At 40.3% G+C, this 72,089-nt stretch overlaps 1 protein-coding gene across 1 annotated transcript; it reads right to left on the bottom strand.

Moving 5' to 3' along the window:
* Positions 1–14,953: 14,953 nt before the first annotated feature.
* LOC140732294 (uncharacterized) lies at positions 14,954–48,838 on the bottom strand. The gene is made up of 11 exons (XM_073054713.1): positions 48,738–48,838; positions 40,202–40,420; positions 36,794–36,868; positions 35,747–35,801; positions 34,636–34,742; positions 34,371–34,444; positions 25,522–25,675; positions 24,741–24,901; positions 22,630–22,833; positions 21,184–21,365; positions 14,954–21,073 (listed from the first exon to the last, which is right to left on the bottom strand). The coding sequence occupies exons 6-11, from the start codon at positions 34,426–34,428 to the stop codon at positions 16,511–16,513; spliced, it is 5,322 nt and encodes a 1,773-aa protein (XP_072910814.1). The 5' UTR covers positions 34,429–34,444; positions 34,636–34,742; positions 35,747–35,801; positions 36,794–36,868; positions 40,202–40,420; positions 48,738–48,838; the 3' UTR covers positions 14,954–16,510.
* Positions 48,839–72,089: the final 23,251 nt, after the last annotated feature.

Here is a 72,089-nt window from a genome sequence, read left to right as displayed (position 1 = left end):
GAATAACTGCAGTTTAAGATATCACAGGTATCAGTTAAGATAAGAGGATTAATTGCAATATATTGGCATTTGCTGATCCTGCAGAATAAGTGCTAGTGTGGACTGTGCAAAGGATGCTGGGAAGTTTCAGAAGAATATACTCAGGTTCAGTCAATGACCAAGGACATGTAAGGTTTGAATATAATGCAAAAAAATGGGAAGTTATCCATATTGGCAGATAAATTTTTAAAAGATGGGAGATTGAAAGATCTCATGGAGAGGGATGGGATCCGTCAGGTCTCAGATGCCTAACATATGATGAGCAATCACCAAAAAGATTGGTGCAAAAAGCTTGTCATGATGGTGCCCCAATGTCTCCACCAGGAGTTAAGGGGGTACACATACACGTTGACTAAAAGATATTGGTACTCAGTGAAAACTGGATGCCTTTCTGCTCAAATCACTAATTGTGAAACTGTAGGCAAAGCAGGTGATTAACAATGCAAACCAGTATGGTGGCCTTTCACCCACAAAACATGAACACTTCATATCCCAATGTAACTTGTTACAACTACTCTTCCACTTTATTTGCCCACAGTTTTTCTTTTCTTTTTCAATATTTTTATTAATTTCTACGTAGAAGAATACAGAGTACAAGAAGATATATATTATGTCAAAAAAGATAAAATAGTATCAAATACATTATATATAATCACACTTGCGATCTCATTACCCTATATTCAAGTAAATTAAATTAAATAGTAATGTTGAAATATGATAGTTTATTATTATACAAAAAAAAGAATCTAAGCCCACTACCAAGATCGAAGCTGTTTGGTAAAGAAAGAAAAAAGGGGAAAAAAAACCTTGTCATACAGTGAAATATGTTATTAGCCAACATCTGTACTTTAAGAGCAAATCAAAGGTTTTGAAAATAGTTCAAAAATGGTCCCCACAATGTTTGAAAGTCTTGGCAAGATTCAGAAATTGAACAACGAATCTTCTCTAAATTTAAGCATGACATGACATCAAGAAACCATTGAACATAAGTAAGCAGAACAACATCCTTCCACTTAAGCAAGAGCAGCCTCCTAGCTATAAGAGAAATAAAAGCCAAAATGTCTCCAAAACAATACCATTTCCTCCAACAATACTGAATAAGGCAGGCAAAGGGTTAGGCTTAAAGTTTACTTCAAAAAGTACAGAGAAAGTTTGGAATAGTTCTTTCCAGCAAATTTCAAGACTCGGATATGTCTAAAATATATGAATTAGTGAAGCTTCTCCATTGTTACATCTATCACAATTTTGGAGATACATTCGAATAAAAACAAGATAGCTTATCCTTAGTCATGTGGGCCCTATGGACCACTTAAATTGTAGGAGACAGTGGTGGGCACTTAACGATGAAGTGTTAACCAATGTAAAAATTTCATTCCAAGTTTCCTCAGAAATTGATGTCTGTAAATCTTGTTCCCAGAAATTCTTAATTTTGTCTATAAACCACATAACCATATAACAACTACAGCATGGAAACAGGCCATCTTGGCCCTTCTAGTCCGTGCCAAATGCTTATTCTCAACTAGTCACACTAATCTGCACTCAGCCCATATCCCTCCATTCCTTTCCTGTCCATATACCTAACCATTTTTTTTTTAAATGACTATATTGAACCTGCCTCTACCACTTCTACTGGAAGCTCATTCCACACAGCTACCACTCTCTGAGTAAAGAAGTTCCCCCTCGTGTTACCCCTAAACTTTTGCCCTTTAACTCATAAATCATGTACTCTTGTTTGAATCTCCCTTACTCTCAGTGGAAAAAGCCTATCCATGTCAACTCTATCTATCGCCCTCATAATTTTAAGTACCTCTATCAAGTCCCCTCTCAACCTTCTATGCTCCAAAGAATAAAGACCCAACTTGTTCAACTTTTCTTTGTAATTTAGGTGATGAAACCTAGGTAACATTCTCGTAAATCTCCTCTGTACTCTTTCTATTTTGTTGACATCTTTCCTATAATTCGGTGACCAGAACTGATCACAATACTCCGAATTTGGCCTCACCATGCCTTGTACAATTTTCACATTACATCCCAACTCCTATACTCAATGCTCTGATTTATAAAGGCCAGCATACCAAAAGCTTTCTTCATCACCCTATCCACATGAGATTCCACCTTCAAGGAACTATGCACAATTATTCCTAGATCACTCTGTTCTACTGCATTCTTCAATGCCCTACCATTTACCATGCATGTCCTATTTTGATTAATCCTACCAAAATGTAGCTCCTCACACTTATCAGCATTAAACTCCATCTGCCATCTTTCAGCCCACTCTTCTAAATGGCCTATATCTCTCTGCAAGCTTTGAAAACCTACTTCATTATCCATAACGCCACCTATCTTAGTATCATCTGCATACTTACTAAACCAATTTACCACCCCATCATCCAGATCATTAATGTATATGACAAATAACATTGGACCCAGTACAGATCCCTGAGGCACACCACTGGTCACCAGCCTCCAACCTGACAAACTGTTATCCACCACTACTCTCTGGCATCTCCCATCCAGCCGCTGATGAATCCATTTTACTACTTCAATATTAATACCTAAAAATTGAACCTTCTTAACTAACCTTCCATGTGGAACCTTGTCAAAGGCTTTACGGAAGTCCATATAAACAACATCCACTGCTTTACCCTTGTTAACTTTCCTAGTAACCTCTTCAAAAAATTCAACGAGATTTGTCAAACATGACCTTCCATGCACAAATCCATGTTGACTGTTCCCAATCAGACCCTGTCTATCCAGATAATTATATATACCATCTCTAAGAATACTTTCCATTAATTTATCCACCACTGACATCAAACTTACAGGCCAATAATTGCTAGGATTACTCTTATAACCCTTTTTAAACAATGGAACCACACGAGCAATACATCAATCCTACAGCACCATCCATGTTTCTAATGTCATTTGAAATATTTCTGTCAGAGCCCCTGCTAGTTCTACACTAACTTCCCTCAAGGTCCTAGGGAATATCCTGTAAGTATCTGGAGACTCATCCACTTTTATATTCTTTAAAAGCACCAGTACTTCCTCTTCTTTAATCATCATAGTTTCCATAACTACTCTACCTGTTTCCCTTACCTTAAACAATTCAATATCCTACTTAGTGAATGCCGAAGAAAAGAAATTATTCAAAATCTCCCCCATCTCTTTTGGCTCCACACATAGCTGTCCACTCTGATTCTCTAAGGGACCAATTTTATCCCTCACTATCCTTTTGCTATTAATATAACTGTAGAAACCCTTTGGATTTATTTTCACCTTACTTGCCAAAACAACCTCATATCTTCTTTTAGCTTTTCTAATTTCTTTATTAAGATTCTTCTAACATTCTTTATATTCCTTTAGCACCTCATTTACTCCATGCTGCCTATATTTATTGTAGATCTCTCTCTTTTTCCGAACCAAGTTTCCATTATCCCTTGAAAACCATGGCTCTCTCAAACTTTTAACGTTTCCTTTCAACCTAACAGGAACATAAAGATTCTGTACCTTCAAAATTTCACCTTTAAATGGCCTCCATCTCTGTATTACATCCCTCCCATAAAACAAATTGTGCCAATCCACTCCTTCTAAGTCCTTTAGCATCTCCTCAAAGTTAGCCTTTCTCCAATCAAAAATCTCAACCCTGGGTCCAGACATATCCTTTTCCATAATTTTATTGAAACTAATGGCATTGTGATCACTGGATCCAAAGTGCTCCCCAACACATACTTCCATCACCTGACCTATCTAATTCCCTAATAGGAGATCCAACACTACCCCTTCTCTAGTTGGCACCTCTATGTATTGCTGCAAAAAACTATCCTGCACACATTTTACAAACTCCAAACCATCCAGCCCTTTTACAGTATGGGCTTTCCAGTCTATGTGTGGAAAATTAAAATCTCCCACAATCACAACCTTGTGCTTACTACAAATATCTGCTATCTCCTCACAAATTTGCTCCTCCAATTCTTGCTCCCCATTAGGTGGTCTATAATACACTGCTATAAGAGTTACTACACCTTTCCCATTCCTCAATTCCACCCAAATAGTGTCCCTAGATGAGCCCTCTAATCTATCCTGCCAGAGCACCACTGTAATATTTTCTCTGACAAGCAATGCAACACCCCTGCCTTTTCCCCACAACCTTTAACAAACTTACTAATCAAGAACCTATCGACCTCCACTTTAAATATACCCAATAATTGTGGCAATGAATTCCACAGATTCACTCTATTCTGAGGCTGTGCCCTCTGGTCCAAGGCTCATCCATCATAGAAAACATCCACTCTATCACTATTCCATGTGTTCGATGAGATCTGCCTTCATTCTTCTAAACTCCAGTGAGTCATACGTTAACCTTTTCATTCCTGGAATCAATAAGGGACCCAAAACTGCTCACAATACTCCGAGTGCAGTTGGACCAATAGCTTATTAAGCCTCAGCATTGCATCCTTATTTTTATATTCCAGTCCTCTTGAAATGAATGATAACCTCGCATTTGGCTTCCTTACCACTGACTCAACCAGCAAGTTGACATTTAGAGAATCCTGCACAATAACTCCCAAGTCCCTTTGCACCTCTGATTTCTGAATTTTCTCCCCATTTAAAAGAAGTCTACGACTTTATTCTTTCTATTATAGTGCATGACCATACACTGTATTCCATCTGCCACTTCCTTGCCTAATTTTCTCCTAATCTGTCTAATTCCTCCCTGCTTCCTCAACACTACCTGCCCCTCCACCTACCTTTGTATTGTCTGCAAACACGACCACAAATCCATCAATTCTGTCATTGACGTATAATATGAAAAGAAGTAGTCCCAGCACTGACCCCTGCAGAATGCCTCTAGTCATCAGCAATGAACCAGAAAAGTCTCTCTTTATTTCCATTTGCCTCCTGCCAGTCAGCTAGTCTTCTGTCTCTGTTAGTACCTTTTCTGTAGCACCATGGGCTCTTATCTTGTTTAAGAGCTTCATGTGTAGCATCTTTTCAAAGGCCCAAATCAAAATAAACAACTTCCACTTATTCACCTTTGTCTATGCTGCCTGTTATTTCCTCAAAGAATTATAACAGATTTATCAGGAAAGGTCCTGCATTGGAGTTTAGTCAAGACAGTCCAGTCACTCGGCATTCAAGATGAGGCAGTGAAATGTATGAGATATTGGCTTTGTTGGAGAAGCCACAGAGTGGTAATAGATGATTGCCTCTCTGACTGGATGCCTGTGAATAGTAGAGAGTCACAGGGATCGGTGCTGGGTCCATTGTTGTTTGTCATCTATATCAACAATATGGATGATGATGATGTTAAATGGATCAGCAAGTTTGCAATGGCACAAAAGATTAGGGATGTAGTGGACTGCAAGTAAGACTATCAGAGCTTGCAGCGGTATCTGGACCAGCTGGAAAATGGGATGAGAAATGGCAGATAGAACTTAATACAAACAAGTGTGAGGTGTTGCACTTTGGTAGGACCAACCAAGGTAGGTCTTACATGGCGAACGGTAGGGCACTGAGAAGTGCGATTGAACAAATGGATCTCAGAATATCAGTCCATAATTCATTAAAAGTGATGTCACAGGTGGAAAGGGTGGTAAGGAAAGCTTTTGGCGCATTGGCCTTCATAAATCAATACCATATCTCCTTACAAATTTGCTCCTCCAATTCTCGCTCCCCATTAGGTGGTCTATAATACACCCCTATAAGTGTTACTACACCTTTCCCATTCCTCAATTCCACCCAATAGTCTCCCTAGCTGAGCCCTCTAATCTGTCCTGCCAAAGCACCACTGTAATATTTTCTCTGACAAGCAATGCAACACCTCCCCCTCTTGCCCCTCCGATTCTGTAACACCTGAAGCAACATCTAAAGGAGCATTTCTCATTCCCAGCAACATGCCATAAATATTGGGTATAAAACCATTATGAAAAGGTTGCAAATTAGAAATTACATCTAATAAGTTCTTATTGGGACTTTTAGGAAATATATACAATTGAGATCGAAGAAAGTCTCTAATTTGTAGTTATCGAAAAAAGTGGGTTTTTGGTAAGCTATATTTAGCTGACAATTGCTCAAACGAAATCAGACTTCCTCCAACAAACAGATCCTGGAAGCATTTAATACCCAATCTATCCCATTATTTAAATACTGGATCAGTCATAGAAGGTTCAAAAAAATAATTAGTAAAAATGGGACTTGAAAGAGAAAATCTCAATTAACTAAAGTATTTTCTAAATTGTACCCAGATCCTCAGAGTGTGCCTTACTACCAAATTGTCAGTTAGTTTACTTAAAGATAAAGGAAGTGAGGATCCAAGAAGAGAAATGATAGAAAATTTATTAACAGAGTTAGCTTCTAAAGAAACCCATTCCGGACAGTTCTCACGATTAATATAGTATGACCTAAACGTAAGATTTTGTATATTGATTGCCCAGTAATAAGGCCTAAAATTTGGTAAAGCAAAACCTCCATTCTTTTTAGCTTTTTGAAGGTGAATATTATTTAGTCGAGAATGTTTGTTTTTCCATATATAAGAAGATAGAATAGAATCGAGAATCAAAAAAAGATTTAGGAATAAATACAGGCAAGGCCTTAAAAAAGGTATATAAATTTAGGTAAGATATTCATTTTAATAGAATTAACTTGCCAATCAATAATAATGAGAGGGGCAACCAGTTTAATAGTGCCCTTTTTACATAATTTAATAGGATAAGAAAATTTTCTTTAAGTAGGTGTTAATAACTCTTAGTAATTATTACACCCAAATAGGTAAATTGACTTCTTACATTTTTAAAAAAAGGTTAGTATTAATTGATACAAAATTATTCAAAGGAAAAAGTTCACTCTTATGCAAATTCAGTTTATATCCTGAAAACTGGCTGAAATAGGAGAGTAAAGAAAGCACAGGAGGTAATGAAGTCTCCACATAAGAAATGAAAAGCAATGGGTCATCAGCATAGAGCGAAACTTTGCGGGTAATGCCTCTCCTTAAAATACCGGTGATATCATTAGATTCTCGAAAAGCAGTGGCAAAGGGTTCTAAGGCCAGATCAAAGAACAAAGGGCTCAAAGGACAGCCTTGTCTGGTTCCACGCTGATGTTTAAATGGCTTGGAATTCTGAAAATTAGTAAGAACCCAAAAAGAGGGAGATAAATAAAGTAATTTAATCTATTCAATAAAATCGGGCCCAAAATTAAATTTTTTCTAAGGTTTTAGATAAATAATTCCATTCACCCCAATCGCAAGCCTTCTCAGCATCTAAGGATATCACACATTCCAATATCTCCTTAGAAGCTGAATAGATAACTTTTAATAAATGATTAATATTAAAGTGGGTATATCAATTTTTAATAAATCCAGTCTGATCATCAGAAATGATAGATGGTAAAATATTTTCAATCCTATAAGCCAGAACTTCAGTTAGGATTTTAGTATCAACATTAAGTAAGGAAATTGGTCTATATGAAGAGAATTCAGTTGGGTTCTTATTCTTTATAAGGATAAGTGAAATAGAAGTTTCATAAAAGGATTGTGGCAACCTGCCCAACTTAAAGGAATCCAAAAAGACTGAACATAAATGAGGTAGAAGTAGTGAGGAAAAAGCCTTATAAAATTCTGCAGAAAATCCATCAGGACCCGGAGCCTTCCCCGAGTGCAATGAATGTACAGCCTCAGCAATTTCCTCATAAGAAATAGGCTAATCCAACTGCTTTTATTTATCAACAGAAAGTGTAAGAATGTTTAATTGATCTAAAAAAATTATTTATTACAGTATTATCTTTAAGAGGGTCAGAACTATTAAGTTCAGAATAAAATTCTCTAAAGGTATCATTTATTTCTAAATAGTCAGTTGTCCAATCACCATGAGCTTTACAAATTTCTTTAATTTTCCATTTAGCTATATATTTTTTTAATTAGTTAGCCAATAGTTTACCTGTTTTGTCTCCATGAATAAGAAATTGATTTTTATCTTTTAGGAGAAGAGTTTCAATTGGATATGTTGAAAAAAGATTGTATTTAGTTTTAATTTCAACACACCTTTTATATAAAGCAGGATCTGGAGCAAAGGCATATTTTTAGTCTAATTGTTTCAACTGATTAAGTAACTCAATTCTTTCTTTATTAGCTTTTTTCTTAACACTTGCAGTATAAAAAATAATTTGTCCTCTAAAATAGGCCTTGAAGGCATCCCATATAAGAAGACTAGAAGCATCTTCCAGCGTATTCTCTTCAAAAAAAAAAGAATAATCTGTCTCTCCAGAAACTTTAAAAAATCCTTATCAGATAGCAAAGTTAGATTACAATGCCAAAATCTGTTTATTCGAGGGAGACCAGGGAGATTTAAAGATTGAAATACAGGAGCATGATCTGAGACAGCAATCTCTTTATATTCACAGGATTGAACTTATGGAATCATTTGGCTACCAATAAAAAAAATCAATCCTGGAACATGTATGATGGACATGAGAAAAAAACAAATACTCCCTGTCTACTGGATGTAAGAGATGCCAGACATCAACAATACCACATTTCATTAGAAAAGATTGAATAAACAAAACTGATTTATTGAGTGTCGCTGGTTTAAGAGATGTCTGGTCTAAAACTGGATCTAATCAGCAATTAAAGTCTCCTTCCATCACCAATGAGTAAAGACTCAAATCTGGCAAAAAGGAAACAAAACGCTCAAAGAATCCTGGGTCACCTATATTTGGGGCATACAGATTAGCAAATACCATTAATTTATTATCTAATTTTCCTGTGTTACGAACCCTGTAACTGGGTCACTTACCAGCAAAGGTAGAGAGGTCCGTTGAAGTCTGATGATATGATTTTTAACAGTATTTATTAGTAAAAATACACAAAAATAATATCAATGCAAACATACAGATAATATACGTTGTCAATACTAAATCTAAAAGTGCGGGTATAATAATAATCAATAAGAAATATGCTCTATCGTTGTCTAGGGGATAATGTATTGTCCGATGGAAATATAAAAGTCACTCAGTTCATGCAGGCTGCAGCCTTTGGGGACCGCTGGGTTGCAATGGTTGGAGAGAGAGAGAGTTTGGGGAGAAAAACTTGCCAGCTTTCCTTTTATGATTTCGATCCGTCGGGAGTCTCGTTGGTGTGGCCGTTCACTTGTGGCCTCTCCTTTAGCTAAACCATTCTTCCGTGGCGAGCCCACCAATCCCAGGCAAGGGAAGGACGCACACGAGCCCCCCACCGGCTGTCACTATTAAACGCTGTCATGGGATTTCTAGTGTTTCTCCTGGTGCATCTAAAGGGGTTGTTCCCCAGACCCTCTTTTATCCTTACTCACGGGGTCTCAGATGTCAATCAGGTTGGGATGATGCAATCCCTCAACCAGCCCACTCTGGTCGTCCCCTGAGGGGCTTCAATGAATAGTACAGTACTCAATACACAATTCCGTCTCCAAGAGACAATGGCCATTATCAGTGGCTTTGTTTAGCTGAGCCAGGACACATTCCAAACCTTGTGGATTCTTCTCATTTCCTGGGTCCTAGACCCGAATTAATAGCGATCTTGCGATTCTCAATAAGGAGGGGGCGACTTTGTACCCTTCGGCCCCTCAGAGTTGTGGCACATTCGTAACACCTGACACTATAACAAAATGCCCATTAGTATGAGACACTGCTTTATGTTGGACAAAGGGAAGTGTGTTATGTATAAAGATCGAAACTCCCCTAGATTAAGTCTGAAAAGAGGAATGATAATGTAGCTCTCTCCTTCGGTTAAAAAGGCAGAATTTGTCACATTTATTTACGTGAGTTTCTTGTAAAAAAAAAATTGGGACCTTAAGTTTTTTAATATAGGCAAAAATCTTATTCCGTTTCATAGGGTGATTTAACCCTTTCATGTTAAGACTAAGTAAATTAATAATTTCATCCATTTTAATACTATTTAAAAGAAAGGCTAAAGTAATAACCACTAGAATGTATATTAAAACCAAACAATAAACCCTGAGATGGGGTAGCCAAGCAACAGATTTGGCTCAGAGTCCAAAACAGCTTCCAGAAAAAAGCTCATCTAGTCCATGTCAAACTGTTATTCTGTTTAGTCCCATCAACCCTGGACCATTACCCTCCATACATTTCCCATCCATGTGCTTATCTAAATTTCTCTTAAAATTTGAAATTAAACCTGAATCCACCATTTCTGCCAGCAGCTCATTCCTCACTACCCTCTGAGAGAAGAAGTTCCTCCTAAAGTTCCCCTTAAATATTTCACCTTTCACCCTTAACCTATGATCTCCCATTCTAATTTCACGCAACCTAAGTGGAAAAAGCCTGCTTGCATTTAATTTATCTATACCCATTATAATTTTGCACATCTCTATCAAATGTCCTCTTATTCTCCTAGAATCCAACAAATAAACATAACCTATTCAACTTTTCTCGATAACTCAGTTCTTCAAGTCCTGGAAACATCCTCATAAATTTTCTCTCCACTCTTTCAATCTTATCAATATCTTTCTTGCAGACAGGTAAACAGAACTTCATGCAATACTCTAAGTTCAGCCTCACATAAGTCTTACACAACTTAACCACAACATTCCAACTCTTACACTCAGTACTTTAACTTATGTAAACCTATGTGCCAAAAGTTCTCTTTATGACCCTATCGACATGTGACACGACTTTCAAGGAATTATGGATTTGTATTCCCAGATCCCTCTTTCTCCCACACTCCTCAGTGTCCTACAATTCACTGTGTAAGTAGTACCCCGGTTTGTTTTCCCAAAGTGCAACACCTCCCAATTGGTTGCATTAAATTCCATCTGCCATTTTTCGGTCCATCTTTCAAACTGGTCCAGATCCCACTGCAAGCTGTGATAACCCTCCTGACTGTCCATTGTGCCCCTAGGTTTGGTATTATCCAAAAAGCTTCTGATCCAGTTTACCTCATTACCATCCAGATCATAATTATACATAGATAATAAACCACAACACACCCAGCACCAATTCACTGTGGCACACCACTAGTCACTGGCCTCCAGTCAGGGGGGAAAACATCTACTACCACTCTTTGGCTTCTCTTCCAAATCACATCCAAGATGAGAAACAAAAGTAAAAGACATAAAAGGAGTGAAAAAGGTGGTTTCATGATCTATCCAGAAGATGTTGAACAGGGGCGTGTTTGCACACAAGTGTCATCTTTACCTTATTAAAAAATTTTAGTTGCTTTCTGTTGGTATTTGAATGCTTCCCAATCTAACTTCCCACTCATTTTTGCTCTATTTTATGCCCTCTCTTTAGCTTTCATGTTGGCTTTGAATTCTCTTGTTAGCCACATCGTGTCATCCTGCCTTTAGAATACCTTTTTACTCTTTGTGATGTATATATACTGTGCCTTCCGAATTGCTTCCAGAAAGTTCAGCCATTACTGCTCTGCTGTCCAGTGCTCTTTTCCAGTCAATTCTGGCCAACTCTGCCCTCATACCTCTATAATTCCCTTTACTCTACTGAAATACTGACACATCTGACTTTAGCTTCCCCTTCTCAAAATTCAGGGTGAATTCAATCAAATTATGATCACTTGCCCCCCCCCCCCACTTACCAAACACCTCTTTGCTAGAAAACAACCTACCCCACTACACATCTGCCAATCATTTCTCATGCCATCAAAACGACCCTTTCTTCAATTTAGAACTTGAATTGGAGGACCAGTCCTATCTTTCTCCATGATTAACTTGAAACTAACAGAATTTTGATCACTAGATCCAAAGTGTTCCCCTACACATACTTCTGTCACCTGCACTGTCTCATTCCAGAATGGGAGTCTCAGACAATATGTTGAAAGTTAAAAACAGAACCTCATGTTCAAATGCTATTGCTTAGTCACAAATCAGAATCAGAATTGGAATCAGGTTTATTATCACTCGCATGTGACATGTAATTTGTTAACTTAGCAGCAGCAGTTCAATGCAATACCTAATATAGAAGAAAAAATAATAATAAATTAATAAGTAAATCTTATTCAGTATACTTTATACAGTATACATATATTGAATATATTAAAAATCATGCAAAAACAGAAATACTATATATTTTAAAAAGTGAGTTAGTGTCCAAGGATTCAATGTCCATTTAGGAATCGGATGGCAGAGGAGAAGAAGTTGTTCCTGAATCACTGAGTGTGTGCCTTCAGGCTTCTGTACCTCCTACCTGATGGTAGCAGTGAGAAAAGGGCATGCCATGCCCCGGGTCCTGGAGGTCCTTAATAATGGACGCTGCCTTTCTGAGACACTGCTCCTTGAAAATGTCCTGGGCACTTTGTAGGCTAGTACCAATATGGAGCTGACTAAATTTATAACCCTTTGCAGCTTCTTTTGGTCCTGTGCAAAAAATCAATATTCTTCTCACTTTTATTTGTTTACCCTATTTAGCATAAGCTCAGTCACTTGATGGCTCATTTCAGAGGTAAGCAAAAGGCAATGACATTTCAGTGGAGTAGAATCATGAATAAACCAGAAAGGGTAACAATGATAAATATTTAGCTATTTATGACAACCAATGGGTTTATGGTCAATTTGCTCCTAAAAAGATTTTATAAATTCAGAAATAGAAGTATGTTATTCAGCTAACTCTGCCATACAATACAATTAGCTCTACTTTCCTGCCCATTTCTAAAATCCCTTGAACTAAAATCCATCTATCTTAGTCTTGCTAATATACATAGTAGCCACCAATTAGGTTCACCTGCTCATTAATGCTGATATCTAATCAGTCAATCATGTGGCAGCAACTCAAGGCATAAAAGCATGCAGACATAGTCAAGAGGTTCTGTTGTTTTTCAGACCCATCATTCAATTGGGGAAGAAATGTGATCTAACTGACTTTAACTGTGAAATGATTGGCTGGTGCCTGATGAGATGGTTTAAGTATCTGGTGAGGTGGTAGAGGAGAGTACAGAGATAGTGTGCAAGGTCTTATAGGGAGATGGTGATTGAGAGTATCCAGAATGAAATACAAATAATGCAGGAGCCACTCAATATATCAGATAGCATCTGTAGAAAGAGAACCAACATTGACTTAATAGGTCTGAGAACACTTATCAGAACTCTGACAAAGCCTTCATAATATTGATGAAGAGTTTTGGAACTCAGGCCACACTTCAGTCATGTTCAGTTTTGGTCACCCTGCTAATGCAAATATGCTATTAAGCTGGAAAAAGTACAAAAGCTATTTCACCCGGAGTATGGTCCATATTTGGGATGATCCGCCAGAGAAGTTTGCTGAAACAGGTATGTTAACAACATTTAAAAAGTGCTTGGGCAGGTACATTGATAGGAAATGTTTAGTGGGAACCGCCCAAGTGCAGGCAAATCGGAGTAGTTTAAATGAGAACTTTGGTTGCCATGGACCAGCTTGACTGAAAGACCTATTTCCATAGTAAATGAAGATGGCACTCTGTGGCTTAAAACCAAATGGGTCAAATATTGTGATTTAGAACAGTTTTAATTACCATACAGCAATCAATAAGATAAATAGGTATATTACATTGTAATATGGAAGTGAAATCTTACATGAACTGTATAGATCCAGCTGCAATTAAGAGTAGGGAATATAATGCTAGGTTGGTATAGAACTTTTTACAAACAATTTCTGCTTCTTGTATTCGGGTGCCTGGTGTCATTCTGTCCATCCCCCTCTTGGTACCTTGTATCATGCTGCCATTCCTGTGCTCATATTATGTCACGTCAAATACAGCATGCAATAATTTGGGAGCTTCTCTATTTTTTTTAATTTATGGACATGGAATTTGGATATCCAATTATTCTGGTCTTGTTAATGCTGTTTTTTAAGTAACAAATGTTGGAGGTTAGAACTGCAGTCCAACTTTATTGACATCTGCCTTCATTTTTGAGTGAGTCCATACTTTAGATGCTGAACTGCAATTAAACTGCTTTATTATTACAATTATCTATCCCCACCATGTTGTCTCCCTTGGTGCCAGAGGTGAACTGTGATGTGGATAAGTGGGGCAATGGATTCTCAGCAAAAAATACAGAGTGCAAAGCCTAGGATGATGGCGTCTAACAGCAACTCCTTTGCTTGCAACTTCCAAAACAGCTCTATTTCTAAATTTAATATCTCTTTTCCCCTTTTTCAGAGTTCTTTTGAAGACCCTGACCTGGAGCATCACGCTGACTTTGGTTCCTTGCGGAAATGGGACCCACTCACAGGGCCTCACGACCTGCCATTTTTGGATATGCCAAGGACATGGCCTAGAAGACTAGTGCACCTTCAGGGTGCCAGATTTTTGTGAGTTTGGAGCGGGCTGATTAGAGGCCAGTGCCACCGCCTGATGCATCATGGGAGTACACAGAAGATCAATAGCAACGAGCTGGCTGCTGGCTATGTCCCCAGGGACTCGAGTTCTTTGGGCACAGAGCTCAGAAAAAGCGATGCAACAGACTTTTAAGACCATAAATCAGCGAGATGTTTTGTTATGCCTCCCGTCACACTGTGAAATGGTGACACCTCTTTTTCCCTTATTAGGGAGCGAGAGAGCCTGTGGTATGTCAGATTACCAGGTGAATGAGTAGTCTTTGGGGTGCTGCAAGTCTGTGTCTTTATTGATGCCTTGCTGCACACTTGAGTACTCGGTGAGGGGTGCCGATGCATTTTTGTTGGTGGGGGAGGAGGGTCATCACTTTGCTGCTGCTTACACATGGGGGGGAGAGCTGGGGGGTGTCTTTGGGATTCTAACATTTAACTGTCATTCATTCTTTGAAGCGCTCCTCTGTTTTCATGGATGTTTGCAAAGAAAAAGAATCTCAGGATGTATGTTGAATACATTTCTCTGACATAAAATGTACCTATTGAAACCTATTGAAATGAACTTGTTTTGAATTTATTAGTAATTAATAGGTATTCTTTATTACATTGAAGGTCAGTTCACACACAAAACTGAATTCACAGGCATCATAATAGTCAAACAAATAGAGTTAGGTTTTAAATTAAGTAAACTACTATTGTAAAGTGTTTATCAATAATTATAGAGCAATGTTCAAATCAGTGTTTGATATTCGAGAAGGCATTAAATAATGAATAATACATTAAAAATATTGAAATATTGTGTTACGTAGAGAATGGACTGTAAAAACAGAAAGTATTTAAACAGCATCATGTCATGTAATATTTGCTATATACAGGAGATGACGGGAAATTACTTTTGCTTTACAAACTAAATGTGTAAAAACCTATTCAGAACTCAAGTCATTGCATTCTTTTTAAAATATATGTAATAGGCAATAGAAAAGTAATCAGTATTAGAGAAAAAGCACATTTAATTCACCACTTCAATATCAATAGTAAATCAAGAACAATGGATTTGTATTTGAGCATGAAATACAATACATTTATTCACTACCATTTTTAATACAAGAGGAAATTTTAATTTTCATTCATTAATACAGGTTTTGTAGCTACCTTAGAGCCTGGTATTTTCATCAGGCATAACACTGAAAGATTTTTGCAGTGATAGATCTCCTTCTACAAAAAGTGGCTGACTAGAATTGTGTTCCTTAAGCAGTGACACAACAGTACCTATGGTTGTCTGTGGATCAAGAAATGTCACTATTGGTAAATTAATATTTTGTTCCTGATAAATACGATTTTGCACTGTCATACTCAGCATGGAATCAAGACCAAAGCTGGAAAGGTAAGTTTCTTTAGTGAACTCTGTAGGATCAGCATTGCTGACATCACTCAACAATTCAATAACATACTCCTCGGGAGTCTTTTGTGAATTATTGGGTAATTCTGCCATTGGATTGATCTGTGATTTACTGATTTCATCCTTCATAAGGGTATAAAATCGTGCTTTGACTGCTGGATTTTGAGAAACAACATTAGTATACAAATTGGAGAAATTAAATTTACAGATAGCAAACTGTGGATTGTTTTGTACGAGGGACTGTTCAAGGCATTGGTTAATTTCTGAAATTTCCAAAATCATTATCCCCTTTGATTCCAGAAATCTTTGGATGCTATCCTTATTGAGTAATAGGCCAAGGTTCAGTGCACCCCAGTTGATAGACTGCCCTACCAGTCCCTGATTTCTCCTGTAATGCACAAAAATGTCAAGAAAAGAGTTAGCTGCAGAATAGTTTGCCTGGGCAGAATTCCCAATGAATGATGCAACTGATGAGTAGCAGACAAAGTAATCCAGTGGGAAGGATTTTGCTGTACTGTGAAGATTCAGAACTCCTGCAATCTTTGGACCCAAAACTTTATCGAACAATGATTTATTTAGAGCTGGCATGAGGGCATCGTGTAATACAACAGCACTGTGAAACACTCCTTTAATTGGGATCTTTGGGAAGGAATGAAGAAAACAACTGATGGCTAACTCAACATTTGACAAGTCTGAGATATCACAGGTAATACTAAGTACAGTTGTCCCAAACTGTTCCCTGAGTTTATTAAATTCTTCTTGCTACTCAGCAGTTGGAATGCTTCGTGACAAAATAATGACATATCCTCCCCCATGTTTGGCAATAAAATTTACTGTCTCAAAGCCAAGTCCTGAAAGTCCCCCTGTCACGATATATGCTGCATCTCTATGAAAAAGTTGTTTGTGACTGTGGTACACGGGTATCTCTGAAATCTTATCATTTGTATTCAGATCCACAACTGAGACAGCTTTGCAGGTGAAGTAGGAGTCTTCCCCACGTTCACCTACAGCACAGGTCACTGAGTGAAAACTAATCCTTGGAAAATCAAGCCGTTTCCTCTGTAACCGCAATGATCTCATCCACTTATAAACATCATCAGCAGATTTTTTCAGATAACACTTTTTCAGTATGTTAGTTACCTTCAAGAAATGAATTTGGACATTTTCCTTTTCATAACCAAGAATGTTCTCACAAGTCTCAAATGCCTGGTTGTTGTCAAAGAGAACAACAACATAGCCAGCAGAAGAGTTGTTAACAATCCTTGTGACTAGAGCTGCTTTAACAGGTGGCAGGAAAAGCAATGCATCGGAATGAGGATATGCTTGTGAAAAGTCACTAGGTTCTGTTTGAACCTGTACTTTCCAGCCCAGTGACTCAGCTGTCAGAGACAACACTTTACTGAGACAAGATTCTGGGCTGGAGGAGAAAATTGACAAGCACTTGTGGCGCTTAAGATGACGTAAACTGTTATGGAGTATTTCCCAGGCAATTATGAAGTATGAGACACAGGGTGTCTGCTTCAGAAATGGAACTTTACTGGTTTTGAAGCAAACAGATGCAGGAAGACTCACCGTTGAAAATGCAGCAACCGGGTAGCACATAACAACATGATCTCCTACTTTGCAGGACTTCACATCTTTGCTGACTGCTGTGACTGTACCACTGAAGTCCAGAGCAATTAGCTCATGTCCTTTAGTTGCAGTTGTGTTCCAGTACAATGTCTGTCCAAAGTTCATAGCAGAGACACTGACTGGAAAATAATCTGAAGAATGAATGCACATTGCATCAATTTTAACATAAACTGTTTGTTTTACAGGCTCCATCATTTTCCATCCTTGTGGTTTTGCATGAAAATCTACAACTTTGTAAGGATTCATTGTTTGGAAAGCCAAATTTTTATAACCAGTGTAAGGTACAATGCTGAAAATATTGTCAGAATTTATAGTAGCTGCTCGTTTGACACATGAAATATGTATCTTTCCTAGTCGAATCATTACTTCAGGGTAATTATGAGGCAGGCTGATTACGTTAGCTAAAACTGCAATATCTGCCTCATTAGCAGAGCCAATGTCTATCAGCTGAAAAGCAATCTCTTGAAGTTCTACAAGGCATGATCTGGTCATTCCCCATAAGGCAAAACCTGCAGTGATTTGATCCACTGCATTTTCAGATGTCCTGTAGGTGATGGTTCTAACAGACTTTGAGGATTTTTTTCCTTGGACCAGTAGAAGTATTTGCCGATAGACCTCACAGCAGGTGCTGACATGGTCCACTACTGCTTTACTGTTCTGGTTAGTTATGTTTTTCATGCCCCACAAGAACAACACTTCATCAAAGCTGTTCAAATCAGTCACATTGTACTGTCGCAAAATCTGTGTGACTTCTCTATCCATCAAGGTCTCTGGATCCTGGTAAGGAACGTAAAAGGACTGCTTATGCAGGTGCTTTTGCAGACCTTTAGCAATCCCAATGTTATCGGCAAATACTAATGATTTTGGTGTAGACCGACTGTCTACTTCTTTGGCAAAGTGATCGATTTCCTCCCAAGAATTTTCATAGGAAATTTCATTAAATCCTGTAGAATTTCCTTGCCCAAGGAATGTAATTCTGACATTTTTTAATTCAGCAATTACTGTGCCCTTTCTATCTGTAAATGCCCCAGAAACTTCATAAAATTCTGCAGTGTTTTTACAGGTCCTCATGTATATTATCATTTCCTGTTGCATTGGTTGACATACCACCAAACTCCCAATAGAAGTTGGAAACCCAGCCCTCAGATTTGACATTTTCATTGCCAGAATAGCAGCCGTTTGCATGTAGTAATCTAAGATAACCGGATGAATGCAAAACTCATGCATCTGTGGGATGAGTTCTTCAGGTACTTTAACATATGTTATAGCTTCCTGTAGTTCATCTGAGCAGAACACATCTCCAAGGTTTCTGAAGACTGAAGAATACTGGAAGCCTAATTTTGAGATAGCATCATAGATATTTTCTGCCTTTATCCTTTCATTGGTTCTTTGCAAAATATGGTCAATTGAAAGAATATTTTTTTCAACAATGCTTTCCATGTTTTGGTGAACTTCTCCTTTTGCATAAGAAACAGCTGATGCCATAACAGTAAATTCAATCACTTTGTCTTTCCTGTTAAGTTGAACCTTGAGCTCTGTTGAGTTTGGCTGCACAATACAGGGATTCAAGAAAGTAATACTCAATTGGCAAAACCTGAGGGGTATCTTTGGTTTAATACTTGCCAAGGTAGATGCTAAGGCAAGCTCAACGTGCATGGAGCCGGGTAATATTGGCACTCCGTTGTTCTTGTGCTCCAACAGGTACGGTGCTTTTGTTAGTGTGAGGTTGTAGTCATACTCCTTGCCATCTTTGTTTGAACTACTGAGAAGAGGATGAACTATAGATGAAACTTTGAGGTCACCTTGTCTGAAATCTTCAAAATTAATGCTAAGGTTAGTATGATCAAACTTATAACACGGATACAATGTGGGAACTATCTCACATTCCTCAAAGATATTTTGCCAATTAGGATTGTAACCCATTTGGAAAAGCCCTGACAAAACTGAAAGCAGGGTTTCATAATCTCTTTGTGGCTGCACTGCAGGGAAAACCTGAGCCCCATTTCCTACAATGTCTTTGATGTATCGCTGTAAGGCCCTTCTAGGTCCTATTTCAATAAACACAGCATCTTTTACCTCTGCAACAGCAGCTCTAATGGCTTGTTCAAAAAGAACAGGTTTTTCTATGTTTCTGGACCAATACTTCCCTGTCACACAGTCATCTCCTGCAACCAATTTTCCAGTAACAGTGGAAATTACTTTAATCTTTGTTTCGTGTTTCTCTAAGTTAGTGATACTCTCTGCCACTCGGTTTAATATTGGTTCCATCAAATGACTGTGATATGCTGCAGGGACATCCAGAAAGCGAAGGAATACATTTTTGTCACCAAATGAACTCTGTAAATCTGTATGCAATCTGTCTATTGCATCGGCATCTCCTGACACTGTGCATGATGAGGGACTATTGAATGCAGCAATGCAGAGTCTCCCTGAATAGGAATCAAGCTTATCTGACACTTTTTTCACAGGCAAATTACTAACCACCAACATTTTCCCTCCTGTTACTGTTGATTGTAAAGCACTTCTGTGGTAAAGCACCTTTACAGCATCTTGTAATGAAAGTATTCCAGCACAATATACTGCAGCTACTTCCCCAACTGAGTGTCCAATGACAATGTCAGGCTCAATTCCCCAAAACTTCAGAAGAGTCACTATTGCTACTTGGATGCCAAAGAGTATTGGCTGTGCTACATCTGGTTTTGTGAAGTCATCACAGTCATTCTCAATTAACTCCATTAAGCTGATGTCTGTGTATTGTTGGAGCATCCTGTCTATCTCATTGATCTGTGCCCTGAACCTCGGTTCTATTTGTAGAAGCCGTTTGCACATACCTTGATATAAAACACCGTTGCCACAAAACACAAATATCAATTTAACATCAGCTTTGGTCTGAGCCACTTCACTATCTACAGCTGATCTAAGCTGTTGTTGGAGATGCCCAAGGGAAGAAGCAATAAATGCCTTCCTGAATCTGTAATTCTTATGGCTTCTTCTACATGCAGATGTGTACACCAGGTTGTGAAGAATTACATCGTCACTTTCCCTTATTTGGTTACTTGTATCCTTTATCATCATTCTAACTGAATTCTGGGAGACAGCGGAAAGCACAAATATTTCAAATGGTTTTTGTACAGAGTTTTGATCAGAATCTTGTTTGAAATGCCTTACAACTACATGAGCATTTGTCCCTCCAAATCCAAATGAATTGATCCCTGCCATCTTCCCTTTCTCCCCGTTTCCTTCCCAGTTTATCACAGTTGTTGGAATATGTAGGTTCAAATCTTTTGTATTGATGCTCGAGTTCTCCTTGGAGTAGTGGAGTGATGGTACAATCTTTCCATGATGCATCATGAGGAGAACTTTAATTAAACCTGCAGCTCCTGCGGCTGATTCTGTGTGACCAATGTTTCCTTTGACTGACCCCATTGTAAGTGGAGGGAAATCTGAGTGTCTGGATTGTGCAATAACACTTGATATGCTGGCTGCTTCAGTCGGATCACCAGCTGGTGTTCCGGTTCCATGAGCCTCCACGTACTGAATCTGTGAAGGGTCAACACTTCTGGGGTAAATGCTCCTCAGTAATTCTTCTTGCTGCTTTTGGGAGGGTCTGGTGATAGGTGTGACTGTTCTGCCATCCTGGTTGATTGCACTACGGACTATTACACCCCAAATATGGTCGTGGTCCTTCTGAGCCTGATGATAGGATTAATGAGTATGTCAATATTAAAGAAATAGTTTTCCAATAAACACCAATATTTAAATACACTTTATAGACGTAAAAAGAATCTGATTAAATGTGTTACCTTTGCGAACGGCTTTAACAGCAAAATGCCACAACCTTCGCCTCTTCCATACCCATTGGCTTTGTTGGAAAATGGTTTGCTCATTCCATCTGGAGATATCATCCTTGCTTTGCTGAGTGCTACATTGATTCTCGGCTCAATAATACAGCTCACACCCCCACAAACTGCCATCTCACAATCACCTGAAAATGGGAATTTGAACAGAGTCCATGTGAATCCAAATGTACAAGGAAAGGTTTGAATAAAATAATTTGTGATACAAAATTGTTGAAGAACAGTTCAGACCCTTAACAGTGTTGCTGAGCAGAGAGGTCATGTGATCCAAGTTCCCACCTCTTTGAAAGTGGCAACACAGGCCAACAGGGTGGTACAGAATGTTTTGAGAAATGTTTACTTTTATTAGTCAAGGCATTAAGTTCAAAAGCCAAGAGATTATGTTGCAAATATAACTCTGGTCAATCCACATCTGGATACATTTGCATACAGTTCTGGTTGTCCCACGACAGAAAGGATATTGGGGCTTTGCAGAGGGTGCAGAACCGGTTTACAGGGATGCTGCCTAATTAGTAAGGCTTGTGCTATTGTAAAAGTCTCGACACACATGAATTATTTGCTCTGCAGTGGCAGAGGCTGAGGGTTTATTAGATCATGAGAAGCATAGATAGAGTAGATAGGGAGTATCTTTTTCCCAGGGTTGAAATGTCCAGTATCAGAGGGCTTACATTGAATGTGAGGAGGGGTAGGTTCAATGGGGATGGAAATGTGAGGGGTAAGTTTTTTACTCAAAGCAGTGGATGCCTGGATGCACTGCCTGGTATGGCTGCAGAGGCAAGTACATTCAAAGCTTTTAAGAGATGTTTTAGACAGGCACATGAAGATGAGGAAGATCGAGGGATATGGGTATTGCTGAGGTAGGGGATATTAGTTTTTGGAGGTTTTCAATTTACTTTTTCACTGGTTTGACGCACCATCGAAGGCTGTAGGGTCTGTTCCTGTGCTGTGCTGTACTGTTCTATGATCTAAGTTCAAGATGTAGCTTGAAGGAAGTTACAATGACTTTGCTCAGTTTTGTTACTTCCTTGTGTGGTGTTAAGTTATAACCAAAGATTCAGAGATGTGTCAAGCTAACTAATTATATTTCAGAGTACAAAATGTTCCTCTGAACTATCTCATCCTTAGAATCAGGATCCATGTGGTGTTGCTCCTTTGCCACCATTTCCTTGCTAAATTACTACTTGTGCTTAATTAGCAGTGTGGGAAAGCAGGCCAGGAATTATCACAGGAGTACCTAAAGGTGAGGTCTCAATTGACTGAAGCCATTTCATAAGACTCCATTCAACTTTCTTCAGATGGAGCTAAGTGAAGCAACAGTATGAACAATTAAATTTATTTCATCCATTATGGTAACAAGAGTAAAAGTAACAGAACGAAAAATACAACTTGTACCTTGCTTGATGGCCTGAGCAGCATAATGTAAAGCAACAAGCGATGAAGAGCACGCTGTATCAATAGCCAGTGATGGTCCAGTAAGGTTGAAAGCAAAAGAAATCCTATTTGCCGCAATACTCATTGCTGACCCTGTCCCATTATAATGGGTGATTTTGTTGGCGGCTCTGTTTGAAATCCCTTCAAAATCACGATTCATGAGACCTAAAGAGAAGACAATGATAAAGTGTCAAATGAGAATTGCATATACATTTGCACAGGTTATGCAATGAATCACACTGTGTAGAAATTCCAATACTCATTGACAATCACTAATAAACTTACTTCCACAATCCTATCTCTTCCAGCTCTATTTCCTTGTGTTACAAATTTAAAAATTATCAAATGCATTTTGCTGTTGAAATTTTAGTGGAGTTCACTGTTTTAACGTGTAAGTAACACAACAATTTCCTGTGACTGCATGCACACAGTTAGATATGTAAATAAAGCAGCTGTTCTACAAAAGATACACAAAACCTAAACATTTCACGTTCAAATCCATGATGTATACAAACTAAACCTTCCAGACATAGTTGGGCTCCATCTTCACCAATGTAAATACCCACTTAGTGCAATAATAAATTGTACTGATTACCACATAACCTCTCTGTTATCAAAATTTTCTGGAGGCGACTAAGATGATTGATGAGGACAGGGCAGTGGATTCTGTCTTCATGGAGTTTAGCAAAGTCTTTGACAGAGGTTCCACAGGGACCAGGAGAGCAGCAATTGGACACAGAATTTGTTTGGCAGAGGATGGTAGTGGAGAATTGTTTTCCAGATCAGAGACCTGCATCAGTGGTGTGCCACAGAGATCAGAGTGTAGTCCTTCATTGCTCATCATTCAGCAAAGTATGCAAGTGGCATGATCATTTAGATTGTACATGACACCAAGATTGCTGGGATATTATCCAAGATCACAACAGTTTATAGACCAGCTGAGAACATGGGAAACAGAATGATGATGGAATTAAAACAGATAATTGCAAAGTGATGCAGTTTGGGAAGTTAAACCAGAATGTGCACTGTGAATGGCAGGAACCTAGAAAGTCTTACTGACGGTGAGACCCTGTGGTACAAGTACATTGTGCCTCAAAACTGGCAACTTTTGTAGACAGATGGTGATGAAATCTTCCCCAGCTGTAGCACTGAGGGGAGGAGTTGGAACATAATGTTACAGTTGCTGTAAACATTGGTCAGATTACACCAGTGTGCAATCTGGTCACCACACTACAGGATGGATGGGATTCAGTTGGAGTGACTGCAAAAAGAATTCCTGGGAATGTTGCCTCAAATTGGAGAGCTTGACTTAGGTCGAAACAATTTTCCCTGATGTAAGTGGATGACCTTAGTGAGGTTCATAAAATTTTGAGAGAGATAGACAGGCCAGATGGCTACAACTGTTTTCTTGGTTTGGGAGTCTAAAACCTGAGGTCCTTGGTATGTTAGTTTTCCCACACAGATGGTGATGGGTAGATGGAATGAAATGCCAGAGTACGTTACTGGGTGTCAACATCTCTGAAAACTGTCCTGGTACAGAAGCCACGCCAGTGGATATATTTCATTTGAAGAGATTTGGTATGTCACTGAAGACTCCGACAAATTTCTACAGATGTACTATGGAGAGTTTCCCGACTGGTTGCATCATCATCATCTGGTATGGAAACACCAACGTAGAACATTAGAGAAACTCCAGAGTGTTGTAAACAGTCAGATCCATCATGATCAATACGCTCCCCATGATCAAAGATATCTCCAAAAGGCGATGCCTCAAGAAGGCAGCATTCATCATGAAGGGCCCTCGTCATCCAGGACACGCCCTCTTCTCATTGCTACTATCAATGAGAAGATTCAGGAGCCTGAAGACACACACTCAATATTTTAGAATAGCCTCATCCCCTCCACCATCAGAATTCTGAAGAGTCTATGAACCATCAACTTTACAATTTTTTGCACTATTTATATTTTTATATACAGTATATTCTTATTGTAGTTGATATACAAATGATGAAACAAGTTTGAGGGTGGAAACATCTTACTTTGGTTCACATGGTCAGGCAATATCTACTCACCAATAAAAACACCTGTTTTACTGCCACTGATGTTTTCCATGGGCATCCCTGCATTCTCAAACACTTTGTACGTGCACTCCAACAGAAGTTTCTGCTGTGGGTCCATACTATTGGCCTCTGTTTGACTTATGTTAAAGAGCTTGTGATCAAACTCATTAAACCTGTTAGTTAAACAGAAAGTCTGTGTTAACTGCCAGCTGGTGATATTCCGCGGTGCTCACCTGCTCACATACTGTAACTCCCATCTGATGATTTTTGAAGAAAACAAAAGTTATTAAGTTATAAAACAAAACATAACCAGCAGTTTTCCACAGTAATTCTGGTTCTGCTGTTGATTTGGACATTTTGGAAAACTCCCACAAAAATTCATCTGTAATGAATCGGTTGAAAATCATTTTAATAGAGAAATGTGAAGTCAAGCATTCTTTTAGAAGTTTGAACAATGAGAAGCAATAAAGTAAGGCTGGCATAATTTAAAGGGAATGGGATTTGATTTAAATGTCATTTATAATCAAGCTGAAGTAAATTAAATTAGTTTCCAGTTGCTTCTCTAACTGTGCTGACTTAACCAATCTGTACCACCTGTGTCTTTCATTTTCTTACGGATAGCTTGTACTGATGACTTTCACCTCTGATTTTCTCTTAAAATCTTTGAATAGCATTGTGATGGTGATTTTCTTGTGAATTCATAAGAATATCCCATTGTTCTAAATTGATTTATAATTATTAATATTTTGATCATTCAGTTTGTCATTTTATGAAGTGTTTTATATTTCATTACCCTTCGATTAAACTTGCTCGTTTTGTGATCATCTTTCCTGCTTTGTTGTCATCAGTGTCATGCCAGAACTTTGTATCGAAGCGATTTGCTGGAATATCATCCACACAGTTTCTTCCCTCAAGAAGGACTTTCCAGAAATTGTCAATGCCTTCTCCTGGAATATAAAGGAAAAATGTTTAGATAATAACCAGTTTGTAATTCTGTCATTCATCCCTGAGGAAGATAACAGTATCACACGACTCTATTTATAATCATTCTAGAGATGTGGGCCTTGTGGGCTAAGCCAGCGTATAAAGTGATCAGGCTTTGGCGAGAAAAGGTGTAGTTTAAAGGTACTTAATCTTTTGGAGTCATTGGGTTGATTGCAGAACTTAAGCTAAAGAAGTTAGAGCCAAAGTATAACAATTGTAGGCAGGATGGTAGTTAAGCCAGTGGGTTGCTCTTTCTGTATGATGTGAGATTGCAGGGTAGTCAACTGACTCCTGATGATTACATCTCCAGGAAGTACTTCCAACTTCAGTTCCTGACTGACAAGGTCAATAAAATAGAGCTAGAGCTGGGTGTTCTCAGGACCATTTGGGAGGCTGAACACCTCATAGATGAGACTCTACCAAGGTGGTCACATCCAGAGTGCAGGCTTTAGATAGTAGATAAGTGACCACCAACAGAAGTAAGGGAGGTAAATAGTTAGAGCAGCATTCCACCGTGCTCAGTCCCTTGGCAACAAATATCTCTTTTTGGATTCAGCCAGGCCAGTGGTATTGTGGTCAGCTCTGAGATCCAGCATGGAAGGGTAAAGTCAAGTAGAATAATGGTGATAGGAGACTCAATAGATAGGGGAAGGCTAGAAGATTCCCTGGTTGCAAAAGCCTCCTGAGGGCCAGGGTCAAGGATGTCTCAGAGTGGCTGCAGAAAATTCTCAAGAGGGAGGGAAAGTGGTCAAAATTCGTGGCACACATTGGCAACAATTACGTAGATAGAAAAGGGGAAGAGGTCCTGCAAGGTGAATATAGGATGTTAGGGAAGAGGCTGTAAAGCAGGACCTTCACAATAGTAATCTCTGGATTGCTGCCTTTGCCACACACTGGAGAGGATAAGAATAGGATGACTTGACAGATGAATACCTGATTGAGAAGGTTTGGTGCAGGAGTCAGGGTTTCAGATTTCTGGATCATTGTGCTCTCTTTTGGGGAAGGTATGACCTGTGCAGAAAATGATGTGTTACACCTGAACCTAATGGGGTACAAAATATCCTTGTGGTCAGGTTTGCAAGAACTGTTGGGGAGGGTTTAGCTAATTCGGCAGGGAATAGGAACTGGAGTGATAGGACTGAGGATAGGGCAGTTGCCATACAAATAGATGCAGTAGATAATGATTCTGTGACGAAGGACAGACAGATGATAGGGTAGAATTGCAGTTAGTAGGGGAGTTGATGAATAACATGGAGGCAAAATAGAAAAGGGTGATGAATACAGGACAGGTGTTATATTTGAATACATGCAGTATGCAGAATAATGTGGATGATATTGTAGTGCATTTACAAATTGATGGAATAACGATGTGGGCATCACTGAGTTGTGGCTGTAAGAAAATCATAGCTGAGAGCTTAACATCTAAGGATACACATTGTATCAAAAGGACAGACAGGTAGGCGGGGCGCTGTGATGACTCTGTTGGTTAAGAATAAAATCAAATCCTTAGAAGAGATGATATAAGATTAGGAAATGTAGAAACCATGTGGGTTGACTTAAGAAACTGCAAAGGTAAAGAGATCCCAATGGGTGTTATATACAGGCCTCTGAACAGTATCCAGGATGTGGGATATAAATTACAATGGGAAATAGAAAAAGCTTCTAAAAAGGCCTCCTCTACATTGGTGAGACCCTATCTAAATTGAGAAACCTCTTTGTCGAGCTCCATGCCCCTAAAGCAGAATTTCCAGGTGGTGAACCATTTTAATTCCTATCCTCTCTGCTGTTCCAACACGTCAGTCCATGGCCTGCTCCTCTGCCATGCTTAGGCTCCTTCATATTCAGTCTGAGTAGTGTCCAAACTGATGGCATGAGCATTGATTTCTCCTTTCAGAAATTATTTTCCCCTTCCACTTCCCAGTTCCATTCTTCTGTTTTCCATTCTGACTTCTTCCCTCTTCACCTCGCGTGCCTATCATTTCCAATTGGTACCTCTCCTTTCTCCCTTTCTCCCATGGTCTACAGTTGCCTCTTCTCAGATTCCTTCTCCTGCCCTTTACCTTAGTCAGACACTTGGCTTCACCTATCACCTTCTAATTTGACTCACATCCACATCACCAGCTTTTTATTCTGATGTTTTTCCCCTTTCTTTTCAGTCCTGAAGAATGGTCTCAAACTGAAACGTCAACTTCTTATTCATTTCCACAGATGCTGCCTGACCTGATGAGTTCCTTCAGTATTTTGTCTGTGCTATTAAAAAGAGCAATGTTATGATAGGCATGGGGGATTCTAATATGCAGATAGAAAATCAAGCTGCCGCTGGTTTCCAAGAGAGGGAATTTGTAGAATGCTGACAAGCTGGCTTTGTACAGCAGCTTATGGTTGAGCCCACTTAGCAAGAGACAATTCTGGATTGGCTGTTGTGTACTGACCCAAATTTAATTGGGGAGACTAAGGCAAAGGAACCCTCAGATGTCAATGACCATAATCCAGTAGAACTCACCCCACATTTTGAGAGGGAGCAGATAAAGTCAGATTTATCAGAATTACAGTGCAGTACAGAGGCATGAGAGAGGAGCTGGCCAGCATTAATTTGAAGGAATCAAGACAGAACAGTAATGGCAGGAGTTTCTGGGTTCAATTTGGAAGGTGCACAATAGGTTCATCCCAAAGATTAAGAAGTATTTCAAAGGGAGGATGAGGCAACGATGGCTGACAAGGGCAGTTGAAGACAGCGTAAAAGCCAAACAGAGACCTTACAATATAGCAAAAAGTAGTGAGAAGTTAGAAGTCTGGGAAGCTTTTAAAAACCAACAGAATGAGACTAAAAAGCCATAAGGAGAGAAAAGATAAATTATGAAGGTAAATTAGCCAATAACATAAACAAAAGTATTTTCAGATCTATGAAGAATAAAAGAGAGACAAGAGTGGATACTGCACTGCTGGAAAATGGCACTGCAGAGGCAGTAATAGGGGACATGAAATGGCAGACAAATATCAATATTTTGCATCAGCCTTCACTGTGGAAGACACCAGCTGTATACCAGAAATTTGAGAGTATCCAGGGACAGAAATGAGTCTACTTGTTACTTCTAAGGAGAAGATACTTGGGAAGCTGAAAGGTCTGAAGGCAGATAAGTCACCTGGAACAGATTGACTACACCACAGGATTCTGAACAGCATAGCTGGTGAGATTGTAGAGGCATTAATAATGATCTTTCAAGAATCATAAGATACTGGAATGGTTCTGGACGATGGAAAATTGTGAATACCACTCCAGTATTTAAGAAGGACAGAGGGAGAATAAAGGAAATTGCATGCCAGTTAGCCTGACTTCAGTGGTTGCAAAAATGTTGGTGTCCATTATTAAAGGATGAGGTTTTGGGTTACTTAGATACACAAGATAAAAGGTTTCTTTGAGAGGAAATCCGGCCTAACAAATCTGTTGGAATTCTTTGAGGAAATAACAGGCAGTATAGTCAAAGGAGAGTCAATGGATGTTGTTTACTTTGACTTTCAGAAAGCCTTTGATAAGGTGCCGCACCTGAGGCTGCTCAACAAAATAAAAGCCCATGGTATTATAGGAAAGATGCCAGCTTGGGTAGAATATTAGCTAACTGGCAGCATGTACAGAGTGCGAATAAAGGGGGCGGGCCTTTTCTGATTGACTGCTAATGACTAGAGGTGTTCCACAGGGGTTGGTATTGGGAACATTTCTTTCACATTGTATGTCAGTGATTTGGATGATGGAATTGATGGCTTTGTGGCTATGTTTGTAGACAATACAAAGATAGATGGAGGGGCAGGTGGTCTTGAGAATGCAGGGAGTCTGCAGAAGGACTGAGGCAGATTGGAAGAATGGGCCAACAAATGGTAACCAGTATATAGTGTACAGAGGTGTATGGTCATGCACTTTGGTAGAAGGAATAAAGGTGTAGGCTCTTTTCTAAACAGGGAGAAAATTGAGAACTTAGAGGTGCAAGGGGACCTGGGAGTCCTTGTGCAGGATTCCCTACATCAGGGTTTATCAAATGCGGTTCTGCAAAAGATCGTGATTGAAAAGATAAACCTTGCTTTTAGAACATCGGGCAGCGCACGACGCTAGCACTCGCAGTGACGGGCAGTGACCAAACAGCCCCATTAGCAATCTCCCTAGAGGTCTCTCAGCCCATTGTAAAGATATGGTCCTGGCTGATTACTTTAGTCCCGCCCACTGCTTTTGTCTTCAGGACCCAGAAGAAGCTGGTGGACAACTCCTGGGCAACAGGAGGCATTGGGTCTCTGCTGCGATCCTGGTTCTTTTGATTGCAGAGGGCGGTCAGTCATTGTTGTATGTGCATACCCAGCTGGTGGCTCCCTGCCTCAGGACACTGCAGATATACCAGTACAGTGACCAGTCTCCAAGATGGCATGCACTGTTGATGCACTTTCTCCACTGGGGACTCTGCCTGCAGGAGTCTTATTGAAACCCACCTGTAAGAACTGCAGAACAAAATAGAACAGTATTTCTCCTCCCTTTTAACACAGCGTATGACTGGATGAGAGGCCCTTTCTCCGAATCTTTTACTCTGCCAGGGAACTCTTCTTTGAGAGAAGGGGAAGAACTCTGTGAGCTGCAGTCAGATCGTGCACTCAAGACGAGATTTACCCATTATCCCCCAGACAAATTCTGGATTTCTGTGGAAGAAGAGTATCCTGCCATTCACAGGAAGGTAATGAACATTTTGCTGCACTTTTCAACTTCTTGTATGTGTGAGCAAGTTTTTTCTTGTTTAACAAGCATCAAGAGCAAGGATAGAAATCGTCTTATTTCAGTTGAAGGTGAAATCTGTGTGTGCTTATCTCAAGTTTGATCCATAATTGAAAAATCTATTATGTTTACCTTATGAGTTCTTAAAATTTATGAATGAGAAAGAAAGAGTAATTTCAGAAAAGGTAAACTAAGTTTAATTATCTCATTTCTTTTCAAGAAAGGTTGGTTAAAAATTCATTCTCTACTCAAAAGAGCATTGACAATTATTTTTGGATTATTACATCTACAATTTACTGATCACACTAATGTACACTGAGCTTTAGATATAATAATTTGAGACCTCAAAATTATTTCAAGGGCTCCTCCAGGGCAAAAGGAAAGGCTGCACTAAAGGTTAACTGGCAGGTTAAGTCGGTGATAAGGAAGGCAAATACAATGTTAGCATTCATTTTGAGTGTACGAGAACATTAAAGCAAGGATGTAATGCTGAGTTTTATCAGGCATTGGTCAGAAAACACAGAGTATTGTGAGCAGATTTGGGCCCCTTATCTAAGAAAATTTATGACATTGGAGACGGTTCAGAGGAAGTTCACGAGCATGAATCCGGGGAAAAATGGTTGACTTATGAGGAGTCTTTGATGGCTCTGGGCCTATATTCACTGGAACTCAGAAGAATGCGGCACAATGTTATTGAAGCCTATTGAATATTGAAAGACCGAGACAGAGTGGATGTAGAGAAGATACTTCCAATAGTGGGAGGGTCTAGAACCAGAAGTCACAGCCTCAGAATAGAAGGATATCCATTTAAAACAGGGATAAACGGAGATGAGGAGGAATTTCTTTAGATAGAATTCATTTCCACAGATGGCTGTGAAGGTCAGGTCATTGACTATATTTAAAGTGGGGGTCGAGAGGTTCATGATTATTCAGGGTATGAAGAGTTACAGAGAGAAGGCAAGAGAATGGAGTTGAGTGGAACAATAAATCAGACATGATGAAATGGTGGAGCAGACTTGATGGGCTGAATGGCCTCATTCTGCTCCTACATCCTATGGTCTTACAATTCTGTCAGGGAGAGACTAGTCAGTAGCATTGCTCTGCTTTTATCTGTCTGGGCAATAAACACTGAGAACCCTTTCATTACCAATTTATCACACTTGGACTCAGAATTCCATGACATTTCTGTGTTTCTTATGTTTAAACCTAATGCACCCATTGCTCTCTGAGCTGGCATGATTTTCTCAACAATAAATGCTAGTTAGTGCGAAATCTTCTGTGAGAAAGCTTTCTAAAACTTGTAAACTTGGACAGCCAAATGCAGGCATAATACAGCCAGCTGTGAATTTTGAGTAGTTTTCTGGGCCTGCCCACTTGCAGCCCTTACCACACAGAGCCCCACCCACGTGCAGATCCATTCTGAATTACAGGACCAAATCCAAACAGGTAAATCAAGTACTTGACATGTATGTCTTGTTGCTGGCAGTAAGTTCTGCCTCATTCACTTTGAACTAACAGCAAGGCAACAATGAAATAGGAATGTTCATTTTTACGGGACCACAGGCATCTCAGGGTGGTAAGGGAGACAAATGTGTCACTTAACCTCTCACTTAAAGTCAGCAAAACCATACAGTGGATTATTGACCACAGGAGGAAGCATGCGGTCCATGAACCCGTCCTCATTAGGGAACAGAGTTGGAGAGGGGCAGAAGCTATAAATTCCTTGGCATTAATATATCAGAGGATCAGTTGTGGGACCGACATTGAAATGTCTTCACAAAGAAGGCATGGTAGCGCCTCTACTACTTTAGAAGTTTGTGCAGATTTGGCATGTCATCTACACATTTAAAAACTTCTATAGATGCACTGAGAAGAGTATCCTGACTGGTTGAATCATGGCCTCATAAGGAACAGAAATGAGAGCAGAAAGTGGTCGTCACAGCTCGGTCCATCACAGACAAAGCCCACCCTAGAAATAAATGCATTTACAAGGACTGTTGTCCCAAGATAGCATTGAAGATCATTGAAGATCCTCACCATCCAGTCCATGCCGTATTCTCACTGCTACCATCAAGCTATATGTACAGAAGCCTTAGGGCTCACATCAACAATTATTACCCTACAAGCACCAGGCTCATGAACTGGCACAGATAACTTCAATCACCACCACTCTGAACCTACAGTCTCATTTTCAAAGACTTTTTACAACTCATGTTCTCAGTATTAGTTTTTATTTGCACAGTGTGTCTTCTTTTGCACATTGGCTCTTTGTCAGTCTTTGTTATTCCCTGTTAATGCATGCAAGGAAATGAATCCCAAGTAATATATGATCATCTGGACATAATAATAAATCTACTTTGTATGTTGAAATGTAAGCAGGGGGTTCATTGATAGTCTTTGCCTGAAGATTTCAGTTTTTGGTTTCACTTCAGGTTATTGAGGACAAAAGTCTCAGCTAACATTCCACTGGAATAATGTTCTCAGCTGGCATTTCCAGGAAATGTCACGGCACTGGGAATATTGTTTTGGAATATGATGCTAAACTCTCAATCAGCCACAAAATATCATGTAATTTAAGAATAGTGTAATTAACCCGTGTTCTCCCTTAACATCACCCTTTATACAGATGATTTGATCATTTCATCCTGCTATTTGTGAGTATATTGTGTACAAATTTGTTACTCTATTTCCTACATTACAAATGCTACTTTATTTCAAAATGTATTTCATTGGCTGCAAATCTTTATTTTCTTTAAAAACAACACTTGTGTGTCTTTCAAGATCTTGTGAACTTAATCAGCCTCCACCTGGAAGCAAATCCACTTCCTGAATGTGCAGCAGCACACACAAAATGCTGGAGGAATTCAACAGGCCAGGCAGCATCAATGGAAAAGAGTAAACAGTCGAGTACTGATGAAGGGTCTCGGTCTGAAAAGTCAACTGTTCACTCTTTTCCATAGATGTTGTCTGACCGGCTGAGTTTCTCCAGCATCTTGTGGGTGTTGCTTTGGATTTCCAGCATCTACAGAATTTCTTGAGCTTGAGTACAGATTATGTGTGACAAAATATGGATCTTGCATGTGAATATGGAGGTGCTGCTACTTGCCACAATGCATTATGATTTAAAACCCCAGCTGTCCATGACCTCATAAATAAAAGAATGAAAATTGCTTCAACATATGTTCATGTGAAAATGTTAAACCACCAGCTTTATTAATAATAGCCCAACCAAGAGTTTTCCAGTGAAAGCGGGGATTGATATGGTAACTGCTCTGCCCAAGGACACAAAAGAGTTGTGGACACAGCTCAGTAGATCACGAAAAACAATCTCCCCTCCATGGATGCTGTCTAAACCTGTTCACTACCCTACGGAAGCCAACAGAATAAACGATCCCTCCCACCCCAGACATTCTCTCCTCTCCCCTTCCATCGGGCAAAAGATATAAAAGTTTGACAATACGTCCCACCAGCCTGAAGGACACATGTACCACTGGTATACGATTACTGAATGGACCTTTTGTATGAGATTGACCTCCCAATCTACCCCATCCTCACCATGGCCGTAGCACTTTACTGTCTCCTTACAATGCACTTTCTCTGTGAATGTAAAACTTTATTCTGTGTTCTGTTATTGCTTTTCTGACCCGTGCACATTCTCCCTGTGATTGCATGGGTTTTATCAAAATTCTTCACTTTCTGTCCTAAACAAGTGGAGTGGTAGGTTCATAAATGTAAGTGGGAAAGGATAGATTACTTGGAAAATTAATGGAGTAATGTGTCTGTTGTATGAGCTGTGAGTGGGCAGACCTTTTATGGTCAAACATAACCAAGGGAAAAGTTACCCTTTTTTGAAAATCTTGTACAGACTTTTTCCTAAAAGTTTGGTTTTCAATCTTTATTTGCCTTACCTCCAGGAAAATTACATCCTATTCCAACAATAGCTATATCTTCACCTTTGTTTCCCATTTTTTAGCATTCAGGCCTGTTATTAAAATGAGAATGTAACAAAATGATAATTATTTCATATTTGTTTATTAGATTCAGATACTGCTCTTAGTTTTTTTTTAGAAAGAAATAACATTGTCAGAGAGACAACATATCCTTTTTTTTTGAATCACTCATTTAATTTACCAACAGCAGAATTATAAAAATAAATGGTTGTTTATACACTACCTGGTTATGTCAAAAATCTGTTGACTGCTCATTTAATGATGAGAGAAAAAAAATCTGCTGTCCTTTTGTATGATTTCATGTAAAAATCCCAGTCAGTTCTTTTGTCACTGGAAATCAAACATTTAACATTTTTATATTTGTATCATAAACAATCATTATTTATATGACCAATAGACATCTAAAATGGAAAGTATTTGAAAGATTGAGGTAAATTAAAAAATAATAAATTCTTAATTTCTATTCATATGGAGAAAATAAACAAAATTAGTGCATTTCCTATTGTGTACATGTGAAGTATTTGCAATTTATTAATTAAAACAACTTGGGTATTAGCTTCAAAATTGTGTTGCTTACAAGAAAATGGAAACAATTTATAGGTCAAGAATTGCCGAGAATAATTACTGTTCTTTATTGGTAATTTTTTAAAAGCAAAGCACACCCTTTATGTAAAGTCACTTGGTCAGACATGGAATGTTCCAGATGAACACACGGAATAAGATATGAAATTTTTTTTTTCTTCACTTGACGATGATCTGAAGGAGTAACAGCCAATTGCAGAAGCCATCTGATTTATAGAATCCAGAAGCCACTCTTCAGCAAGATTTATGATAACTGAATCTGTTCAATTATGGTTTGATTCATCGTGTAGCTTAAAGTATAAAGAAATTCACACTTCCAGTAAAAGATTCACTGCAATTCATACCTTGTCAGCTGTAAATGAGTGAAAGCTGTTTTGAGTCAGAAGTTTAATGTAAATGTGTTGGCATGTATGTAATTGTCTCAGTTCATAATTCAACATCTCAAGTATAAACCATCATTATTTGTTGGATATAAAATCATTAAAAATTAATACAACTTTTATTTCAAGTTACAAAAATGAAGAGATTTTATTTTCTCTGCACTCACGAGAAAGACCCTTGGGCAAACCACTCAGGCTCATCTGACAAAGCTGAAAATTCAATCATTCAGTCACCAATAACCGCAAACAAGTTCTTTCAAAAGTGATTTAACATAAACTTGATTAAGTAATCATTATAGAAACTTAAAATGGAAATATTTTCAATTGATGAAATAAGAAATGTTTTACTTTTAAATGAGAATTGTTACTTACCTCATTCCTATATCTTGTTTCTCTCATTCATTTTGAGGAAATTTTGGTGATTTTCCTTGTGAGAATACAAATTAATCACTTGAGCATGAGGAAGTATGTAATTTTACTTTGAATTAAATCACCTTGTGCCTGTTATCAACAGGGAACAGTGTAATGTATTAATTCATCATTTGGATTAATTATTAAAGCTGCTACAAATTCTTGCAAGGTTGCTTACAGCCAAAAGTCACAATAACCTTATCAGATTGGTTTAAATGTGCCTGAATTTATGTGACTCTGTGGGAGGTTTAACACCTGAGTTTAAAGTCAAATTCAAAATTGTATTTATTGTCATGTGCAAAAATGTGTACATGCACAGGTACAAGGAATACATTACCTACAGCAACATGAGAGGAACATAGCATTAGATATGCAGCAGTCACAAGAAAAATATAAACATAATCTATAATTTTTGCAGGAAAAGACAAAACTAAAACTCTCATGAATTGATAGATATCAAGCAATTTTAAATTAAGATGACTTGGATTTCCAGCCACAAGAAATACATGATTTTTATTCAGTATAGACAATGGAGAAAAATTCAAAATGGTTTTAACACTCAGTTTGGAGAAGTTCCGCTAGTTTACTGAAATTTGCCATTTAGTTTTTTTTTGTTTAAAATATCATTTGAAAATCTTGAATGTTTTTCTCTCGCTCAACAACATTCACTTTTAAATAGTAAAACATCACACTAAACTGAACTTACTTTTTGCTCTTTACAAGATAGGCAATAATCTAGCAACAGGATTGTCCCATTGTAAATTGAGAAAAATCTGTAACAGATTTTATTAAAATATGCTTTGATAGATTAATATTCAATTAGTAAAGATGGAAACATATTCCTTTCAATCATCACAACCCAATAATTTAGAGATATTTAATAATTTAATAATTCAGAATAAATGCATTTTTAATAAAAGCATGAAATGAAAACTAGGACCAAGCTAATTTTCAAATTTAAAATAATAACTATACTCAGAGAATTCAATCAGAAATTATAGTTCTTACCAAATATTTTATTCCATCCCTACTTTCTATGCTTTATCTTGAGAGCCTCGAATGAAAGCTGTGGAGTTCCATGTACTGTTTGACAAGAGGAAGTAAAGAATATTATAATATATCTGCTTAGGAAGTTCTATGTGATCATTAGTTTAGTTTACTAATTAATGGTTAACCTAATTCCAGTTATAAAATCATGCTACTGAAGGCAGTCAGCGAACAGTTTACAACAGGAAATAGAAAATGTGTGTCAAAAGGGCAATATTATGATATTCATGGGAGATTTTAACATGCAAATCGTTTGGAAAAATCAGGTTTGCAATGGATCTCAAGAAAGTGAGTTTTTAGAGCAATTTGTTGTTAAGCTGACAAGGGGATCAGTTATACTAGATTGGGTGTTATCAAATGAACCAGAGGTGATTTGGGAATTTAAGGTAAAAGAACCCTTAGGAGGCAGTCATCAAAATGTGATTGAATTCAACCTGAAATTTGATAGGGAGAAAGTAAACTCTGATATAAGTATTTCAGTGGAGTAAAGGAAATTACAGTGCTATGAGAGAAGAGTGTGAGGGAAGAGAAGTGAGTGAAGTTACTATTACAAGCGAGAAGGTGCTCAAAAAGCAGAAATACCTAAAGGTACATAAATCACCTGGGCCAGATGAACTGCACTCAAGGGTAAGAGGTAGTGCTAAAGATTGTGTAAACCCTCGTAATCATTCAAAATCTTCAAAATCATTAGACTCTGGAATGGTGCCAGAGGACTGGAAAATTGCAAATGTCATTCCACTCTTTAAGAAAGGAGGAAGGCAGCAGAAAGGACCAGTTAGCCTGACCTCAGTGGTTGGGAAGATATTGGAGTCAATTGCTAAGGATGAGGTTATGGAGTACTTGGTGACAGAGGACAAGATAAGACAAAGTCAGCATTGCTTTCTTAAGGGGAAATCTTACCTGATGAATCTGTTGGAATTCTTTAAGGAGATTACAAGTAGGATTGATAAAGGGGATGCAGTAGGTGTTGTATATTTGGACTTTCAGTAGGTCTTTAACAAGGTGCCACACACGAGGCAGCTTACCAACTTAAGAACCCTTGATATTACAAGAAAGTTACTGGCATGCTTAGAGCATTGGCTGATTGCTGGGAGGCAGCAAGTGGGAATAAAAGGATCCTTTTCTGGTTGGCTGCAGATAATGAACACTGATCTGAACCAAGGTGAAATATGCCTATATGGTGTTCCACAGGGGTTAGTGTTTGGGACCGCTTCTTGTTATGGTGTATATCAATGATTTAGATGATGGAATAAATGGTTTTGTTGCAAAGTTTGCAGGTGATATGAAGATTGGTGGAGGGGCAGGTAGTGTTGAGGAAGCAGGTAGGCTGTAAAAGGATTAGGAGAAAGGGTAAGAAAGTGGCAAATGAAATACATTGGAAAATTCAAGGTCATGCACTTTGATAGTAGAAATCAATATGTAGACTATTTTCTAAATGAAGAGAAAATCCAAACATCTGAGATCCAGAGGAACTTGGGAGTCCTTGTGCAGAACACCCTAAAGGTTAACTTGCAGGTAGAGAAAGCAAATGCAATGTTAGCATTGATTTCATGAGGTCTAGAATACAAGAGTAAGGATGTGATGCTGAGACTTTATAAGGGACTGGTGAGGCCTCACATTGAGTATTGTGAACAGTTTTGGGCTCCTTATCTGAGAAAAGATGTGCTGGCATTGGAGAGGGTTCAGAGGAGGTTCACGTGAATGATTCTGGGAATGAAAGGTTTATCATACAAGGAATGTTTGATGACTGTGGGTCTGTAATCACTGGAATTTAGAAGGATGGGGGGGATCTCACTGAAGCCATGTAAATGTTGAAAGTACTAGACAGAGTAGATGTGGAATCGATGCTTCCCATGGTGGGGCAATCTAGGACAAAATGGCACAGCCTCAGGATAGAGGGGAGTCCAATTAAAACAGATGTGGAGAATTTTCTTCAGCTAGAGATGGTGAATTTGTGGAATTTGTTAGCACAGGCAGCTGTGGAGGTCAGGTTGTTCAGTGTATTTAAGGCAGAGTTTGATAGGTTCTTGATTGGACACGACATCAAAGGTTTCAGGGAGAAGGCTGGTGAGTGGGGCTGAAGAGGGCTAAAAATGAATCAGAATCAGGTTTATTATCACCGGCATATGCCGTTAAATTTGTTAACTTAGCAGCAGCCATTTGATGCAATACAAAATATAGAAGAAAACATAAATAAATACAGTATATGTGTATTGAATAAATTTTAAATTGTGCAAAACAGAAATAATATATATGTAAAAAGTGAGGTAGTGTTCACGGGTCAATGTCCATTTAGGAATGATTAAATGGCAGAGCAACTCAATGTGTCAAATGGCATAATTCTGCTCATTGTCTTCCGGTCTTATGGTCTTCATACTGTCATAAACTCCAAGAAAATTTTGAAAATATTGCAGTTTATCAAAAACACAAAATGATGAAACCACTGAGCAGGTGGAGTAGAATCTATGGAATAATAAGTGGAATTAATGTTTTAAGTAAAGACCTCTCACCAGAACCCCATTAAAATTAGTTTTCATCTAAATCTCAGTTTACAGAATTATGTCATTTCCTTATTGTCAGAAGTCATGTCCCTGAACTTCCTTTATTTAATCAGTAAACAGTATGTACTTCGACTGATTTTTCCATAATCAGTATGTAAACATCCCAGTGAGAGAGTGTGTGATACTTGATCTGCTGTTTGGGAATAAGACAGGCTAGATGACAGAATTTTATGTAAGTTAACACTTTCAATCTATGCCATTAGTTTCAAAGTAGATATGCAAATAGGTTTGGTGAACGGGTTGAGGTTCTGAATTGGAGAAAGGCCAATTTTGATGGTATAAGAAATGACCTGGCAAGTGTAGAATGGAGCAGATTGTTTTCTGGCAAAGGTGTACTTGGAAAGTGGGAGGTCTTCATGAACGAAATTTTCAGTAAAAACTTGTATGAATATAAAACACAAAATCAAAAGGCATATTTCAATTTAGTTCAGCTCAGTGTTCATTATCTGCAGGCGGCCCGATTCAAAAATTGCCGAAAAGTAGTAACAAATAAAGAGTGACCAGAAATAGAACTAGAAACTAGAAAACATCATTAAACCTGAATTTGAGTCCAAATGTACAATCCCCGTTGGCTCTGGGCCCAACTACCGACGGGATCAAGCAACAGAAAGATCACTCGAAAGTAATGACCTACACTTGAGAGCACGGAGGGAGAGAGAGGGAGAGAGGGAGAGGGGGAGAAGGGAGGATGGAGAGGGAGAAGGAGAGAAAGAAAGAGAGAAACTGCCATGTGCAGGCATTTTCTCTGGCATCTGCGAGCAGGAGGCTGGTAGACAGCATTGAATATTCGATTACCTTCCACACCCACCTCAATGATTTCAGTCTTCCTCAGGGTTTTAGTTGGCAGGAGATGGAGTCAATGATGGGCCCATGCCCCATCCCCAGGCTTCCTGGCCTCTATGCCGTATGCTTTGGTTGCAGCTTTGAGGAGAACTCTCAGAGACAGCAAACCACTAAATCGTCTGATCGGCCCAAAAAAACACTGCCAGAATGTCGATAACAGGCTCTAACAGTGGCAGAGCCATATCTGAAATTAAAAGATGTAAAAGAAGTGAAAGGAATTCATGTGAGTGACATAAGACTGTGTAGCCTTGAGATTTACATTGTGAAAACTAACAATAGACAAGTGTTATGACCCCAGCCCCCTCCTTTGTGAGAATCGCAAGAGCCCTAGTGAAGGGGGGGTCAATGACCCAAGAGAAGAGAAAGATACGTGCGGTGTCCCTCGTTTCACAGCGAGGCAAAAGCTGGCGACTGTGGTCATTGTCTCGTGGAGACACCTTTGTGAATTGGGAACTGTACTACGTGTATACCCTCAGGGCAACGTGGGTGGAGAGACGGAGAGAGATTGCATCATCCCAACCTGATTGACTTCTGAGACCCCGTGAGTTCAGATAAAAGAGGGGTTGTAAAGACGGCCCCCCAGACGCACCAGAAGACACGCTAGAAATCCTGTGACAGCGTTGAATAGCGACAGCCGGTGGGGGGGGTTCGTGTGCGTCTTTTCCTTGCCTGGGATTGGCGACCTCACCACGGAAGAACGGCTTAGCTACAGGAGAGGCCACAAGTGAGCGGCCATTCCCCAACGAGACTCCGACGGATCGAACTCATAAAGGTTGGAAAAACCCGCCGGGTAACTGTTCCATTCAATCTCTATCTCTCTCTCTCCAACAAAGTTCACCACCGCAACACCCCAAAAGACGGCAGCTGGTGGAACTGCAGTGACCGCAAGAGACTTTTAGATATACATTGGACAATATATACATTACCCCTAGACAACGATAGAGCTTATTTCTTATTGATCATTACTATACCTGCACTTTAGATTGAGTATTGACGACGTATGTTATCTGAATGTTTGTATTAACCTTACTTTCGTGCCCCTTTATAAATAAAAACGTTTAAAAATAGTACCATCAGACTTCAGCAGACCTCTCTATCTTTGCAGGTAAGTGATCCAGTTACGGGATACGTAACACAAGCAATATGGCCTACACCAGAAGTGAATGATAAATTAATTAACATGAAATCAGACACTGGTTCAGCTCTTTCAGTCATTCTACTAAATGATTTTGAATGACATTTGAAAGATATTAAATTGAAGCAGGCAGATATCCGAATAAGATCTTATTCTCAAGAAAAGATAACTCCATAAGACCATAAGATACAGGAGCAGTATTAGGCCATTTGGCCCATTGAGTCTGCTCATCCATTTTTCCTCTCAGCCCCAATCTCCTGCCTTCTCCCCATATTCCTTCATGCCTTGACCAATCAAGAATTTATCAATCTCTGCTTTAAATGTACATAAAGACTTGGTTTCCACAGCTGCCTGTGGCAATGAATTCGACAGATTCACCACTCTCTGGTGAAAGAAATTCCTTCTCATCTCCATTCTAAAAGAAGGCCCCTCTATTCAGAGGTTGTGTCCTATGGTCTTATACTCTCCTACGATAGGAAACATCCTCTCCACATCCACTCTATCAAGCCCTTTCAATATTCGATAGGTTTCAATTAGGTCACCCCACATTCTTCTGAATTCAGAATCAGACTTATTATCATCAGCATGTGTCATGATATTTGTTAACTTAGCAGCAGTTCAATGCAATACATTATATAGAAGAAGAAAAATAAATAAATAAATAAATTGAGGTGTACATATAATGAATAGTTTTTTAAAATCATGCAAAAACAGATATATTATATATTACCAAAGTGAGTTAGTGTTCACAGGATCAATGTCCATTTGGAAATCATATGGCAGAGGGGAAGAAACTGCTCCTGAATCACTGACTCCATGCCTTCAGGCTTCTGTACCTCTTACCTGATGGTAACAGTGAGAAAAGGGCATGCTCTGGGTGCTGGAGGTCCTTAATAATGGACGCTGCCTTTCTGAGACACTGCTCCTTGAAGATGTCTTGGTTACTTTATAGGCTCCAAGATGGAGCCGACTAAATTTACAACCCTCTGCAGATGTTTTCGGTCCTGTGCAGTAGCACCACCCTCCCCCATACCAGACAGTAATGTAGCCTGTCAGAATGCTCTCCACTGTGCAACTATAGAAGTATTTGAATGTATTTCTTGACATACCAAATCTCTTCAAACTCATAATCAAGTATAGATACTGTCTTGCCTTCTTTATAACTGCATCAATATGTTAGGACCAGGTTAGGTCTTCAGAGATCTTGACATCCAGGAATTTGAAAGTGCTCACTCTCTCCACTTCTGATCTCTCTATGAGGATTGTTATCTATTCCTTCATCTTACCCTTCCTGAAGTTCATAATCAGCTCTTTCATCTTACTGACATTGAATGCAAGGTTGTTGCTGTGACACCACTCCACTAGTTGGCATATCTTGTTCCTGTACGCCCTCTCATCTCCATCTGAGGTTCTACCAACTATGGTTGCATCATCAGCAAATTTATCGATGTTATTTCAGCTGTGCCTAGCCACACAATCAGGGGTATAGAGAGAATAGAACAGTTGGCTAAACACACATCCCTGAGGCGCACCAGTGTTAATTGTCAGCGAGAAGAAGATATTATCACCATTCCGCAATTGCAGAGGGAGGTACAAAGGCCCAGGTTCTGTAACTTCTCAATCAGGATTATTGGAATGATGGTATTAAATATATATACACACACTTAAATGTAAAATATGCAATACTCCAGAGTGTGTGTGTGTGTGTGTGTGTGTGTGTGTGTGTGTGTGTGTGTGTGTGTGTGTGTCTGTCTGTCTGTTGGAGTTTATAGCTAAGCAGAGAGAGAGGAGTGTCGTGTATTTTATATTTAGGTGATATCTGAATAATATTGCAAATATATTGTTTGATTAAGCTTTCTTTGTTGTTTACATAATCAATTACAGGTTATCTGCAAAAGTACGTAAATGGCATACATCATCGCTCTACCGTGTGATACGTGCATGCCTCACTTACAAAATGAAGGTAGACTCACCTTCCCAGCTCTCTTGTTTCCATTCAATTAGTTTTTATGTTTCGGAGGTACAAAACATACACAAAGTGCTCAGACTACAAGGCCGTGTTAATTAGAAAAAAGATAGCCACATAGCTGATTTAGAGTATGTGATAATGAATAGGAAAGCAAGTGAAATTGTGCACAGGTCCTTTTGTACATGCAGATGGTCAGGGAAGAGTTGTTATAAATCAACTATTAATGATTGCAATCCACAGAAAAACATCTCTCTAATGACTTTTGGTGAAACTTCAAAATCCATCAATAACTATTGTAATGTAAAAACTATAAAGTACTGTGTTTTGCTACATCCTCAAAGAATTAATCAGACTTGTAAGGCATGACCTGCTTTTGACAAAGCCATGTTAACTATTCCTAATTATATTACGCCTCTCCAAATTTTCATAAATCCTGCCTCTCAGGATCTTCTCCATCAACTTACCAACCACTGAAATAAGACTCACTGGTCTAATTTCCTGGGCTATCTCTACTCCCTTTCCTGAATAAGGGAACAACATCTGCAACCTTCCAATACTCCAGAACCTCTCCCGTCCATATTGATGATGCAAAGATCATTGCCAGAGGCTTAGCAATATCCTTCCTCAACTGTCATAGTAACCTGGGGTACATCTCATCAAGTCCCAGTGACTTATCCAACTTGATGCTTTCCAAAAACTCCAGCACATCCTCTTTCTTAATGCCTATATACTCAAGCTCTTCATTCCACTATACGCCATCCCTACAACCACCAAGATCCTTTTCCATAGTGAATACTGAAGCAAAGTACTCATTAAGTACCTGTGCTATCTTCTCTGGTTCCATACACACTTTTCCACTGTCACACCTGATTGGTCCTATTCTCTCATATCTTATCCTTTTGCTCTTCACATACTTGTAGAAAGCCTTGGGGTTTTCCTTAATCCTACTCACCAAGGCCTTCTCATGTCCCCTTCTGGCTCTCCAAATTTTATACTTAAGCTTCTTCCTGCTCACCTTATAACTTTCTAAATCTCTATCATTACCGAGTTTTTCAAACCTTTCATAAGCTTTTCTTTTCTTCTTGACTAGAATTTCAACAGCCTTTGTATGCCAAGTTTTCTGTACCCCACCATCCTTTCCTGTCTCATTGGAACATGCCTATGCAGAACACCATACAAATATCCCCTGAACATTTGCCACGTTTCTCCCATATACTTCCCCGAGAACATCTGTTCTCAATTTATGCTTCCAAGTTCCTGCCTGATAGCTTCATATTTCCCCTCACTTCAATTAAACACTTTTCTAACTTGTCTGTTCCTATCCCTCTCCAATGCTGTGGTAAAGGAGATAGAATTATGTTCACTATCTCCAAAATGCTCTCCCACTGAGAGACCTGACACCTGACCAGGTTCATTTCCCTACACTAGATCAAGTACAGCCTCTCCTCTTGTAGGTTTATCTACATATTGTGTCAGGAAACCTTCCTGAACACACCTAACAAACTCCACCTCATCTAAACCCATTGCTTTAGGGAGATGCCAATCAATATTTGGGAAATTACAATCTACCACCACAACTACTCTGGGAAGATGCCTCTGACTATCCAAGGGAAAAAGGCTGAGTTCACTCAACTTATTCTCATAAGGCATTCATAAGGCATGCTCCCCAATCCAGGCAACATCCTTGTAAATCTCCTCTGTACATTTTCTATAGTTTTCACATCCTTCCTGTAGTGAGGCAACCAGAACTGAGCACAGTACTCCAAGTGGGGTCTGACCAGGGTCCTACATAGCTGCAACATTACCTCTCAGCTCCTAAACGCAATCCCATGATTGATGAAGGCCAATGAACCATATGCCTTCTTAACCATAGAGTCAACCTGCATAGCAGCTTCGAGTGTCCATGGAGTCAGACCACAAGATCCCTTTGATCCTCCACACTGCCAAGGATCTTACCATTAATACTATATTCTGCCATCATATTTGACTACCAAAATGAACCACCTCACACTTAACGGTGTTGAACTCCATCTGCCACTTCTCAGCTCAGTTTTGCATCCTATCAGTGTCCCACTGTAACCTCTGACAGCCCTCCACACTATTCACAACACCCCCAACCTTTATGTCATGAGCAAATTTACTAACCCATCCCTCCACTTCATCATCCAGGTCATATGGATGCCACAGAGACCTGACACCTGACCAGATTCATTTCCCAAAACCAGATAAAGTACAGCCTCTCCTCTTGTTGACCTTACTACATACTACGTTGTTACGAATGAGGAGCAACTCTGATGGGCAGAAGGGTGCAGAGTCCCCCCCCCCCTTTTTGAGAAGCGCAAAATTGCTATTATTTCGGGTCTGATACCAAGTTAATGAGAGAGAGGCAACGCAGGGATACACAAAGGTGGAATGTCTCTTCCTAACAAAAGCAGAACGGAACCACTGATTACTGCTATTGTCTCTTGGAGAAGGAATTGTGTATTGAGTACTGTTCTATTCATTGAAACCCCTCAGGGGGCAACCAGAGTGGTCTGGTTGAGGGATTACATCATCCCAACCTGATTGACATCTGAGACCCCGTGAGTGGGGATAAAAGTAGGGTCTGGGGAAACACCCCTCAGACGCACCAGGAGAGACGCTACGAGACCAGTGGGGGCTTATGTGCGTGTCCACCCTTGCCTGGGTGACGAGTCCTCCACGGAACGGTCTAGCTAAAGGACAGAGTGGTCATACGCGAATGGCCACAGCAACAACGCATCGACGGGTCCAGATCTTAAAAGGAAAGTCAGCAAGTTAAATAGCTGTTATTCTCTCTCTCTTTCTCTCTCTCCAACAATTGCAACACCGCAAACAACTACTGCAGCCTACATGAACTGAACTGAACTTTATATTTCCATCGGACAATTCATTATCCCCTAGACAATGATAGAGCTTATTTCTTATTGATTATTATTATACCCACACTTTTAGGTTTAGTATTGATGACGTATATTATCTGTATGTTTGCATTGATATTATTTTTGTGCATTTTTACTAATAAATACTGTAAAAATAGTATCATCAGACTCCAAAGGATACTCCTATCTTTGCTGGTAAGACACCCAGTTACCGGATTCGTAACGACGTCACAAAACCTTCCTGAACACATCTAACAATCTCCAGTCCATCCAAACCCCTTGCTCTAAGGAGATGCCAGTCAATATTAGGAAAGTTAAAAGCACCCATCACAACAACCCTATCATTATTGCGACGTCCCTGAATCTGCCTCCCCATCTGCTCCTCGATGTCTCTGTTACTATTGAGGGGTCTATAAGGACACCCAGTAGAGTTATTGCCCGCTTCCTGTTTTTGACTTCCACCAACACCGACACAGTAGACAATTCCTCCATGGTTTCCTCCTTTTCTGGAGCCGTGATACTATCCCTGATTTGCAATGCCACGCTCTCACACATTTTGCCTCCCACCCTCTCCTTTTTGAAACATCTAAAGCCCGGCACACTCAGCAGCCATTCCTGCCGCTGAGACATTCAAGCCTCTGTAATGGCCAGAACGTCGTAGTTCTACGTATTGATTCACGCTCTATTCATCCGCCTTGTTTATGATATTCCTTGCATTAAAATAGACACATCTCAAACCATCTAGCTGAGTGCATCTTTGCGCTATCATCTGCTTGTCCTTCTTCACAAACTCCCTACAAGCTGTCTCTACTTGTGTGCCAACCACCCCATCCTCTACCTCTTCACTTCCGTTCCGAACCCCCTGCAAATCTAGTTTAAATTCTCCCCAATAGCATTAGCAAACCTCTCTCCCTGGATATTGGTTCCCCTCTAGTTCAGGTGCAACCCGTCCCACTTGTACATGTCACACCTTCCCCAGAAAAGGTTCCAATGAGCCAAGAACTTGAAACCCTGCCCTCTGCACCATCTGCTCAGCCGGGCATTCATCTGCGCTATTTTCTTGTTCAGACCTTCCCTAGCTCATGGCACCGGGGGAAATCAAAAGATTACCACCTTGGAGGTCCTGCTCTTCGGCTTCCTTCCTAATTCCCTAAACATACTGTGTAGGACCTCTACCCCTCTCCTGCTTACGTCATTGGTATCAATATGTACCACGACCTCTGGCTGCTCACCCTCCCCTTCAAGAATATTCTGCAACTGGTCAGAGACATCCTGGCCCCTAGCACCCGGAAGACAATACACTATCCAGTCTTCTCTTTTGCTGTCGCAAAATCTCCTGTCTGTCCCTTACTGGTAAGAAGCGTCCCAATTCTCAAGCCCTGGACCCGATTAAGAAGCCCACAGTTTTCCAGCAATGGCTGGTACAGACTTGTGAGATGTTTAACCCTTTGCCAGAAGACGTACAGGCTCTCTTGTGAGCTGCCTAAGGCACCGCCTGGTCAACCATTCAGCAATTCGCTGTACCCCGGGGAACAGATAGCATTTGGGTCCCAAACGCAACGGGCAAACTCGACAGGCCGACATGGTTAGAACAAACGAAAGAGATCGTTTTAGCGGGAGCCAAACAGCATAGTGATTCTGAGGAGGTCACTAGGTGCCAACAGAAAAGAGGTGAGCCCAGAACAGATTTAATATCCCGGTTTAGAGATGCGTGCGAAAGTTGTGCTGGATAGCGCTGAAACAAAATGGACCTTTTAGCTGTACAAATATTTCTTTTTTTTTGTTATTTATTTTTTATTGAAGTTCATCATCAAACAAACATTTCCATAAGATGTATTTCACCGAGACCGGGGCGACGTATTCTTTAAAACTAGTTAACCTGCAGTGGCAGAATCGGACATGGGATCAAATAATAGCTGTCCTTGTAAATACGGAACGTCATGGATTGTTGAGAAGTACTGGAACGTCATGGATTGTTGAAAACTACTGGAGAAGCAAAGGGACGGTGTGTGCAGCAGGATAGAGGAAGGGCTGATAGGTAGAGGGGAAACAGAGGAATAAAAGTCAGGATGTATGTAGACAATGTGGAAGAAAAGGATACTGGGCATGCGAGTTTCGTACCTGTTTGGAGGGGAATGAAGACAGGGAAATCGCACAGAAGAAAGGACAGAGAGACCCCATTCACCCCTTTTCCCAGAATCAGTAATAGTGGGGGGAGGGCAAAAGCTGGGCGATTCAGGCAGCAATGATGAGACTTTCTACTGCACTCCTAGAAGACCCCATAGCCGAAATACGAGTAGACTAGAGGTGGGTGCAGTTCTGATCGATCCCGATGCTACCTTATCGTCTGTACCTCCCTCCACGGACTTACCTAAAGGAGAGGAAAGAGACTGTGAGGATAGCCGGAATCCCCGTGATAGAGCCCTATCCGAACCTGTAAATGTTGAACTGGGAGAACACACAGTAGAAGAGTCATTTGCGGTGGCTCAAAACTCACCCGTCAATACTTTAGGTCAAAAAGCCTTGTGCAACTTAAATGCGAGCATCCATTGCATCCCTAATGCCGGAACCAAAGTTGCTCAGCTTCACGCAATGTTACAGCAAGCTGAGGCTCGAAACGAAGCGCCTGCCCTATATATTTGACATAGGGGAATTTCCCCGGAAAGGGACATGGCAAACCTTAATTGTAAGTGCGACCGAACAGGAACTTATTGATAGGATTAGTTGCAACCTGTAATTTGATACCAAAATTACATCGCAGCTCTTCGGTTTCATGATAGTAACGATGAATATCGACAACAAGTCAAAGCTCTCCAAGGAGTTTGTCAAAACATACAAATCATAGGTCGAATTTTCTTTAATCCTGAAGGGATAGTTGCTGAAGTGCAATGATAACCTTCTCCGATAATATTTTTCATTGAAGGAGAGCATTCCGCACATTATGTGTCTTTGGGCATAAAACTCCCGTCAAACCTAGAGACCTGAGTCCGATGGCGAAACGATTAAGGAAGGGGACCCAGGACTCCTTCCCGGCGGGTACCACTTATTCTGGAGAGCCAGTCGTAAACCCTTACATTTGTATTTGATACTTCACCCCCGCCTCTTCAGTATCATCCATTTTGACTAAGAGAAATAGACCCATCCCTATGGACATTGCATAAGAAACGTGGGTTTGGTTGCCTCTCCGGCATCCCGCCGAGTCACACTAAAGCAAAACCTAAGAATCTCCTCCATTCGCCAATACCGTGTATCTCCTGAAGATGGTAACCGTAATAAACCTGTTTTCCAAACTCTTACAACAAGGAGCGCTACGCATGACGCAAAACCCTTGCAACACTCCATATTGTCAATCACCAAACCGGACAGACCCGACTTGGCAGTTTGAGGAAAATTCGCCGGCTGTCAATCAGACAGTACAACACACACAAAATGCTGGAGAAACTCAGCAGGCCAGGCAGCAAAATGTCCGAGACCCTTCGGCAGATAAAAAGCTGAGGAGTAGATTTTAAAAAGTGGAGGTGATAGGTGATACCTGGAGTGGGGAGGGATGAAGTAAAAAGCTGGGAAGTTGATTGGTGAAAGAGACAGAAGGTCATGGAAGAAAGAAAGGGGGGAGGAGCACCAGAGGGAGGCGATGGGTGGCAAGGATGAGGTGAGAGAGGGAAAGGGGGTGAGAAATGGTGAAAGAGGGGTGGGCTAGTTACCAGAAGTTTGAGAATTCGATGTTCATGCCATCAGGTTGGAGACTACCCAAACAGAATATAAGTCATTGGTCCTCCAACCTAAGAGTGGCTTCATCACGACAGTGGAGGAGCCCATGGATGGACATATAGGAATGGGAATGGGAAGTGGAATTAAAATGGGTGGCCACTGGGACATCCTACTTGTTCTGGAGTACAGAGCGTGGATGCTCGGTGAAGCGGACTCCCAATCTACATCGGATCTCAATGATATACAGAAGACCACAGTGGAAGCACCAAACACAGTAAATAACCCCAAAAGACTCACAAGTGAAGGGTCACCTCACTTGGAAGAACTGTTTAGGGCAGAAAGTGGGGGGCGGAGGGAAAGACATGGTTGGTGGTGGGATCCCATTGGAGATGGCGGAAGTTTCAGAGAATTATGTGCTGGTCATGGACGATGGTGGTGTGATAGGTGAGGACAAGAGGAACCCTATCTCTGGTAGGGTAGCGGGAGGATGGGGTGAGAGCAGGTGTGTGTGAAATGGAAAGTTTAACTACAATTTCATAAATAGTGCCTCCAGTGTGGGCAAATGGTCAAATTTAGCAGGAGACTTCGATTCTTTCTTTGGTAAATCCCTCTGCAACAGGTATACCCCTTTGGATACTGCTGAGCAGGGATGACGTGGAACTATGATGTTGTGGCGATTACAGAGATTACCTTTATATTAGCAACGATGTGCTGAAACTGGAGAGGGTTCAAAGGAGATTCACAAAAATAATTCCGGGTTTAAACAGCTTGTCATATGAAGTTCCAGTTCCAGGTGCTTGGGAAATTCCAGTTCCCAAGCACCTTTAATTTTATCATTAGATATTATTATATTATTATTAGATATCATTCGTAAATTCAATAACCATTTATAAATTGTAGCTATCAGTCCTTTTTGAAGTGGTTTAACCTGAAAAAGGGTGAATACTTTTTATAAGTACTGTAATAGTGCCAGAGGAACCCATATCACAGGGAGACCAACTAAGCATTCGGACAAGCTCTGGGATTCACCTGGGAATGACATGTACCCTATCAGCCATAACATTCAGGCTTAGTAGAAAGAATGAATGGAGTATTAAAAGACACACTGACCAAAGTATGCCAAGAGGTGGGATTGAAGTGGCTGGAGGCGCTCCCGATTACTCTGTATACCTGGAGTAACCATGTTCACAGGATAGTTAAATTGACTCCTTTTGAAGAATTGATGGGAAAACCTATGCTCACGAGTTCCAGTCCACCCCCACCCCCACCCCCACAGCAAGTGCTCAGGCAGCACTGATATGGACTGATGAGAAAACCTTCGAGATAGGAAAAGCCCTCAGTGAGGCTATTAGAATGAATCAAGAAAGAGTGACCACAGCCCTGTCCACACCTGGGAAAGAAAATACACGTCCTTTTAAACCAGATGATTGTGTATATATCAAATCACCTGAAAAAGATTATGCATAGGAGCATGGAAATCTACAGAAAATTACAGGCCTTTCGGCCCACAATGTTGTGCTGGCATTGTAAACTGCTCTCGAAACTGCCTAGAATTTCCCTACCGCATGGCCCTCTATTTTTCTAAGCTCCAAGTACTCAGTGGCTCTTAAAAGACCCTATTGTATACACAATTATCTCAGACCCAATTGTATTCTCTCTCTCAGTTGGAAGGGATATCAGTATATCAAGTGCTACTAACTACCCCTATGGGAAGGGGGGAGAAGACCATTAGATATAGAAGCAGAATTAGGCCATTTAGTCCATCGAGTCTGATCCACCATTTCATCATGAGTGATCCAATTTTCTTCTCAGCCCAGTCTCCTGCCTTCTGCCAGTATCCCTTCATGCCCTGTCCAATCAAGAATCTATCAAGAGGTGAGCTGTGGTGAAATGAAATTTGTTAGTTAGGGGAACAGATAGGAGGCTCTGTGGATGAGGATGAGATTCCCAGATGTTATGTTGCCCCCCTCCCAGAGTGCTAGGGAACAGCATGTCTCAGATTGAGTCCTCAGCATTCTCAAGTGGGAGGGTGAACAGCCAGAGGTCAGGGTCCACGTAGGTACCAATGACATGAGAAAACATCCGAGATAGGAAGAGTCCTCGGTGAGGCTATTAGAATGAATCAAGAAAGAGTGATCGCAACCCTGTCCACGACGAGATTCTGCATAGGGAGTTCCGGGAGTTGGGTGCTAAGTTATCGGGCAGGACGTTCAGGGTTGTGATTTCTGGATTGCTACCCGAGACATGGGCTAGTGAAGGCAGAAAAAGGAAGGTTATACAGTTTAATGCATAGCTAAGGAGTTGATGTAGGAGGGAGGGCATAAGATTGTTGGATCATTGGGCTTTCTTCCAGGGAGGGTGGGACCTGTACAAGAGAGACAATTTGCACCTTATCTGGATGGGGACTATTATCTGAGTGGGAAGGTTTGGCACTGCTACATGGCGGCGTTCAAACTAGAGAAACAGGATGGGAACCAGAGTGTCAGAACAGTTAGTGGAGAGGCTGTGGAGGCAGATGTTGGTAAGACCTCAGACAAATTTACAAATCATAAGATGAACATGGTGCAACTGGTGTCCTGAGCTGCCAATGTTTCAATGCAAGAAGTATCAAGGGAAAGGTGGATGAGCTCAGGGCCTGGATCAACACCTGGAATTATGACATTGTGGCCAGTAGAGAGACTAGGTTGCAGGAGGGGCAGGACTGGCAGCTCAATATTGCAGGGTTCTGTTACTTTAGACAGGACAGGGTGGGAGGCATTAAAGAAGGAGGGATGGTGTTACTACTCAGGGAAAATATGACAATGTTATCTAATTCTTTAATTTGTTTAGCAGTTTTATCTAATTCCATTCTTGTTTGTTTCTTCAATTTAGCTATATACGATATAATTTAGAAACATAGAAAATAGGTGCAGGAGTAGGCCATTCGGCCCTTCGAGCCTACACCGCCATTCAGTATGATCATGGCTGATCATCCAACTCAGAACCCTGTACCTGCTTTCTCTCCATACCCCCTGATCCCTTTAGCCACAAGGGCCATATCTAACTTCCTCTTAAATATAACCAATGAACCGGCCTCAACTGTTTCGTTTGGCAGAGAATTCCACAGATTCACCATTCTCTGTGTGAAGAAGTTTTTCCTCATCTCGGTCCTAAAAGGCTTCCCCTTCATCCTTAAACTGTGACGCCTCATTCTGGACTTCCCCAACATCGGAAACAGTCTTCCTGCATCTAGCCTGTCCAATCCCTATAGAATTTTATACGTTTCAATAAGATCCCCCCTCAATCTTCTAAATTCCAATGTGTATAAGCCTAGTCGATCCAGTCTTTCTTCATATGAAAGTCCTGCCATCCCAGGAATCAATCTGGTGAACCTTCTCTGTACTCCCTCTATGGCAAGAATGTCTTTCCTCAAATTAGGGGACCAAAACTGCACACAATATTCTAGGTGCGGTCTCACCAAGGACTTGTACAACTGCAGTAGAACCTCCCTGCTCCTGTACTCGAATCCTCTTGCTATGAATGCTAACATACCATTTGCCTTTCTCACCGCCTGCTGTACCTGCATGCCCACCTTCAATGACTGGTGTACAATGACACCCAGGTCTCGTTGCACCTCCCCTTTTCCTAATCGGCCACCATTCAGATAATAATCTGTTTTCCTGTTCTTGCAACCAAAGTGGATAACCTCACATTTATCCACATTAAATTGCATCTGCCATGAATTTGCCCACTCACCTAACCTATCCAAGTCACCCTGCATCCTCTTAGCATCCTCCTCACAGCAAACACCGCCGCCCAGCTTCGTGTCATCCGCAAACTTGGAGATGCTACATTTAATTCCCTTGTCTAAATCATTAATATATATTGTAAACGACTAGTGTCCCAGCACTGGGCCTTGTGGTACCCCACTAGTCACGGCCTGCCATTCTGAAAAAATCCCGTTTACTCCCACTCTTTGCTTCCTGTCTGCCAACCAATTCTCTATCCCCATCAATACCATACCCCCAATACTGTGTGCTTTAAGTTTGCACATTAATCTCCTGTGTGGGACCTTGTCAAAAGCCTTTTGAAAATCTAAAAATACCACATCCACTGGCTCTCTCCTATCCACTCTACTAGTTACATCTTCAAAAAATTCTATAAGATTCGTCAGACATGATTTTCCTTTCACAAATCCATGCTGGCTTTGTCCGATGATTTCATCGCTTTCCAAATGTGCTGTTATCACATCTTTGATAACCGACTCTAGCATTTTCCCCACCACCAATGTCAGACTAACCGGTCTATAATTCCCCGGTTTCTCTCTCCCTCCTTTTTTAAAAAGTGGGGTTACATTAGCCACCCTCCAATCCTCAGAAACTTATCCAGAATCTAAGGAGTTTTGAAAAATTATCACTAATGCATCCATTATTTCTTGGGCTACTTCCTTAAGCACTCTGGGATGCAGACCATCTGGCCCTAGGGATTTATCTGCCTTTTATCCCTTCAATTTACCTAACACCACTTCCCTACTAACATGTATTTCCCTCAGTTCCTCCATCTCACTAGACCCTCAGTCCCCTACTATTTCCGGAAGATTATTTATGTCCTCCTTAGTGAAGACAGAACCAAAGTAGTTATTCAATTGGTCTGCCATGTCCTTGTTCCCCATGATCAATTCACCTGTTTCTGACTGTAAGGGACCTACATTTGTCTTAACCAATCTTTTTCTTTTCACATACCTATAAAAGCTTTTACAGTCAGTTTTTATGTTCCCTGCCAGCTTTCTCTCATAATCTTTTTTCCCTTTCCTAATTAAGCCCTTTGTCCTCCTCTGCTGGACTCTGAATTTCTCCCAGTCCTCAGGTGTGCCGCTTTTTCTGGCTAATTTGTATGTTTCTTCTTTTTTTGACTTGATACTATCCCTTGTCAGCCACGGGTGCACTACCTTCCCTGGTTTATTCTTTTGCCAAACTGGGATGAACAATTGTTGTAGTTCATCCATACGATCTTTAAATGCTTGCCATTGCATATCCACCGTCAACCCTTTAAGTATTATTTGCCAGTCTATCTTAGCTAATTCACGTCTCATACCTTCAAAGTTACCCTTTTAACCACATAGATAAGCTTTTAATGTATCCCAAATTACTAACTTTGAGACCTTTCCTATATTATTAAAGAGAAAAAACTCTTTTTTAAATGCAATCTCTCCAAATGTTGTTTCATTTAAAGGAAGCATAGAACTACAATCACAGTATAACTTATTACTAACATATCCTATTGAAGAATATTTGCTTAAATTGAAAAGTCAATTTTATATTTCTGGGATTAAAAATAATAAGCTCTTAGCTTCCCAACTAAGAGCAGTCAGAGCTAAAAGACAAATTTTAAAGATTCATAAAAACAATGGAGATATAGTAAGTAACTATGAGGATATTAATAATACTTTTCAAGATTTTTATTCTGATCTTTATAGATCTCAATTTCCTGCAGATTCCTCCAAAATGGAAGCTTTTTTACATAAGATTAAATTTCCACAAATTTCTGATGAAGATCAACAGATGCTTGATGCTCCAATTACCGAGCATGAAATTTAGAAAGCTACTTCATCAATGCAACTAGGTAAAGCTCCCCGACTTGATGGTTATTCGATGGGATTTTTCAAAAAATTTGAAAGATTACTTTCTCCGTATCTTTTGGAAATATTTCATGAATCCTTTGAGAAGGGTAATTTACCTTCTTTTTATGAAGCATCCATTTCCTTAATTCTTAAAAAAGATAAAAACCCTGTTGAATACTCATCATATAGATCTATTTCACTACTAAATGTGGATGATGATGGACATTGATGAGATGGATGAACATTATTTATTTATTTACCATTATCACATGCAACCTCAATGTGTTATCTCTCTTGTTGCAGAAAAGGCATTTGATAGAGTTGAGTGGCCATACTTGTTCAAAGTATTAGAAAAATTTGGTTTTGGTCATAATTTTAATAGATGGATTCAAATGATCTACAAACGTTTGTATAAGAATCCTATTGCCATGGTCATTACTAACAATTACAGGTCTTCTTTCTTTTCACTTTCTCGTGGTACTAAACAGGGATGTCCATTAAGCCCTTTATTATTTAATCTTGTATTGGAACCTTTAGCTATAACATTACGGGAGGCCAAAAACACTCATGGTATTTCTATAAATGGAACCATACATAAGATTTCTCTTTATGCAGATGTTCTTTTGATTTTTTTTGATATTTATAAAGCTAATATAGTTCCTCTAGTAGACTCCATGAAATTACTATTTTCTAGATGGAATCCTCTTACTCTAATAGGTCGTATCCATGCTGTTAAAATGATGATTTTACCTAGATTTTTATATATTTTCCAAAATATACCTATCTTTTTAACTAAAAAAAAATTGATCAAATTGACTCTCTTATTTCTTCCTTTATTTGGAACAATAAGAGACCAAGAATCAACAAGTACCATTTATAAAAACCCAAAAAAGATGGTGGACTTACACTTCCTAATTTAAGACTATTATTGGGCTGTGAATATTAGACAATTATGTTTTTGGTTATACTGGCTCGATAAGAACCAAAAATCACTTTGGGTTGATTTGGAATTAAAAGCTGTTAAACAATTTCATTTGACTTCAATATTAGGAGCTCCATTACCTGTACAGCTCTGTAAAATTCCAAATTTAAATTTTTACCCAGTTATTGAACTATCTTTATGGATTTGGATTCTGTTTCATAATTTTTTTTAATTTTAAACAATTTAAGTTGTCTAGTTTTATATATCGAAACTTTTAATTTAAACCTTCAATAATCGACCCCATTTTTCTCCTATGGAAAAATAAAGGGATCCGTTTTTTTACAGATTTATTCTGTGATGGTCGATTGATGACTTTTGAAGAGTTAATTAATAAATACTCTCTCGCTCATACACATTTTTTGCAATATTTTCAGTTTAGACATTTTTACAACAATATTTACCTAAGTGTCCATATTTACAAGAATCTGATTTGTTGGATACCATTTTGAAATTGAATCCCTTAGTGAAAGGTTCCATTAGCAGAATTTATAATTTACTTTTGTTACAAAAAGAGAACCTATCACTAAAGATTAAACAAGATTGGGAGAGAGAACTTAATATGACCTTTGTGAATGAAGATTGGGTTCGAATTTTGAGAAACGTAAATTCTTCTTCTATATGTGCCAATCACTGTTTAGTTCAATTTAAAATTGTCCATTGTTATTATTTAACAAAGGAGAGACTATCTAAAATATTTCCTAGTGTAGATAATTAACAGTGATAGATGTAAAACTGAAGTAGTTACTTTGTCACATATGTTCTGGTCATGTTCTTCATTAAAACTGTTTTGGAAATCTTTATTTTCTACAATCTCTAAAGCTTTGAAAATTAATTTACAACCGAATAGACTAACTGTTCTATTTGGAATAGTTCCGCATCATATTCAGGGTATTTCATCTTCAGATCAACATGTAATTGCATTTGTTACATTGTCGGCAAGAAGCGCTATTTTATTAAAATGGAAAGATATCTCTTCCTCTACATTAATTGAATGGTTTTCTCAAGTAATGTTATGTCTCAGCTTGGAAAAAATTAGAAGTAGAACTTTTGAACCTCGATTTGATTTTGAGAGAAGATGGGGTTCTTTTGCTAATTATTACCATTTAATTTGAATTATTCTATATGGTTTCCTTCCAATTTTATTATCTTTTTTTAAAAATGTGAATTGGTGGTTGATGACTTTTTTTATATATCTAGATGATGGTTAAATGTATTGCTTCCGGGGGTTGATTCCTAATGGGTTTTTTTGTAGTTAATGGGGTTTTTTTCTTAGTTAGATGGGGTTCTTTTTTTTCCTTCTTTTTTCTATATCAAAAAATTTTAAAAATAAACGAAAATGACAATGCTCCATCAGGACAAGCTTGAGAACTTGTCTAGTGAGGCATTATAGGGGGAACTGAAAAATAAGAAAGATATGACCACATTAATGGCTATATTACAGACCACCCAACAGTCTGAGGGATTTCAAATAACAGATTTGTCAAGAGATTGTTGCAAGAAACATAAGGTTGTTATAGTAGGTAATTTTAACTTTCCATATATTGAGTGGGACTCCCATACTGTCAAGGAGCTTGATGTGATAGAGTTTGCCAAGTGAATCAGTACATAGAAGTCCCAACAAGAAAGTATGCATTACTGGATCTGAGATTAGGAAATGAGACAGGGCAGGTGACAGAAGTTTGTGCAGGGGAACACTTTGCATCTAGTGACCACAATGTCATTAGTTTTAAAGTAAGCATGCAAAAAGAGAGGTCTGGCCCACGAGATGAGATTCTAAATTAGAGAAAGGACTATTTTGGTGGTATCAGAAATGATCTGGCAAGTGTGGGTTTTCTAGCAAAGGTATACTTCGAAAGTGAGAGGCCTTCAAAGGTGAAATTTTGTGAGTACAAAGCGTGTATGTGCCTGTCAGAATAAAAAGTAAAGATAACGTGTCAGAAACATTGGTTTTCAAGAGATATTGAGGCCCTGGTTAAGAGAAAAAAGGAGGTATATACCAAGCATAGGCAGCTAGAAACAAATAAGGAGCTTCTGGAGTATAAGAATTGCAAGGGTAGGACTTTATTCCTTGGAACATAGATGACTGAGAAACGTGATAGACATGTACAAAATTATGAAGTGCATACATAAGGTAAATGCAAGCAGGCTTTTTCCACTGAGGTTGGTGGGAGTACAACCAGAGGTTATGGGTTAAGGGTGAAAGGTGAAAAGTTTAAGGGAAACATGAGGGGAAACTTCATCACTCAGAGAGTCCTGAGAGTGCAGAATGTGTTGCCAGCACAAGTGGTGTGTGCAAGCTCAACTTCAACATTTAAGCAAAGTTTGGATAGGTACAAGGATAGTATGAGTATGGTGGGCTATATTCCAGGTACAGGTCAATGGGAGAAGGCAGCTTAAATGCTTACAGCATTGACTTGAAAGGCCAATGGGACTGTTTCTGTGCTGTAGTTTTCTATGATTCTGTATCCCCATCTTTCCCCAATGGCATTCTGGCTTTACTGATAAAGGGAGGAAGGGGGTCTATGTTTCGGAGTAAAAAGGACACACCCATTTCTGCATGTGCTGGGACAGCCATAGAAACCCAGCAGCTTGAGTGTTCATAACAGTCACGTCCGTCCAGAAAAGGAGAAAAGCTAATCCACCTGCCATCATGAGGACTCCCACTGGTTTCATTTTAATTTTTTTTTAATGTAGTTAGGCACTGGCTTATAGTGAAACATGTGAATCTACAATGGTTTTTCTCTTTCCTTGATGGCTGTATTAGTGACCTGCAATAACCGAAATGGTACTTCAAATCGAAGTTCCAATGGGTCTGTTTGTTTAAATACCCACACCACCACATATTTCCAGGTTCAATGTTGCGACATTTAAGGTTTGCTACTGGTTGCAGGGCTTCCTTTACCTGCTGGTGATATTTAGTAATGCTTTTTGTCAAGGCAATAAATACTTCAACATGCTCTCATCCAGGTTGTGTACCTCTATTTCTTTAATTCCTTGTGGTGCATCAGGTGGCTGGCACGTCTCATTATGATTTCATGTGTGGACAGGCCAAAGGTACTATTAGTCCAGATTTTATAAAGCACTAGTGAGGCCTCATGGAGTATTGTGAGCAATTTTGGGCCCCTTTATATTAGAAACAATGTGCTGAAACTGGAGAGGGTTCAAAGGAGATTCACGAAAATAATTCCAGGTTTAAACGGCTTGTCATATGAAGAGCATTTGACAGCTCTGGGCCTGTATTGACTGGAATTCGGAAGAATGAGGGGTGACCTCATTGAAACCTATCAAATGGTGAAAGGCCTTGATAGGGTGGATGTGGAGAGCATGCTTTCTCTAGCAGGAGAGTCTAAGACAGAGGACACTGCCTCAGAATAACGGGGCATCCTTTTAGAACGGATATGAGGGGGAATATCTTTAGCTTGAAAGTGGTGAATCTGTGGAATTCTTTGCAACAGACTGTTGTGGAGGTCGTCTTTATGTATATTTAAGGCAGAAGTTGATAGATTTTTGATTGGTCAGGGCATAAAGGGATATAGAGGGAAGGTTGGAGATTGGGGCTGAGAGGAAAATTGGATCAGCCATGATGAAATGATGGAGCTGCCTCCATGGGCCAAATGGCCTAATTATTCTCCTATATCTTACGGTCTTAAGGTTGTCACTAGATAGTTTCTAGGAGATCCTGAATTGTGGGATTATTTCCTTTCTGAAATATTCTGCTACTGTAACTGCATCATCCTTTCTGCTTGGAAATACTGCAACCCATTGTGGGAACACATCAGTAATGACTAATACATACTTATATCCGTCACATTGAGGCAATTCAATAAAATCCGTCCGTAAATGTACAAAGCACTATCTCACGACGGGGTATGAGACCCTATTAGTTGTACCAGTTTTCCTAGACTCTGTAAGGCACATCATGCATTGTGCACAGGTTTATTCTGCAACTTGAGATACTGCAGGAGCATACCAAGTTTGGTTTATTTGATTAATTATTCCACTCTTGCCCACACGTGTGGACTTGTGAATGCATTGGGCAATTTGAGTACAAGTTACCTGGGCCCACAATGCATCCGTTGGAGTGAAGCAGCATACTATCATGTTGCTTGCAACCCAGCTTTTCCCACTTTGCCTTTTCAGCTGATGGAGCAGCAGACTGGTATGTTCGTACGCCCTCCAAACTGGGAGGTGTCTTGGGGCCAACTATGTGGGGTACTTGCTTCTGGCACAACAATGGTGGGCCCGATTGCTGTTTCTTTTGCAGTACATTCTGCCACATTAGTACCCTTAGAGAGCTCATCCATATCCTGCGTATGGTTTTCCCATATTGTTACGTAAAGCTGAGCCATCAACAAAGAAAGTTAAATCGGCATTAGCAATAGGAGTATCAGAAATGTCATCACTTCTTGTGTAATAGTTTTACTGCAGTGTGGCAGGTGTTGCATAGCACAGTGAGACAGAAATGACTCCAGTAAATGTGGGACATGGACACCAGTAAGATGATTAAGAGTCATCCTCGGCTTCCAGGGTCCTGCATAACAGATCTTGTTGACTGGGAAGAGATATATTCTGGAGGGCCTAACAATAGCTGCATAATCTAAAATCCACTCTCTACAATATCCAGTCATTCCCAGTAAATACTTCATTTCCTTATGAGTCATTGGCTGCTAATGCTTCAATTCGAGTCTTAATCAATTGCCTTGTATCCTGGGATAGGGTACGTCCTAGATAAGTAACTTCTAGTAGTACAAACAGTTGTTTCTGCTTTGATACTTTATCACTTTTTGTGGGTAGTTTATGTAAAAGTTAGAGGGAGTCCTGCTCACAAGCTTCGCTGCTTGTGGAGGTCAACAGGAGATCATCTATGTACTGTATTAGAGTAGAGTCCCGGGGAAGTTCCTTAACTTCTTCCATTTTTCATTTACATGACAAAACACTGATTGCAAAAACTATTTCCCAAGGAATCTCAAACTCATAATCAATATGTCAAAAGTCTTGAGCAATATCTTTTACATTCTATAAAAGAAAGTAGTGTTGTTAGTAAAGCAACTTTTAGAATTGCTCCCAAAAGTATTCCAATTTCTCCAAAATTGTTAACTTTAGATTTCCAATTTAACTGACCATCAATAAGCAATTTCTCCAAGTGCCCATTTCCCTCTGAAAAGTGGGCATCTCTTATCCAGAATATAGATCCATAGATTTCCAGCATACCAGTCAGCAGATCCCCCGGCACCGCAAGCAATTTATCTGCCCCCCCAGCCAAAGAAGATACCCTGAAAACTTCCCACCAATCTCCTGCCACAGATATGGTAAGGCCCCCAGCTGCAGCATTTGACTTCCAACCGAACCAAATGCACTTTCCCATAACTGGCAGCTGTCACCCCGAGGTAATTGTACCCGACAGTTCTAACAACATCACCAACCCGCCTACTCAAGCTTTCAACCAATCCTGTCGCTTTCCCTCAGCCAACCCAACAACTGAGAGGTCCGCTCCGCCCACGCCTCCACCCCTTCAGGGCTGGACATTATTCCAACAACCGGGCAGAGCCTACCATAGCTGAAGCATCTCGACCCGTCGTTCCTCGCTCTCCTAATAGTATGGACAGTCCATGGACCTACCACCGTTTTGTCAGCGCTAGCCTGAACTCGAACAACGACCTCCGGGGTACCAACCGCCAGCCCACCAACATGCATGCAATGATAACCAGCAATCGCACACCAGCTCTTCAGCTCTGCAGCCTGCATAATTTAAAGAGGGTGATCACACAGAATTCCACAGAATGTAATCCCGGACGAGCCCCCACAATGTAGTCCCCTGGCAGGCCTTAGGCTCGCTCAGCTCGCTTCCGTCTGGGGGAGCACCCTTCGGCCCCACCAAACGGGCAATCAGTTTGTGTGGATGCTGTGTGATATCCCCACCCCGCCAAATAACAGACAGTACACCATATGCGATTAAATGTTTACACTTTATAGATATTACTAGAACTAAGTGATTAATAAAGATGCAGTATATATGAAGAAATAGAAAATAAAGAAAAGGCGCCAAAATTTATCAAAGTCCAAATGACTTCATGCACAACCATTGGAGCACAGTTAGCAAAGTCTTCTGACCATTTGATCCTCTCCATCCTCCTCGAGTTGTAGCTCAGGACCACCCGAAGTGATCAACCAAGCACCACCGGCACATCTGTCTTTGTCTCCTCTCCTCACCAAAAATCTTGGCCTTGGACACCCCTGCTCGGGGTCCGCTTCATCGCCCAGGTTACAGCATCGCGTGTTCTCCCTCTCACCCCCTCACACCGACTCCCCAAATGCCCGCCAACAATAGCTTACAGACCCAGAAGGGAGAATAATATCCATCCCAATTGGTTAATAAATGAACACAATTCTCATTATCAGCAACTCTAAACCCAAACAAACTGCGAGAGAAAGCAATTATCATATCAAAGAAGCATTCCTACTTTTAACAAAACAAAGAAGCCATTTTGATTAACACACGCAGTAACATAAAGAAAGAAGAAACCCTGATACAAAGAAGAAACCCCCTTACACTTACTTACTCAATAAGCCTTGCATGGGGTACCTTATCAAATGCCTTGCTGAAATCCATATACACTACATCTACTGCTCTACTTTCATCAATGTGTTTAGTCACATCCTCAAAAAATTCAATCAGGCTCGTAAGGCATGACCTGCCTTTGACAAAGCCTTGCTGACTATTCCTAATTATATTATGCCTCTCCAATGTTCATACATCCTGCTTCTCAGGATCTTCTCCATCAACTTACCAACCACTGAAGTAAGACGCACTGGTTTATAATTTCCTGGGGTATCTCTACTCCCTTTCTTGAATGAAGGAACAACATCCGCATCGCTCCAATCCTCCGTAACCTCTCCCGTCCCTATTGATGATGCAAAGATCATCGCCAGAGGCTCAGTAATCTCCCTCACCTCCCACAGTAGCCTAGGTTACATCTCATCTGGTCCTGGTGACTTAACCAACTTGATGCTTTCCAAAAGCTCCAGCACATCCTCTTTCTTAATATCTACAGGTTCAAGGTTTTCATTTCACTGCAAATCTAGGGTGCATCACAACCTGGTATGGAAGTTGTCCTGTCCAAGACCAGACCTTGAACTGTATCAAGGAATAGCGGGCACAAATACACGTTTGTAGATGAAGTATTTACCAAATGGAAAAATTTTATCCCATTGATTATCTGAGAGCAAAATTTGTCACTTTCATACCAGGGTACCAGCAAGTGCAGGTAATTATTAATCTAACTTAAGTAATGGTGCCTGAATGGTGCTCGTCTACAACGAGACAGCTATTTGCTCATTTTCTTGGGAGCAAATGAAGCAAGTGTGAGTTTAAGTCAGTCAAAAATAGAAAAGAAGAGAGGACTATTGGAATTAGTGAAAGCATGTTATGCATAGCAGAATGAGGATAACCAGATATAGAGCCTTCAACAGAAAATGTGGAATTTAATAAAGAAAATTATTGGGATCAGATACAGACTAATCAAATTGTTCGGAGTGCATGACAGGTAACTCTCAATTCATTTAAATTTCTGAAACCACTTCAAGGTACAAAATAAATCTGATTATTGACCTCATGTATAAGGAAATGTGTAAACCTGAGATCTGTGCTACATATGCTAGTTAGTTGCTTATCATGATTGGTCAGAATTCATTGCAACTCAATGCACATCCAGTACCAAATTTGGTATCAGATGAACAAATAAGACAATGGGATGGGAAAAGGTACCCTTGTGTCATATTAGAACTCTTACACTAGCTGACAGAGTACTGGGTACAGTGATTACAGTAAAGGAAGGTTTTATGTTGGTGCAATATTTCATATTCCCCAATATGGAAATAATATAACATACTCTTTGAAAAGTGTTCAGAATGATGCCAAATTGCATGATATTCTTAAGTAATCCACCAACATATGCTATTGTTAGGAATGGTACCGGGAATGAGATAGATTAATCAAGATGTCATCATAAAGGAGACCACAGGGCTTGCTCAGAAGAGTTGACAAGACAGAAACTTCTAGATTGTGGTTTCAGCACTTATTAGAATTGTTTGTGGTCTACTCTGCCTGTAAATGAGTTGTATTTGCAATATGCATTGATGGAACAGACAAGCAATATAGCATCAACAACAGTGAGTTACACCAAGAATTTTGGAGTTGGGGAACAAATGTTCAGATACATCCGTATCGAAGGATAGTATCAGATGCTGCTGTAATATCAACGTTGCGTACGCTAATAATGATGTTGTTAATGTGTATTATTTTTGAAGGTGCAAGGCTGAAATCCGGTAAATGGAAGAGGATGGTGGTTTGATAATTTAGAGAAGACGATTGTCTGTATACAGAGTGCATGAATTCAATAAGTATATGGTACCTTTATCTTTGTACAATGTCAGTGTCACACACCTACCGGGGGTTCATGGCAGTCCTATGAGTAGTCAACAGAATAGAGGAGGATAGTCATCCAAAGATGACTATCTGTGGATCAAGAGGAGGGAGATGTTGGCCAGAAAGAATGAACTACAATCTACAGATCACTGAACTCAGATGAATCAAAGACAGTGGAAGTAGCAAGACCAATTGTCTATGTTCTTGCCATGTGCTTGGGAAGAGAGGCTGCCATTTTGTGGAACAGTCTCATATCTTCCATTCTGTGAACTTGTGCTTGGCTTGATCAGTGTTTTAAAGTAGACACAATGGTGCCTCAGGTAACCTGCTGGACAAAGGATCAGTTCCAAATAAGAAGTTATTTGTGAGGTGTTCTTTGGTTAGACATAACTTACAGAGTCATGGTGTTGGGATCTGCATCTATTCTGTATGGTTGAAGCTGGTTGCTGATTGAGAACAAATAGCCATAAATTACCAGTTGTCACTTGCGGTCATGGGCAATAAATGGATGCTGGCTTGGAACACACCAATAAAAATGTGTTCAAAGGCAACACGAGTGAATCTGCAGATGCTGGAGATAAATAAAAACACAAAATGCTGGCAGAACTCAGCAGGCCAGACAGCATCTATGCGAGGAGGTAGTGACGACGTTTTGGGCCGAAACCCTTCATTAGGAGTTCCAGGAATTGGTAAGGAATGAATATAAAAGCAGATGCTTCAAGAGTGCTGACTGCAATAACTCTCCAGAGACAAATTATAGTGGATGTGAGGTGCCCACACCAGAAACTCCTTTTTAACTGGTGTCATATTTTCTATACTTTGACTGCTCATGGAAGATCAGGGTAACCTAGTAGGTGTGAACACAGGTACTCAGGTGTGAAAGTTCACGTCTTCCATTGTGACAATAAAGATACTTCTTGGTAATTGCAGATTCTCTCTGTCCCCTGATCAGTATTATAAAAGGTGATTTTTGTGATAGGATGGAACCTGGATGACAGACTGGCAGAGGCCCCAGTGAGCTCAAAAATGCCTTCCAAAACCTAGAAGCAAACTGTCACGATCAGAGACGATATTCTGGGGAAAACTGGATCCTGAAGATGTGCTGTAATATGAGCTTAGTGCTCTCTGAAGCCAATGGTAATTTGGGCAGGGGTACAAATCAGCAAGCCTTAGAAAATTGGTCTATGACCACCATGATTACTGTTTGACCCCGAGATGCTGGAAGATCATTCACCATAAGGGTGCTGAGTGGCGAGATGCTCCACTGTCTTTGGAGGAGCTGCCCAGTGCCCTCAACCAGATGCAAAGAATCAGGTTCCCGGAACTGGAGGGGATGACAGTAGAATTCCACCAGACCTTCTGGTACATCCTGGGGGTTGATTATACCAGGGTATTGGGGAAAGCCTGGCGACAGCTGAGATGCCCCTCTCTAGGCACAGAGCAGTTGTAGACCTGACACCAAAAAAGGAAGACCTCCATTGCCTAAAGAATTGGCACCCAGTACCTCTGCTCAGTGCAGAGATTAAGATCTTTGCCCAGGCAATGGCCAATCATCTGGGCTTCATGGTGGCTCAAGTGGTCCACCCTGATCAGTTCTACATTGTCCCAGGATGGTCCATCCAGGACAAAATTCCACCCCCTCCGGTATCTGACTCACCTGTATCAAGAGGCTGGTCTGTCAGTCACTTATCTCCCCCGTGACCAGGCGAAGGTGTTTGACAGGCTGGGCTGTGACTATCCTTTTGTGACTCTGTACACATTTGGGTGTTGGACACAATTTGTGGCCGGGCTCCAAACCTTGTGCATTGCTGCAGAGTGCCTCAGTAAAGTCAATAAGTCCTTGACAACACCCTTGTGCTTTGAGAGGGAGGTGTGTCAAGGGTGCTCCACGTCAGGGCAGTTGTACTCTGTTTGCACGGAGCCATTCCTGTGCCTCTCCCTAGGAGGGTGAACGGGCTTGGTTTTGAATGAACCACATGAGGAGGTTGTCAAATTGGCTTACAATAATAACATCCTCCTCATCGTCACTGACCCTGGTGACTTGCAGAGGTTGCAAAACTGCCAGAGGATCTTTTTGGCTGCATTTTCTGCGTGGGCCAACTTGGAAAAGTGTCCTGGCCTCTTCTTATTGTGTCAGTGCCTGCTGCAGTCCCTGACGGAGGGGTTGAGACCCTTTGCATGGAGCACAATGCACCTCCTCTACGCAAGTTCCACTGAGGAGGTCTGGCCGGCAAAGTGGCGGGGCTAGGAGACAAACATCTCTGCTGGGCTGGGAAGCTGGTCAGGCCTACTTCATGCAATCTCTGCTAATAATCAGTTGGTTGCCTCAATGATAATTGATTATACCAGGGTATTGGGGAAAGCCTGGCGACAGCTGAGATGCCCCTGTCTTGGCACAGAGCAGTTGTAGACCTGACACCGAAAAAGGAAGACCTCCATTGCCTAAAGAATTGGCACCCAGTACCTCTAGTTTAGTCTCACACAAACAGGGTGTTCCTGCGCTGGTGGGGCTGGTCCCCGTCCCATTATGGTGGGTGTTGAGGAGTCTCGGAGGTGTGGAGGAGTCCTGGCTGCACGAACAACTGCTCAACCCGACTTACTCATCAGGGCCAGGCCTCGAGTTACCTCGCGGGAGAGAGTCCCACAGAACATGAGCCATTTGGCGGGGATGCCTATTGTGCCCTTCTGTGATGCACCAAGGTAATTCTTGTATGGGCTGCCCCTGCACACCTTTCACTTCCTTGCCTTTGCCTGCCGACCGGACTCACTGTGGCGGTCTGTATTACCATCCTGTGGTGGGGGAGGTCCCCAGTGGAAATCTCTTTATGCAAGGTTCCTTCCCCTGTATATTGGGGACCAAGGGTGGACGCTGTTGCAGAGGGTAGTACCGTGCAACAAGCTCTTAAGTAGATTCGCTGACACCCTGTCCACTTGTCCATTCTGTGACTGAGGGAGTCCGTGTACCATGTATATATGGAATGTGAGAGGTTGCAGCCCCTGTTTGAACATCTGAAGGGGTACTCGGCTGGTTTTGTTTACATTTCAGCCCCGTGCTCCTGGTATATGGGCACCCAGTACGGGAGGGTTGGGTTGCTCGGAGGATCTGCTGGTGGACTTGCTGCTGGACCTGGTCAAGATGGCCATTCATGGGTCCAGGCGGTGAACAGTCAAGGGTTCTGCCAGGGCTGACTGCCTGCCCCCGTTCTGGGGATACCTTCATGCAGAGGGAGCATAGGGTTGCCAACTTTCTATCTCCCAAATAAAGGACAAAAGTGGCAGTCAAATACGGGGCACTTGTGTTTACCCTGAGAAAGACTAAGATGACCATGAAGCCTTGCGCGGGCACGTGTGTGCGCATACGTATCGTTCACATACGTGACATGCGCATACGTGACGTGCCTTGCGTGTACGTGCCGATTTTTTTCTACATATCGGTTTTTGGCTTAATCTTCCCCATTCTGTTAAGTGAAACTACACTGTATATACATTATTTCTACTTTACATAGGCTGTGTATTTATCATATCCTGCTATTACTATACCCTGTATGTTAGTGTTATTTTAGGTTTTATATGCTGTTTGGTATGATTTGGTAGGTTATTTTTTGGGTCTGTGAATGATCAAAAAGTTTTCCCATATAAATTAATGGTAATTGCTTCTTGGCTTTATGCCATTTTGGCTGACGAACGGTTTCATAGGAATGCTCTACCATAGCGGGGGAAATATGGGACGAGGGCAGTCCCATATGGGACAAACCAATTTAGCCCAATATATGGGATGTCCCAGCTAATGCAGGACAGTTGGCAACCCTAAGGGAGCATGCAGTCATGATGAGAACAGTGATGGGAACAGACCCTCTAGATGTTCCACTGGGTCTCAGGAAAAAACAACATTCTTTAGCTAAACACCCAATCCCTCAATGAATGGAACAGTTTCCTCTTGCACATTCCAACCGCTCTCTGCAGCCAAGGTACAAAATTCTATAGGATAATCAGCGCAGACCGATTCCACTGGCATAAGTTAAGGAACATAATCATAGACCCATACCCTCTGGTGGGGTATAGAACACCCTCCTCAAAGTCTTTGAAAAGAGGTCTGCACCAGCACAGATGGGTAAATGCTTGTCCCAGCGTGCAGTGACCCAGGTAAGGGCTCTTCCAGTAAGGAGCAAGATGATATCAGCTACCTTACTGCATTCCAAAGGGAACATGGTGCCTGTATCTCGAAGGCCAAGGAGCATTGTACCAGGAAATCTCCGCACACTTGGTGGTTACCGTTACACCACTCAGGAGCTAGTAGTTGCAACAGGCCCTCTCAAGTATTGAAGGAATCTCCAGATTGAACATGCCCAGAACTGGCAGCCACTCCTTCCAAACTCAGATCCTGGAGAGTTTCTAGAGAGTGGTGAGGATCTCCTGAAGTATGTTGTCGAGCCTGCCTGGTAGGTCAATGTGGTTCCTGGACATTCACACTCTGCCGCGTTCATGGTGACTCAATCATGCTGCAACGAGAACGTTACAGATAGTGATGAACCCAAGCATAGAGTAAAGTCTAGAATTGACTCAGACTCAAAAGAAACAAGAAAACACAAACAAAATACAAAGGAACATTACAAAGAGTCATACAAGAAATAGAACTCGCATGATTGAGCACTGAGTGCTGAGCACATGGCCTGGAAGTACAGACTTTCCTTGAAGGAATGTGACGGGCAATAATTGCCAGTCTGAGTCTTAAAGGAACAGCAGCAGCAGCTGACCATACGCCAGGGAAATGGAGAGTCAAAACTTGGATGCCTGCATAACGTTAGTTGGGACCATGACATATCTAGATAGTTATATAAAATACAAGCAGGCATAAGTTGTTAACCTACTCAGAAAATAAGAATTATGCAGTCCAATCCAGGCAATATCTTTGTAAGTTTCCGCTGCACACTTTCTATGGCTTCCACATCCTTCCTGTAGTGAGTCGACCAGAACTGAACACAGTACTCCAAGTGGGGTCTGACCAGGGTCCTATATAGATGCAACATTACCTCTTGGCTCCTAAATTCAATTCCACGATTGATGAAGGCCGATACACCATACACCTTCTTAACCACAGAGTCAATCTGCGCACTCTCCACTACACCTCCAACCTTTGTGTCATCAGCAAACCTAGTAACCCATCCCTCCACTTCCTTATCCAGGTCATTTATAAAAATCACAAAGAGTAAGGGTCCCAGAATAGATCCCTGAGGCAAACCACTGGTGACCATACTCCATGCAGAAAATGACCCGTCTACAACCACTGTTTGCCTTCTATGAGCAAACCAGTTCTGGATCCACAAAGCAATGTCCCCTTGGATCCCATGCCTCCTTACTTTCTCAATAAGCCTGGCATGGGGTACCTTATCAAATGCCTTGCTGAAATCCATATACACTACATCTGCTGCTGTTCCTTCATCAATGAGTTTAGTCACATCCTCAAAAAATTAAATCATGCTCGTTAAGGCACGACCTGCCCTTGACAAAGCCATGTTACAGAGAAAGGTTGAACAAGTTAGGTCTTTATTCTTTGGAGCATAGAAGGTTGAGGGGGGGCTTCATAGAGGCATTTAAAATTATAAGGGGGATAGATAGAGGACATGGATAGGCTTTTTCCATTGAGAGTAAGGGAGATACAAACAAGAGGACATAAGTTGAGAGTTAAGGGACAAAAGTTTAGGGGTAACATAAGGGGGAACTTCTTTACTCAGAGAGTGGTAGCTGTGTGGAATGAGCTTCCAGTAGAAGTGGTAGAGGCAGGTTCGGTATTGTAATTTTTAAAAAAAATTGGATAGCTATATGGACAGAAAAGGAATGGAGGGTTATGGGCCGAGTGCGGGTCAGTGGGACTAGGTGAGAGTAAGTGCTCGGCACAGACTAAAAGGGCCAAGATAGCCTGTTTCAGTGCTGTAATTGTTATATGGTTATAGCTTTAACGTTATTCAACACAATGAGTGCACAGGCAGCAGAAGTGGCAGCTGTGCCATATGTGGTCAGCCACAAAGAAACTTTCTGCCTAGGATTAGTCATACATTCTGGTAGTCTGGATGCTTGTAATAGCCTTACTGAATATTTGCCTCCTTGGGAAGTAACAGGGTTTGTCAAGAAAATAAAGAAAAGGAAAAACATGTTGGTTCCTGCTTCCCCTATCCTGAAATGGAATTGGGTGGAAAAAGATGGATGGGTTGAGTCCAAAGAGAATTGGGAGCCAGGATTGGATGAGCTAGAAAAGCAGATAATAAATATGGACTTTAAATAATTTACAAATGAATCTGGAAATTAGAGTAAAAATTATACTTGTGTGTTACAGATTGGAAAGCAATACCCAAGAACAAAGACACAAACAATGGGAAAACACAAAGGAAAATGCTGTTTTAATATTTTTATAGATGGTTCCTCATCAGTACAGATGGGTGAGAGGAGAATTGGGTGCAGAATATATGTGGAGGATGAAGGTGGACAAGAAGTTATTGTATAGCAGGTTTTCAAAGTTTGCAGAGATTTAGGCCAGTTAGAAGAGTGGGCTGAAAGATGGCAGATGGAGTTTAATGCTGGTAAGTGTGAGGAGTTACATCTTGGTAGGACTAATCAAAATAGGAGGTACATGGTAAATGGTAGGGCATTGAGGAATACAGTAGAACAGAGTGATCTATGAATAATGGTGCATAGTTCCCTGAAGGTGGAATCACAAGTGGATACGGTGGGGAAGAAAACTTTTGGTATGCTGGCCTTTACAAATCAGAGCATTGAGTATAGGAGTTGGGATGTAATGTTAAAATTGTACAAGGCATGGTGAGGCCAAATTTGGAGTATTGAGTACCGTTCTGGTCACCGAATTATAGGAAAGATGTCAACAAAATAGAGAGAGTACAGAGGAGATTTACTAGAATGTTACCTGGGTTTCAGCACCTAAGTTACAGAGAAAGGTTGAACAAGTTAGGTCTTTATTCTTTGGAGCATAGAAGGTTGAGGGGGGGGCTTCATAGAGGCATTTAAAATTATAAGGGGGATAGATAGAGGACATGGATAGGCTTTTTCCATTGAGAGTAAGGGAGATACAAACAAGAGGACATAAGTTGAGAGTTAAGGGACAAAAGTTTAGGGGTAACAT

Source organism: Hemitrygon akajei, chromosome 8, assembly GCF_048418815.1.
Source record: "Hemitrygon akajei chromosome 8, sHemAka1.3, whole genome shotgun sequence".
Taxonomy (NCBI): Eukaryota; Metazoa; Chordata; class Chondrichthyes; order Myliobatiformes; family Dasyatidae; genus Hemitrygon; species Hemitrygon akajei.
The sequence above is the reverse complement of the archived record's forward strand: the minus strand, read 5'-3'. Positions and strand labels throughout refer to the sequence as shown.

What these genes read in the sequence shown, in the direction of transcription:
- LOC140732294 (XM_073054713.1), bottom strand. Translation starts at nt 34,428, where the DNA reads ATGGGAAACAAAGGTGAAGATATAGCTATTGTTGGAATAGGATGTAAT. An exon ending in AGGATGTAATTTTCCTGGAG is followed by an intron (nt 25,676 to 34,370) that starts GTAAGGCAAATA and finishes TTTATATTCCAG; the next exon opens with GAGAAGGCATTGACAATTTC. An exon ending in TAAAACAGGTGTTTTTATTG is followed by an intron (nt 22,834 to 24,740) that starts GTGAGTAGATAT and finishes TCTTCTCTTTAG; the next exon opens with GTCTCATGAATCGTGATTTT.